At 36.4% G+C, this 72,089-nt stretch overlaps 1 protein-coding gene across 1 annotated transcript; it reads left to right on the forward strand.

The window, feature by feature from the left end:
• Positions 1-4,034: 4,034 nt before the first annotated feature.
• On the forward strand, positions 4,035-47,950 carry LOC121370967 (beta-1,4-galactosyltransferase galt-1-like). The gene is made up of 2 exons (XM_041496532.1): positions 4,035-4,453; positions 44,652-47,950. The coding sequence occupies exon 2, from the start codon at positions 45,117-45,119 to the stop codon at positions 46,632-46,634; it is 1,518 nt and encodes a 505-aa protein (XP_041352466.1). The 5' UTR covers positions 4,035-4,453; positions 44,652-45,116; the 3' UTR covers positions 46,635-47,950.
• Positions 47,951-72,089: the final 24,139 nt, after the last annotated feature.

Consider the following 72,089-nt stretch of genomic DNA (forward strand, 5'->3'; position numbering starts at 1 on the left):
TCTACTAGTGTGTGTCTGGACTGCTCACAATAATTCTGACTGGAATTTGGTAGTCTACATTGTAAGTCATCAGTCTTTAAGGCTGGTAGGTATTGGTTTGCATCCTGGTACCGGCTCCCACTCACAAAAAGGTCACTATAAGGTGTATACTACCAAATCAAATCCCACAGACAACAATAGTAACATATGTGGCTAAAACTCCTTCCTGCAGCATATCAGTCTACATAAACACCACAGATATAAATACCAACACCCCTCACCCTTAAAGTGAATCGGGGAGGGGGGAGGTGTCAAGCTGCTCATTTCAGAGATAATGGGTAGTGTCTATTACTACCCTAGTTCCGCACAAAATTTGAGTACTTTTTTCACAGGTACATCATGCATGTTTCAAGTACAAGGCTATGTTTACTTGACACTGGTACTAGATGAAATAAAATTGCATACAATTTGTATCCAGATGAAACTAATTTTTTTTACATCCAACACACTCACATTTATCACCAATCACAGAGGACTTGTGGTGTTAACTTCTCTATCAAAAGTTGGGTGCACCTCGAACTTTGACCCAACCGGAAGTTATTTGGTTTAGTACTACCTATACTAATTTCTCTTATTAACCACTAAGCCACTGGCATGGATAGCTGAGCTGTCTGACCAAGATGGTGTGCTTGTATCTTAATGGGTATGAACGTGAAAATTAAGTTAAAATGAAAATGAAACATTAACTCTTGAGAGCTGAGTTTTTTTTATGTCCATAGGGTGCTTGAACTTAATTTCCAGCCTCAGTGGCATCTTGGTTATGCCATCAGTCTACAGGCTGGTAGGTACTGGGTTCAGATCCCAGTCAAGGCATGGGATTTTTTAATTCAGATACCGACTCCAAACCCTGAGTGAGTGCTCCGCAAGGCTCAATGGGTAGGTGTAAACCACTTGCACCAACCAGTAATCTATAACTGGTTCAACAAAGGCCATGGTTTGTGCTAACCTGCCTGTGGGAAGTGCAAATAAAAGATCCCTTGCTGCCTGTCATAAAAGAATAGCCTATGTGGCGACAGCGGGTTTCCTCTAAAAAAACAGTGTCAGAATTACCATATGTTTGACGTCCAATAGCTGATGATAAGATAAAAAAATAAGTGTGCTCTAGTGGTGTTGTTAAATAAAAGAAACTACTTTTGAAGTTAATTGAACAAAAGCACAGAATGGATAGTTTATCACCATGGGCTGTTTGTATTATAGAGGGCTCCTACTGCTGCTGCATGACACATACTCCTACAATATGTATTTTAATCATTCAGCAGAAAAGCACTTACATGTACATGGGCTTTGTCATTATTCAGTGGGTTTCTTCCCCATCTTAACTAGTGCCCAACAACTGGGATATCAAAGGACATGGTTATTTCGACACTTAGTCAAGAGACAGAATAAAAAGAAGTTTGTTTTGTTTAATGACACCACTAGAGCACATTGATTAATCATCGGCTGTTGGATATCAGACATATTATGGTCATTTCAACACAGTCATAGAGATGAAACCCGCTACATTTTTCCATTTGTAGCTAGGGATCTTTTATATGCACCATATCACAGACAGGATAGAACATACCACGGTCTTTGATATTCCAATTGTGGTGCACTGGTTAGAGCAAGAAATGGCACAATAGGCCCACCGATGGGGATCGATCCTAGATTGACTGTGCATGAAGCTAGCGTTTTCCCACTGGGCTATGTCCCGCCCTAGAGACAGAATAAGAAGCCAGGAATATTTGTATATGCATATTCTCACAGATAAAACAATACATGCCATGTACTTCTCTGTTTCTTTCAAAATCCTGCTGTACATAATACTCTCTTTTTCCTCAATTTGATTGTTAGTAAAATACATTTGTATAGAAATTTTATATGTATACATTGCTATTATATTATAATTAAGTAATTGTCAACCATTATATTCTATGTATATAGGAGAGGACCTTTTGTTGTTTATGTAATAAAATATGTTTTCAATCAAATATACTACTATGTATGTTAATCCTACATCAGAAAAGCACAACCCCAACCCAACCAGTACCCAACAACCTGTATATCAAAGGATATGGTATGTGCTGTCCTGCTATGGGAAAGGGACCATAAAAGATTCCTTGTTGCTGATAAATAAAAAATGCAGTGGATTTCCTCTGAAGACTGTCAGCATTACCAAATGTTTGACATCCAATAGATGATGATTAATAAATCAATGTGCTACAGTAGTGCCATTAAACAGAACAAATCTATATCCAACAAATTCGGACACAAAGGAATTAATAAAATTTCAAACAAAAAATCCCCCAAAAAACCTCAACAACATTTAAGTACCATTATTTTAAAAACTCTTTGAAGTCATCACTAGTCTTGAATTAGTCGAGATGCACCTTTCAGGATGCCAAGCATATACTTGTATACAGCAGTGCTCAGAACCAAAACTGCTGTCTGCTTAAAATTATCTTTGTGGTTAGAACATAATGACTCATTGCATGCAGTGCAATGGGTGATTCTGCATGATGAGTAATGGGTCTGTCAAAGTGTAAAGTGATGGTCTTCTGGGAACAGTGCAGTATGTGACACCAGCGAATTGAGATGTACAAACAAATCTATTTCAACGTCAATTACTGCATCATCAGGTGCACTGGTGGAGACAAAGGGTTTTTTTCAAAGATAATGTTTTCGTTCATCCATGGAGACCCTCATAAATTGTGGTGATGCAGACGAAGATTTTTCAATTTTTTATTTTTTTTCATCTATTGAGACCTTCATAAATAATGAATAGATGTGAAATATTCATGCCTATATCAGATGTTATAATTAACCAAGGTTCCTTGACAGTTGACACTGAAATGAATAATTTTGGAGAAAATTAGGGTGAAAAGTAAAAAGGTTTTTAGGTAATCGATACTGAAGCTTACATGTATGTAAGTTATAAAAGAGAGAGAAAAAAGAAAAACTGTGACATACTGAAATGAAACAAAAAAAAGAGAAAAAATAGTAAAAGGGTTTCCAGGTACGGTAATTGATACTGAAGACTAGGTGAGTTAAAAAGAAAAGAAAAAGGAAGAACTATTACATACTAAAATGAAACAATTAATTTGATAGAAAACCAGGAGTGAAAAAAACTTAATTGACTATAGGTCAGTTCTGAGTTTATAAGGAGAAAGAAAAGAAGAAAAAAATTGTGTCAAATCTGTAACACTTTGTCAAGAATATAAGAAAAAAAGCTAATAGCACCAAATGGTTTCTATTGATTAGCATCAAGTAATTTTAAAATATATATTTCCAAATAAGCAGGACAGCACTTACCATGGCCTTTGATATACTAACCATGAAGCCTTGTATGAATCAGAAAAAACCCACCATGCTAAATCTGTTAAAAAGATAATATATTTTTAAAAATTGCATGTACTTTAATCTTTCTTTGTACATGTATGTATAAAATAGCCACCTGCATGATCTGATAAGATTTTATTTTACATATCAGCAAATATATATGTATATTCAAATAACATTCAAATCATATAAATATTTAATTCCTGTATATTATGTACATGTAGCATAATAAATGTGCTGAGGGCTAGTCAATAACTCTTAAAATTAGCTTGCTGATAGCATATAGTTAATGTATGGTGTAAAAAATGTATAGTAATTTATAATTGTGCAGGATACACCTATCCTAGCCATCAACAACTCTTAAAATTATCTGGCTGATAATATAGTAACATGTTATGTGAATTTTTTTTTAGATTAATTTATAAATGTGCAGAACACACTGGTCCTAATCTTCAGCAACTCTTAAAATAAGCTGGATGATACTATAGTAAGGTATTGTGTGAAAATTATAGTATCACAATTAAGCATCAATGAGCCTGAGGCTTGATTGGTCTATTACACACATAGCGGTGGACACCAGTATCTCTATTTGCCGTCTAGATTGGTCACAGCATTTATAGCCTATTGCGTGTATCGAGCAACACAGGTATCTTATCCTCGTATCTGACAAAACGTCTTTTATCACTGGAGATTGGCTGTATATCCCTGGCTTCATCCAGCTGCCTGTTAACGGAGACATGTATATTCAAACATATATACATTAGTCTGTCCCACCCCTTCGCAGTGGTGAAACCCGTGTTGATATATTGTGACAAGAGGTAAAAACGCAGCTATAGCCCACCACTAGCGATAGGATAGAACAGCCAGTCAAGTGAGAGAGTGCTGAACAAACACAGCGAAATTGGTATTGCTCTGTGACAGAGTCGCTGAGCAGAAACCTCGTGGCAGGGATCAGTGACAACATTGACAAAGGGACCCGACAGGTGTGCTGATCGCTGGACCTAAATCAGAGCGAGAACAAGGAATTATCGAGGGGTGGGTTTTTTGTGTGGTTTTTTCTGTTCCTGTTGTGAGTCGAATTCAAAAGTGATTGAAGGTAATTGAAATTATTTTATTTATGATAAGCTGTTGTTGATGATTACTAGATCTGTAGTTATTAAAATATTTTGTGTTGATAAAACACACAAAAGGGATAAATAATCAGTTGTGTAATGATGTGTTGGCATAAAAGGTTTTTGTTTTCCAGGGAATATTTGAGGGGGGAAATGTCACATTAATCTGAAATTTCAAGTAATAGTATTACTATAGATAAGGAAAATACACACATGTATTTTATACTTGAAATGTTTGGGTGCATGTGTATGGGTTGTTTTTGTGGTTTGTTTTTGTTTTTGTTTTGTTGATTTTTGTTTTGTTTTTCCTCTTCTATAGCACTAGTTTATTTTTAAAGAAAGCTAATATTTTAAAATCAAATTATTTCATTAAGGATCAATTAAATGCTTCATATAAACATTAAACTAAATACCAGGCTAAAAAAAGTACAAATACAAATATTGTAAGACTTGAAAGAAGTAAACCTATCTGGAAAATATTTATTGGCCAAATGTTTTTAAAAGATAATTTGCAAAACAAAATCACACAGTTCAATGTACTGTAAAATTAATCCATTAGAGGTGCATGGTCTTGTACTGATAATAGTTTTCAATGTGATAGTAATTCTGTTATCAGACTGAAATGTTCATGAGACAAACATAAATGTCCATCAGGTATCGACATACCCGGTATATAAAATGTATATTCCAAATTTATAATGGACTTTTAGAAATTTCTTAATCTAAACAGTAAAAGTTTGTTTCATTTAAGGACACCACTAGAGAACATAGAATTATTTATTAATTGGATGCTAAACATTGGTAATTTTGACGCATCGTTTTTCAGGGCTTCTAGAATTTTTATAATATCCACTAGCCATGGAATCGGTGATTTAAAAAAAATTACTAGCCACAATTAAAAATTGCCCTACTTTAAGTTAATACAATTTTACTAAATAATAGTAATAATCAGATATGTCAGTTTTACTAAATAATAGTAATAATCAGATATGTCATCTAAAGAGGGAGATAGAGCTTAAAAAATCACTAACATTGGGAGGTTGGGTTAGGGGGGTGCAGGATATTAATATTTACAAAATAGATTTATATTGTAACTGCTATATTTGACAAATTGTTTAGCTGTTGGGCATGGCGATATTAGTTATTTACTAGCCCAACATTGAATATCACTAGCCACTGGAGTGGGGTTACCATAATCCAGAAGCCCTGTCTGGCATTGCGATATTAGTTATTTACTAGCCCAACATTGAATATCACTAGCCACTGGAGTGGGGCTACCATAATCTAGAAGCCCTGTCTGGCATGGTGATATTAGTTATTTACTAGCCCAACATTGAATATCACTAGCCACTGGAGTGGGGCTACCATAATCTAGAAGCCCTGTCTGGCATGGCGATAGTAGTTATTTACTAGCCCAACATTGAATATCGCTAGCCACTGGAGTGGGGCTACCATAATCTAGAAGCCCTGTCTGGCATGGCGATATTAGTTATTTACTAGCCCAACATTGAATATCGCTATCCACTGGAGTGGGGCTACCATAATCTAGAAGCCCTGTCTGGCATGGCGATATTAGTTATTTACTAGCCCAACATTGAATATCACTAGCCACTGGAGTGGGGCTACCATAATCTAGAAGCCCTGTCTGGCATGGCGATAGTAGTTCTTTACTAGCCCAACATTGAATATCACTAGCCACTGGAGTGGGGCTACCATAATCTAGAAGCCCTGTCTGGCATGGCGATATTAGTTATTTACTAGCCCAGCATTGAATATCACTAGCCACTGGAGTGGGGCTACCATAATCTAGAAGCCCTGTCTGGCATGGCAATATTAGTTATTTACTAGCCCAGCATTGAATATCACTAGCCACTGGAGTGGGGCTACCATAATCTAGAAGCCCTGTCTGGCATGGCGATATTAGTTATTTACTAGCCCAACATTGAATATCGCTATCCACTGGAGTGGGGCTACCATAATCTAGAAGCCCTGTCTGGCATGGCGATATTAGTTATTTACTAGCCCAACATTGAATATCACTAGCCACTGGAGTGGGGCTACCATAATCTAGAAGCCCTGTCTGGCATGGCGATATTAGTTATTTACTAGCCCAGCATTGAATATCACTAGCCACTGGAGTGGGGCTACCATAATCTAGAAGCCCTGTCTGGCATGGCAATATTAGTTATTTACTAGCCCAGCATTGAATATCGCTAGCCACTGGAGTGGGGCTACCATAATCTAGAAGCCCTGTCTGGCATGGCGATATTAGTTATTTACTAGCCCAACATTGAATATCGCTATCCACTGGAGTGGGGCTACCATAATCTAGAAGCCCTGTCTGGCATGGCGATATTAGTTATTTACTAGCCCAACATTGAATATCACTAGCCACTGGAGTGGGGCTACCATAATCTAGAAGCCCTGTCTGGCATGGCGATAGTAGTTCTTTACTAGCCCAGCATTGAATATCACTAGCCACTGGAGTGGGGCTACCATAATCTAGAAGCCCTGTCTGGCATGGCAATATTAGTTATTTACTAGCCCAGCATTGAATATCACTAGCCACTGGAGTGGGGCTACCATAATCTAGAAGCCCTGTCTGGCATGGCGATATTAGTTATTTACTAGCCCAACATTGAATATCACTAGCCACTGGAGTGGGGCTACCATAATCTAGAAGCCCTGTCTGGCATGGCGATGTTAGTTATTTACTAGCCCAACATTAAATATCACTAGCCACTGGAGTGGGGCTACCATAATCTAGAAGCCCTGTCTGGCATGGCGATATTAGTTATTTACTAGCCCAACATTGAATATCACTAGCCACTGGAGTGGGGCTACCATAATCTAGAAGTCCTGTCTGGCATGGCGATATTAGTTATTTACTAGCCCAACATTGAATATCACTAGCCACTGGAGTGGGGCTACCATAATCTAGAAGCCCTGTCTGGCATGGCAATATTAGTTATTTACTAGCCCAACATTGAATATCACTAGCCACTGGAGTGGGGCTACCATAATCCAGAAGTCCTGGTCTTTTCAAAGGAAACCTGAGCATTATATTTTTCCTTTAGCAGAAAGCAATCTTTTATAAAGTATATGCACTTTCCTAAAGACAGAACAGTCCATAACACAGCTTTTTATATATACATGTACCAGTTATGGGTCTTGGATGGGGGTGGGGGGGAATCAGAGAATGGATACACCGAGGAGGTTCGATCCTGCGACTAAAGCACCTCAGGCGAATTAACACTCGATACTGACTGAGCTTGATGCATTATCGTTGAGCCAAATAAAGCACCAATATCTGTATGTTTTGTATACACAGTGATCGAAGGTTGATAGTAATGTGATTCTTCATCCCTTTTGGGGATTATAGGAATTACAAGGAGAAACTCACCAAACCTCTCCATTAAAGCTCATGTTAAGTGTACATTTTTCGTGTTTGGCTGAAAATCAATGCTGTGATCAGGATCGTAAATCAATTGGTAATGTGTAATCACACAGTAAAGAACTCCTGGCCTATGCATGACTTATCATCAATCAAACCGCATACTATTGTTGTATGACGTGCAAATTATGTTGAGGTAATGGTAATAAAAAGTCTGTGAAAGAGTGTATAGGTTTATATAAAATGTTTTGGTTTTTTTAATGTTCTGTTATTTTGATCAGATGCTTGCATTAAAACAAATTAAAATGTTTAATAAAACTAATATTGAGATAATTCTTAAGAAACTGAAATTATTTACGTATTACAAAAGAGTTTCTGCTGAAATGTGATTTTGAATGTTCTGACACTTTTAATTTCATGCTTCCAATAAAAAATAAAAAATTCTAAATCTTAAAAATGTTGAACATAACAAATACTCATATGTATTAAGATCAACAAGTTTCTTAATTAATGTGTTGATTATTTTATATGCATAAATAAAACTATTTTGTCTGTTTTTGCAGAAGTCTGATTTCATTATGTCATATATCAGTGTTATCCTGTCAAGTATTGGTGAAAAAGATTCAATAAGTAACAAGAAATAAATGAGGTGTACTAACTCACAGTGCTGGTATATCAAAAGCCATGGTATGTGCTATCTTATCTGTGGGATATAAAAGATCACTTGATTACTAATGGGAAAATGTAGTGGGTTTCCTCGCTAAGACTGTATGTCAAAATTACCAAAAGTAATATCCAATAGCTCTAGTGGTGTCGTTAAACAAAATAAAACAACAAAAGAGCTGTATCAACAAGACATTTTCTCAACTTGAACGGGGCATTTGAATTTATTGGCTAGCAAATACACAGACATGTTTGAAGTCAGTTTTAAAAGCAGTCTGCAAACTGGTTATCCATGGCAGGTCTTTTCAATACACATGCAGGGTGCCTGCCCTGAGAAAAAAATCTGCTTAGAATCATTATTACCAATAACTCTTCAATAACAAATTATCACTTTTTAATTCTGTTTACACAACTGTACCATGCACAAGCTCAAGCCATTTTTTCCAGTCCACATATTTTAAAATAGAACCATTGCAGTTGTGTAATTGGCCATCCAACTAGGTTATAATACGTGTCACCAAATTGATTGAAGGAGAAATTAAAGAAAATAAATAATAAATCATTTTATAAAAGTTGTCTTTGTATGGCGTGTCATAAGTATGATAGATAAGTAAAGATGGTTGGGTTTTTTAATGTTTAGTATTCTTAGAAACACATTACATTACATTTTTTCATCTTTTTTTTCTTTTTTCCTATTGTGAGGAAATGCATCCAATAGTGTTATATATATATATATATAAATTCCATGTGGACACAATTACAAGACAAAGATATATTCATTAATACAAACACCATCCAATGTTAAAATAAAACCTGTGTTATGCAGCGACCAAAATGAGACCAACAAGTGTCCTTTTAAGCCAGGTGGCTGCTTAATGCAGGTCAGTTTATACTATATTAGCTGATTTAGGATAATAAAAATGTGGCCTTTTAACATCTGTGGCTGCTTAATACAGGTGCCCGCTATAGCAGGTTTGACTGTATCTCCACTCATGTTTAAACATAGTTTGTACATTTCTAATACTGCACAAACATACATATTAACATTACATATATTCATACAATAAAGGAATGTGTGTCTAATATCCCAGATATTCTTTAGTCAATATGCTAAAGTGCATAATTACATTCATTTCAACTTATTTTCATGCTTATATTCACTTAAGGTTCAAGCATGTTGTCCTGGGTACACACCTCAGCTATCTGGGCTGTCTGTCCAGGACAGTGGCTTAGTTGTTAGTGAGAGAAAAGAGGGTGTAGTGGTCTTATACCTACCCATTGAGCCGCTAAAACTCGCTCTGGGTGGGAGCCGGTCCCGGGCTGCGAACCCTGTAACTACCAGTCCGATGGCTAAACCACGACACTACCGAGGTCGGTGTACAATTACAGAATTCCTAATCACTATGCTTGTGTTCTTGTACAAAGGGATATCAAGGAAAATTAGTAAAATAAAAATAACTATAATTCCATGCAGCTATCATCCTCTTTAGTCATTAGCTATTAGGTGCCAAACATGGTTATTATGACTTAGTCTTGAGAATGAGAGAAAAAATGGGTTGGCACCACACAGGCTACTCTTCTCAGTTATCAGCAAGGATATTTTTAAATACCTGTTTTCTCAGAGGAAGCACTAGCACTTATTATGGCCAGACAAGATGCACTGGAGAGGACAGGAAAACCCCTTCAATGATACCCTCAGGAAGATTGTAGATTCAATGTATTCTTTCTGCTCAGGCAAATATTCTACCATTAGCCAAATCTAGCACTTTTCCAATCCATTAATTTTAGCTATAGAAGGATTTTTGCTGCATTCATGTCCAGATATCCTTCTTGTTATCCATAACAGTTAAAAGTATCCGGTAAACATTTTACACCCAGAACACAACTTGGGATTCAGAAATAGCTGTTTAATGTCACTCTGAAACTGAAATAGTTGGCCTTCAAGTAATGTCATTTACTAACATTAATGTAACAGAGATTTGGCCAATGACTTGTGCATCAAAATACATGTGATTGGTGTACTGAGGGACTTTATTGAAGATAAGCCTGGACCTTCAAGGAGTTCACATATAGGTTCAATAATTTCATTATAACCCTTGTTGTTAGCAGTTAATTTTTTCCACTTTCTGTTTAATCAGTAATGAATATGAAATGGAATCAGGAATAAATAAAACCAAAAATGTATTCATGAATTGTGCATAAACTATACATGCAAACTAATATTGCTTTTAATGCTATACTGATGTATTGTTTCTATCACATATATTATATGTATACAACATTATAAAATCTTTAAAAGTTTGTTTAAACTTTGTCATATGAGACATAGTGTTTTACATGAGAGTGAATGTGAACATGGACGATGTAAGGCAATTATATAATATAGTGTTTTCCCTAGCTTGTTTTAGCATGGTGCAGCACCATGCCTCAATAGTCTAGCACCATCTTGCCTTAATCAGCACCATGCTGCCCTGAGATTAAACAAGCCCTTTTCAGTAATTAATTCTAAAATTGACCTTATAAAACACCTAAAAAGGTATTATTAATTAATAAAATATGCCTTTTATATCTTTTGCCATTCATTTATTAAAGCAAATACATAAATTACATTAATGTTTATTTCAATTAATTTTTGTCTATTTTTAATGAAATACAAGTGCCCCAAAAATGGTGCAAAAATGTCCCAAAAGTGTTTGGTCTACCATGTCTTGCCTAATCTCTAGGGAAATCACTATAATATATACATATACCTTTGTAATATCTAAAATTACCTTCCCCCATTATAATATAAACTGATGACCTGTATTTAGCAGCTGTTTTTTTTTTTAAATTCATTTTGTAGCTTCTTAAAACAGGCTTCATTGTACCAAGGTTTAGTGGCATATTTTCTATACAGTATATAACTTACTTCATCAAGCTAAATTATTGAAAGTTTACGACGCTGTATTTAATTTTTAATTAGGTATAAGGTAAAAAAAAAATAGTAATGCACTACACACTTTACATGGCACTAATATGCTTCCATACTTTACTTTAGGCTGACTGACCTATTTTAAATCTTCAACACTTTATTTGGCCAGTAGATTAAATTGATTAAACATGATTGTGTGGGGGGAAATATCTTAAAGGAAAGTAAAGTTTGTTTTATTTAACGACGCCACTAGAGCACATTGATTGTTTTATCTTATCATTGGCTATTGGACGTCAAACATATGGTCATTCTGACACTGTTTTTAGAGGAAACCCGCTGTCGCCACATAGGCTACTCTTTTTACGACAGGCAGCAAGGGATCTTTTATTTGCGCTTCCCACAGGCAGGATAGCACAAACCATGGCCTTTGTTGAACCAGTTATGGATCACTGGTCGGTGCAAGTGGTTTACACCTACCCATTGAGCCTTGCGGAGCACTCACTCAGGGTTTGGAGTCGGTATCTGGATTAAAAATCCCATGCCTCGACTGGGATCCGAACCCAGTACCTACCAGCCTGTAGACCGATGTCCTGCCATGATGCCACCGAGGCCGGTAAATATCTTAAAGGGACTGTCCTGAATTTGCAGCCATTGTAAGATGTTTGCGATAACAGAGCCTTGTTGGCGACTACTATTTCATACTAAATACATTTCCTTGTTTAGAATACCAGTGTCTGTATATCGAATGTGTTTGCGGTCATATACTAATGTTTGTAGCACTCAGTTTTTACTTTAATTTGTGATGTATATTTTTTCATACATACAAATTTATTAGGAGGTAAAATCCAGTCTAGGCTACTACATGTATAAGCATTAGAAGAACAACAAACACCTTGTAAATACAGACACTGATATTCTAAATAAGAAAATGTATTTAATTTGTATGTTACATCATCGAAAAGGCTCTATTGGTCGCATTTTACAATGGTTGTAAACTCAGGACTGTCCCTTTAAAACATTGTAATATATCATCACTATAGAGGGATTCCATAACAAAAAGACAAAACTCACCCAGATGACACATTAAAAAAAAAGGTCTAAAAACAATTTTGAATGCACTATTACCCCCAAATGCCAACTGTACCACTTATATGAAAAAATGTACCCTCTTAATTATGGTATTGACTCATACCTATCTATCCGTCAACTTTTTTTTCATGTCGATGGGCCCATTGGGCTATTTTTCATACCAGCCAGTGTTCCACAATTAAAGGCCATGCTATGTACTATCCTATTTGTGGGATGCTGCATATAAAAGAGCCCTTGCTGCTAATCGGAAAGAGTAGCCCATTACATGGCAGCAGCAAGTTTCCTGTCTCATTATCTGTGTGGTCCTTAACCATATGTCCACTGCCATATAATTAAGCGTAATTAACGTGTGTTGTGAGTGTGTTGTTATAAATAAAACTTTCTTTTAAAATACAACCCTCAAATTGTGTATACAGATAAAGTGAAGCCCCTCGAGACCAAGTAAAATGTCCAGTTTTAAGAGGTATCCGGTTTAATGAGGTTAAGTCCTTTACTGATTTTTTAAAAAAGGACCATGAAAAATGTCCAGTTTTGAGGGAATTCTGGTTTACAGTGGGTCCGGTTTTGAGAGGTTTCACTGTATATATATTTCTGGAGAAAAAAAAGATACAACTCATGTTTTAAATTCCGTACACATGTTCGGTAGATAATTGTCACATTTATTTAATTTAGACCCCCAAAATGGAGCATGTTCTATTGATCATTTAAAGTCGATCTTTATGCAGACACCTGTAATATCGTGCATGTAATACATATATATAAAACTGGATTAGTTTCTTCATAAGAATGCTGAAAAATAGTTTCCAGAGAAACAATTACTTGACTGACAGCAGTGCAGGCTTATTTATGTATTGACGGTGAATGAACGGTATACCTGTATGCTTGGCTACATTAATACAGCATTCATTTGTTATTTTATGTTGATGAAAGGAACCTATTACAGGCCAACTGTATTGGCCTGTATTCATGACGTAGATTTTTTAACAGTAATTATGAACAACCTTTTTTCTCATGATTTAATCTGCTTTGTTCTGTAATGTATTGAATACTCAAATATTGCCTTAAAGCACTAAAGAAAATTTATTGCACAGTGCACTGGCTGGCACCTGTTTGACCATTTTATACTTTATTATGGTACAGGAAAGTGCAGAAGCATATTAAGGAGAATACGTTGGGGTTACGCACCCTGTTCAAATTTCAAGTGGTCTGAAAAATTTAGTTACAGCAAATTAATGAATTTATTTGTGTTTAGTAGGAAAGATGGCCATATATATAATGCATGGTAGTATTCTTTTGAATATTGTAGGTGCCATATTTAATCACTGCACCAGTGACCCCCACCCTGGGAAAATTCCTGCATCTGCCTCTGGTATGTCTACAGTTTTGTCAACTGGACTGCACTCACATACTAGGTGAAACCAATGTTGCATAACATATCAAGCTGAATGACACTGGTTTCAATGTGGTGTGGCAATATTGGTTTATCACATTTGTTCACTTCCTGCATACATAGGTAGCATGTGAACTCACTGTACTGGACAAAACAATTTCTTTGAAGGAATGCGGATGTAAAATGTATGTAGTCTGTTAAACATGGAACAGTGCTCTGAGGGTGTTGCATGTACAGATAACATAGCAAATTGTCCTTGTATTTGTTGTTTTGCAAATTAACAAATATGAAATCATGTTGATATTATTTTTATATCTTAATTGTATTTATACTAGCTGCTGCTCTGCAGTTGATCCAACCAGCGCTCCGCAGTTGGTCCAACCAGTGCTCTGCAGTTGGTCCAACCAGTGGTATCTAACTGGTCCAACCAGTGCTCCGCAATTGGTCCAACCAGTGCTCCGCAATTGGTCCAACCAGTGCTCCGCAATTGGTCCAACCAGTGCTCTGCAATTGGTCCAACCAGTGCTCTGCAATTGGTCCAACCAGTGCTCTGCAATTGGTCCAACCAGTGCTCTGCAATTGGTCCAACCAGTGCTCTATTATAATTGGTCCAACCAGTGCTCTGCAATTGGTCCAACCAGTGCTCTATTATAATGGTCCAACCAGTGCTCTATTATAATTGGTCCAACCAGTGCTCTGCAATTGGTCCAACCAGTGCTCAGCAATTGGTCCAACCAGTGCTCTGCAATTGGTCCAACCAGTGTTAAAAGCTATATGGTCAGTGCTATTTTGTATATTAGGAAAATGCACATGGAACACCAATATGCATGCCATGGAACACTGATGTGCCTGACATGGAACACTGGTGTGCCTGACTAGTGGCACTGGTGTGCCTTACATGGAATATTGATGTGTCTAGCATAAAATATTGAGGTGCCTGATATGGAACACTGGTGTGCCTGCCATGCAACAATGGTGTGCCTAACATGGAGCACTGATGTGCCTGACATGGAGCACTGATGTGCCTGACACGGAACACTGATGTGCCTGACATGGAGCACTGATGTGCCTGACACGGAACACTGGTGTATTTGGCATAAAATACTGATGTGTCTGTCATGGAATAAGAAAATGCATGCATCAGAGTTTTATTTCAAAAACATGCCTACGAATTATTATTTTACGTGGACCTAAACAGCTTGATTTCTGACCATGTACTAAACACATGACCAGCTGACCTGAATAACAGCCATTGTAGTCCATGACACATTTAAAGGAAACATTTTCAAAGAAGGGCCCAAATATGTATGTATATAGCATGGAACCTAGCCATTGTTCCTGCCTAGAACCCCAGTCATAAAGAACTCTGAACACCTCAGAATGTGGAAAGCCACCGTTCTATAATGAGCAGTCTTATGGCTGGATGTAGAATATTCTGATCACGAAAGTGCTGCCATTAAAACATGCCTGCTCATTACTGCAAACTCCAATACTGCCCGGAGACTTGCTTTTTATGACACCTTCGTACAAAACATGATCCCTAGTAATTTCACACGGTGACACGCTATGTCAAAGTCGAAGAAATGTCAGTTTAGCAAATTTAGCAGAAGCAAAACCTTTGTGATGCTTAGAACAGACATGCCTTAAAGCAGTGTCACCCACAGCAAACATTAGTCCTAGCTGTCAAGACAGAAATGGAAGATTAGTTCTATAATGACTTAATAGAAATGCAACATGTTCATGAATCATTTTTTTTATTATTCTATTTAAAAATGAGAAACAAAAAGAAATCAGATAATTGTATATGCATTGAAACCTGTCTAAAGTGGATCATGCTGGCGACCTTAATATTTATCCCATTTAGACAGGATGTGGTGTTTAGAGGGTCGTGATTTAGAATTTAGAAAATTTGAGGTTATGAAACTTACTGGTTTTGATAGGATTTTAATTTGTTCAGGGTCCGGTTTACAGAGGTTTTCACTGTATATATGCATGCATGCAAAAGAAACAAGAAATACATAATTTGATTATTCACAAATAATTAGATTTATTAAATTAATCATAAACCAATGTTTTTAGGTGTATGTGTGTGTGTCGGTGGTGGGGGGGGGGTATGCAAAAGTAGAGAATCACCTAAAATAAAAGGTTGGGAATCTCAGGTTACAAATACAAGAGAAGAAACCCACTGCCACTACTACATAAGCTGTGTTTTTTTATCTAGCAGCATGAGATTGGGAATCATTTATGACTTTATAATTGCCTGATGTAGCATGGGTTAGAAAATAAAATAATGAAATGGTCTTGCTGGGGGAATTGAACCTATGATCTCAAACAGTGCACAGACAAGTGCTCATAAGACATACATATATGCTCACAAGACATACATATATGCTCACAAGATATACAAACATACATACATATATATGCTCACAAGACATACATATATGCTCACAAGACATATGCTTACAAGACATGCTCACAAGACATACATATATGCTCACAAGACATATGCTCAAGGCAAAAGCTCAAAAGACATACATACATGTATATGCTCACAAGACAAAAGCTCACAAGACATACATGTATGCTCACAAGACAAAACCTAACAACACTAACGACAAAATATCCCTTAGGCATTTCATACAGATTAATTAACACTAATGTGATCCATGCTATAGATTTTCGAAGCTATCAAGGTGCTACGATATCATAAAACCGCCACAGGCTATGACGTCACTACGATATGTGCCAAAGCCTATGACCGTTTTCTGATATTGTTGCTCTAGGATGGCTTCAAAAATGTGGGCCCTCCTTCTATATGTATATATCAGTTGCTTGAAGTTCATGTATTTTATAACTGTATATTAAAGGCATATTGTCACAGACAACTGACCTATTTAATGATGTAACAAGGTATTACCTGAATTTTTTTTTTTGATTTGTCCCTAAATGTACTTTATTCAACCATCTTTATAACCACCATACTCCATTTATTAATGACATTTTGTAAAAATAATTGAATTATAGCAATGGTCCATAATTCAAAAACTAAAATTGCCGAGAGGGATGACATGGATTTCACTCCATCATGGTTCAGTTAAGGTAATGCGATAGCTAGATTTGGTTTCAAACAATTAATGTAATTTTTATTTAGTATACATTTTTAGAGAAATAAGGTCCTTAAATCTGTGACAGTATGCCTTTAATTAAGTATGAATGAAAGATATTTAGTCCAGTAAAGATAGAAATGTAGAGAATTCTGCATGAGTGGCTGTTATATACCTTTTGTCTATGTATGCTCATTTGTCTATGTATGTTTGTCAAGAGTTGTTTCAAAATGTATCTCACAAGTGAAAGTGTGTGTGCGTAATTTTTGGCATGCTTCCATCAGAGAACTGTTCAAGTATGCTTGTCGTGGGCACAACCTCTTGACTTCGCCAGAGAGTTCTGTCCATGAAAGTGAGTTGGGTCCATTTTTAAACAGCAGGTTGTAAGATGTATAATCAGATGGCTCTTATCTAGAAGCTTTTAATACATTATAGATGTGAAGTATTCAGTTAAGTCATCAGTGGCAGTAAATTATTTAAACCAGCTTTTAAACTTTCCGTATCTTTCATTTCAGCAAAACTCTATAGAAACCAGAGACGTTTTCATAAATTCTTCACCAGTATTAATAATTAGTGTTTTTCACTGAAATGTCAGAAGTAATGTTTTACATATAAAATATTTATTATGTGTATAGCTTTTTACATATATATCATGTCAAGATATTTCCATTTTGGGGCCTCAGCAATAAAATATTTATCAACTGTTCAGTGTTACTTTGATTTGATTAAAGCCACATAGATAATATGCCGTATTATAGTTTTTAAGCTGCTACATAAACATCTCAAATTTCTCAACTCAACTATAGGAGCTGAAACTTATCTATATCCATCAGTACATCTGTCTGAGTATATTCTGTACTCTGTCCATCCAAGGGGAGTGGTACATAGCCCAGTGGTAAAGCGCTCGCTTGATGTGCGGTCAGTTTGGGATTGATCCCAGTCGGTGGGCTCATTGGGCTATTTTTCGTTCCAGCCAGTGCACCACGACTGATATGTGCTATCCTGTCTATGGGATGGTGCATATAAAAGATCCCTTTTTACTAATGGAAAAATTGTGGCAAGTTTCCTCTCTATGACTGTGTCAAAATTACCATAATGTTTGATATCCAATAGCCGATGATTAATAAATCGTGTGCTCTAGTGGTGTTGTTAAACAAAACAGACTTCTTTTTTTTTACCTTTCATCCATCTCATTTGATCTCAAGACACTACATATGCAGTATGTATCTTTTGGCATATAATAGTTCATAGTGATGGAACCATTGGGCTTTTGCTTTTCCCAAGCAGTGCCCCCCCCCCCCCCCCTCCCCTTGATTTGAGAGACATGCATATACATAACTAGCAGTGCATTCAACTAGTTTTCTCTCAATATTTATACCAAGTGTCATACCAACCAAATAATATACCTGATACACTGACGGAATGAAATGAGGGATCATATCAACACTAACAGTACAGAATGACTGCAACCACGAAAACCACCAAAACCACATAAACCACGAAAACCCATCAATCATAGTGTCGAGAGGGGCAGGATGTAGCTCAGTGGTACAGCGCTCGCTTGATGCGTGGTCAGTCTGCAATCGATCTCCATTGGTGGGCCCATTGGACTATTTCTCATTTCAGCCAGTGCACCATGACTGGTATATCAAAGGCTGTGGTATGTGTTATCCTGTCTGTGGGATGGTGCATATAAAAGATCCCTTGCTGCTAATCGAAAAGTCTAGCCCATGAAGTGGTGACAGTGAGTTTCCTCTCTCAATATCTGTGTGGTCGTTAACCATATATCCGATGCCATATAACCGTAAATTAAATGTGTTGAGTGCGTCGTTAAATAAAACATTTCCTTCCTTCCATAGTGTCAGGAAGTTAACTGTATTACTGACATTCAATCCCACATTACTCGCAATCAGTCCCACATCACGTCCTTGTATTTTATTACAGATATTACAACACTTACAACACACATAGTTACTGAAAGTTGGTTGACAATACCAAGTGTTCTCTTTTATTTTTCTCTATTTTCTGTCAGTCTAACAGAGCTCGATTAAACTTCTCTCTTTTTTGACAGCACCACTAGAGCACATTGATTTATTCATCATAAGGCTATTAGATGTCAAACATGTGGTAATTTTGATATATAGTCTTAGAGAGGAAACTTGCTATATTTTTCCATTAGTAGCATGTGATCATTTATGTTCACCACCCCACAGACAACATAGCACATACCACTGCCTTTGATATATACCAGTCATGGTGCACTGGCTGGATTGACATATATAGTCTTAAAGAGGAAACTTGCTATATTTTTCCATTAGTAGCATATGATCTTTCATGTGCACCACCCCACAGACAAGATAGCACATACCACAGCCTTTGATATATACCAGTCGTGGTGCACTGGCTGGATTGACATATATAGTCTTAAAGAGGAAACTTGCTATATTTTTCCATTAGTAGCATATGATCTTTCATGTGCACCACCCCACAGACAAGATAGCACATACCACAGCCTTTGATATATACCAGTCATGGTGCACTGATTGGATCCTAGACTGGCCAGAGTCATCTTGCGAGTGCTTAAAATTACCACAGGGCTATGCATCCTGCCCCCAACAAGTCTGGAATGTCATCAAACAAACATACCTTCCTTTACCTTATTTCAGTGTGCTGATAAGAAAATTAAAGTATCTTAAATTGTAAAGCCTACAGAGACCAGTTGTTTTAACTTAGACTGAGCAAAATATAAATACACTTGTCTGCCAACACGATGGCCAAGCATACGCGAGAGTCATTGACTCCACATTGCCTCATCAGCCAATTAATGTTTGTTCACGACCGATGAGCTAGAAACACTTCGAAGAATTCAGCCACAACAGAGCTGCATGATCGCTGAGTAAATTAACCGAAAGGCCAAACTTAGCTGTCAAATCTTGTCAATTTGTTTGAGGCACTGAAAAAATTTGCTTAAGCAGGTGAAAAGCTATAAATACAGCTGGACAATCAATGACTTCAGCTTTACGACCTGTGTGAGAACACAAAGTGATTGGAATGGGGCGCTTTTCACACCTGTGGGAGAAACAAATGGATGGGCTGGCTGAATAGTTGTTTTAACCATGCGATTATCAAATTATTCATCACTGTGCAGCAGTTGTTAAAAAGACATGTATATACTGTGGATATGGAAATTAGAGGAAAATTATGCTACTTCAACATATAGGCTATTCTTTTGACATGAACGATGTCTTTGTACAACCTAGAAGAAGGTAAGACTATATCGCATAAACCATGGGGAGTAAAAAAACCCACTAAAATTGCACATAGAAGTTCGGTGGCATATGATATCAATGGACATTGTTTATAAAGCCTGTTTCTCGTAAAGTCGGACACTAGTTTAAGCTTGTGAAAATGGACAGTAAGTTTGGTAAATCTACAAATGTGCAACACATCTGGATAAAGTTGCAATAGAATGAAACAATGAGTGTGATGTTAAAACGTGGGAAATAACCTTGAAAAATAGACTAAAGGTCATCTCTGTAACAGTTACTTCTCAAACGTACTTACATTTTTACAATTCAGATTGAAATGTAATGTTCTTACATGTAGACAACAATAAAATGCAGTGAACCTTTAGAGAGAAATGCAGTTTGCTGAACCATGTATGTAATACATGTAGTCCTTAAGGCTAATAATAAAATACAATGGATCACAGATCTAACCTTGATTTTGTTATGCAAGTCTTCTCCATGAACTAATATAGTCCGTCCCATCATTCTATAAAAATGCTTTTTGTATATAATTTCAGTTGCGTTTGACATAAGAAGAAAAGTAAAAGTGTTTTGGAAATAACAAAAAACAGAGTATTATTATGTCCAATTTAGAAAACAACCAGCTAAAAAGTAAATAACTTAGCAAATTCCATAGCATGAAAAAGGAAGTTCCCCGTGGGACAAACTATATAGATTTTCATGTTACCCATCGTTACATCTTCCTAAGCCATTGCTGGCACATTAATGTTCAGTAAAAGCACCTGGTATCAATCCAAATTTAAATAAGTATCTCAACTCAATTATACTTACCTACCCAACATATTTTAAATAATTTTGCTATGAGGAGAAGTGTATTTTTTCAGAAACAAGCAAATAGTTATATCATAAAGACACAATACCATCTTACTTTTCTACCTTCCCAAATCTATTTTAGTACAAACTGAGTTACATTTATTAAAAAAGATAAAATTAATTCAAGGTGGTTATTATCTTTGAGTGGCATGTGCTATCCTGTCTGTGGCATGATGCATATAAAAGATCCCTTGCTACTAATGGAAAAATTTAGCAGGTTTCCTCTAATATAAGTCAGAATTACCAAATGTTTAACATCCAATAGCCAATGATTAATTAATCAATGTGCTTTAGTTATGCCATTAAACAAAACACATTTTAACTTTAAAAAACCTACCAAAAAAAACACTTTTTGCATCAGGTGGGATACAAAACTAGTACCTATATATATATATCTCACACACACACACACACACACACACACACACACACACACACACACACACACACACACCACAGTCTTAATTCTCATGGCTTACCTACAACACCACCAAGGCTGGTTTAAAACCTGTAACAAATTTAAAGAATTCTAGTTGAACAACACCCTAGCACAAAACAAACAAAAACAAAGGTAAATTGAAACTTGTCATTTATAATTAACACTGCATGCTCTCTCACATTTCTTTATATTTCTTTTGCATGTCCAAACCAACTGAGCTAACAAAAAGAAATTTTCATCTAGTATATGCATGTTTGGTATACATTAAATAAGCAATAAAATGCAATTTCTACACTTGTACAAGGGTGAATTTGATATAACCAAGCATATTTTATTGTCTTGGGGCATATAATTCAGAACATATTTTATTAACAATGCATGAAAATAATATACATGTTCTCAAAATGTGAGGCCGGTTCAGGGTTATGCTAATATTTTGTTTGTCAGCTGTACACAGCAGTAACCTAATCATCAGATTATATGTATAGATGACACTTGCATGCATGGGCATGAGTTGAATTTAACAGAGGCATTCGGAAGATGCAAGTAACTGGAGGGGCCAACAATATATTGATTTTGTTTTGTTTAATGAGCTTGCGTCACAGGATCGAAACACCTCGGTGGATCCATTCAGCTAATTTGTTTTTTTCTCTCATTCCAAACAGTGTACCACAACTGAAAAAAAAGCTGTGGTATGTGTTTTCCTGTCTGTGGGAAAGTGCATATTCCTTAGGCTATTTCTTGATCTAGCCAGTGCACCACGACTGGTATATCAAAGGCAATGGTATGTGCTATCCTGTCTTTGGGATGGCACATATAAAAGATCCCTTGTTGTCAATGGAAAAATGTAGTGGGTTTCCTCTGGTGACTATGAGTCAGAATTACCAAATGTTTCACATCCAGTAGCCGATGATTAATTAATCGATGTTCTCCAGTGGTGTCGTTAAACAAAAACAAACCTTTTTTGTTTAATGATACCACTAGAACACCTTAATTTATGAATCAAAGGGCTATGGATGTCAAACATTTGGTAATTTTGACATATAGTCTTAGAGAGGAAGCCTGCCACATTTTTCCATTGGCAACAAGGGATCTTTTATATGCCCTATATCCCAAAGACAGAATAGCACATACCATTGCCTTTGATATACCAGTCATGGTGCACTGACTAGATCAAGAAATAGCCCAATGAGCCCACCAACTGCGCATCAAGCAAGTGCTTTACCACTGGGCTATATCCCGCCCTGTATTTTTTATAAGTCACTCACAACGATAAAAATCATACCTTCTTTCAAATTGAATGTATTTAAATTTAATGAAAAATAACAGTAACACAATTAAGTTTTGTGTTTAAAATGTAGCAAGGACAAAATTACATAATACATGTATTAATTAACAATGTTTCCCATCATTTGGTTTTTATGTTAATTTCATGCTTACATGTATGTATGCAACTAAGGTTCAGGCGGGATATAACCTAGTGGTAAAGCATTCGCTTGATGCGGGGTCAGTCTAGGATTGATCTCTGTCAGTGGACCCATTGGGCTATTTCTCGTTCCAACCAGTGCTCCACAATGGTGTAACAAAGGCTGTTGTATGTACTATCCAGTCTGGGATGGTGCATATAAAAGATCCCTTGCTGCTAATTGAAAAGAGTAGCCCATGAAGTGGCGACAGTATGTTTCCTCTATCAATATCTGTGTGGTCCTTAACCATATGTCTGACACCATATAACCGTAAATAAAATGTGTTGAGTGCATCGTTAAATAAAACATTTCCTTCCAACTAAGGTTCAAAAACACAGTGCTGAGTATACACTTCATCTGTCTGGATTGTCTGTCCAGGGTGGGGTGGGGTGGGGTGAGGTGGGTAGAGGTGGGATGAGGTTGGGTAACAATTGTTATTTGTCAGTGAGAAAGAAGTCTTCTATGAGTTGTTGAAACTCTGGATGGAAAGAAAGAAATGTTTTATTTAACGACACACTCAACACATTTTATTTAGGGTTATATGGTGTTAGTCTTATGGTTAAGGACCACACAGATATTGAGAGAGGAAACCTGCTGTCACCTCTTCATGGCCTATGTTTTTCGATTACCAGCAAGGGATCTTTTATATGCACCATCCCACAGACAGCATAGTACATACCATGGCCTTTGATACACCAGTCGAGGTGTACTGGCTGGAACGAAAATTCTGGATGGGAGCCAGTACTTGGATACAAACCAGTGTCTACTAGCTGATCAGTTATTCACATCAATAATCAAGATGACTAAATAATTTCAATTAAAAACATTTTTTTATTTATTGTTTGTTTGTTTGTTTGTTTAAAGAAAGGGAAAACAAGATAAAAAGATCTGAATAAAATGTATATTATTATTATTATTATTATAGTAATTTGTATCTTTCTTATATCATTGATTAGGACAGTTTGATTGAAAAATAAAGTGATCTCCCTTTGAGAATCTGTTTTGATTATTCAACATGAATACATACATGTATATGCCCTGAGGTAAAATAATCCATCACAAAATATCACAAAATAACAATGGAAATGATAAAAGACCACAATCTGTAACATATGTTATGTACTTATGTATCAGAATGCCTAAAGCAGTTTATGATGTTAGACAACTAATTTTCACATAAAAATCTTTATCAGCTGAATTGTAACACTATCAGCAATGGTTTTGCAGGTATAATTTCCAATCACCATAAGTGTACAAGAAGTGGGATGGGAGGGGGCAACTACTACCCCCCCCCCCCCCCCCCCATCGTTAAAGTAAGTCCTCAAATTCGGGCAAAAAGGATAGAGATATTCAGGCAAAATGAAAATTCCTGAAACCTTTTCACCATCATTCTACTCAAAATATTAGTTGTAATCCATGTCAAAATACATACGTTTGTCTTGTCTTATGAGAAGTGCATATAAAAGATCACTTGCTGCTAATAAAAAATGTAGTTAGTTTTCTCTGAAGACTACGATTTAAAATTACCAAATGTTTGATATCCAATAGCCAATGATTATAATAAAGCAATGTGCTCTGGTGGTGTTGTCAGCTAAACAAACTGACTTTTTGGGTATAGTTTATATAGAACTGAAACAAGTAACACTTCCAACAAATTTACTGTGAAAACGTGAGTGTACTCGTTTCCATGCATTTATGATAGACCAGATGCATGTACAGAGGTGGCTTCGACTATCACACACACACATGCACGCATTCACACTCTCACACTCTCACGCACATGCACTAACACTCCCTCATATGCGCACGCATATGCACTAACACTCCCTCATATGCGCACACATAGGCACATGCACGTATACACACACACACACACACAAATCTTCTTTTTAAAACTATATTTTCCTTGGGAGCATGACCCAACCCCAAAACTTTACTCACCACATTCTAGACAGCACCTGCAGATTTATAAACAGTAACATATCATCCCTTTCAGGTGATATGTTATAAAAGGCGACAGAATGTCACCTAGCATTTATCAAAAGTCTAAACCCTTGTCTTGCTTAATCAGCTACATGTTAAAAACATGACAGCAAGCATGCATAGTGGATGCATTGCTAAATTGTTTAATGGCTATAATTATACTTAACTTTTAGTACTGCAGATCTCATTTATATATTACTAGCAGAAAAAAGTAACAGTGTAACCTAAAAAATTGGACAAAATTAACACCGCTCAATATTTTAGCCTGATGTTTTGCATAGTTGACCAGTGAACGCACCGCCACACAATCGCTGGGTCAATGCCATTTCGCTTCTTGGACATGAGTCTGTTTTTCACGCTTTTTCTGCCCAACATTTTACTGCTCCAGCTTTTGTCAACTTTGCTACTGTTGGGTCATTGTTTGGCAACCGGGGGGAACAGAAAAGCAGGTTTTTCGGTTGAAAGTGGTCATAGAGCAATGCCCAGGCTAAATGAAAATGACCGCCTTCACGCAATTGGTATGATTCCAGGCTGGTATGCTCCATCGCGCTGTTGCTACGCAATTTGGTGTCCACATAAACACTATTCAGGCTTTGTGGAGATGTTTTCAACAATTTGGTAATGTCGGAGACCGACCACGTGCAGGTCGTCCACGCTTGATGTCACGACAGCAGGACAATCATATCCGACTCGTGCACCTCAGGAATCGCTTCGAAACGGCAAGTCTAACAGCACGGACCATTCCTGAATTGCGTGCCATCAGTCCCAGAACTGTCCGGAATCAATTATGTGAACGGCGTATCCGTCCGTGACGTCCGGCTGTCCGTCCAGTTTTGCTAAGACGCCATCGTGTAGCACGTCTGGCTTGGTGTAGAAGACACTTGCGCTTTAATCGCTGAAACTAGGTGATTATTCTGTTTATGGACGAGTCCATGTTTCACTTAGACAGCAGCGACGGCCATTCAAGAGTAACGTCGTATTGGAGAACATTTTAGTGACACCTGTGTTGTGGAGCGGTGTGCATTTGGTGGAGGCAATGTCATGGTTTGGGGTGGCATCACGTCAACTGGACAAACACCTCTTGTGGTCATCGATGGCAATTGGAACGCTGTATGCTACTGTGATGACATTATCCAGGCTCATGTCGTCCCATTTGTGCAAGGACAGCAACGTCACATCACGCTTCAGCAAGACAAGGCTAGACCTCACGTCGCCAGGGTGGTAAGGGATTTTCTAGCACAGCAGAACATCGATGTGTTGCAGTGGCCTGCAGTCTCACCCGATCTTGCACCAATCGATCATGTCTAGGATGAGATGCAATGTCGTGTACGTGCACTGCCTAACCAGCCTGTGACGTTGGCAGTGCTGGGTCATATCTGGAACACCATTCTTCAACAATTTGGTAGGCTGTATGAGGTGACGGTGCTAGGCCTGCAAGTTTTGCAGAATTGCCTAATAAACAATCTAATCTGATCGTTTTATGTCTTGAAATTATGTTTTTATCAACATGATAACCATACACATTTACTTTTTTCCGCTAGTATATATACAGTAAAGTACACTTATAACAGACATGCTTAGAATGAACTACTGCATAGAATGAACTGATTGTAAAGTCCTGTTTTATCTCCCTATACATTAATAACCAACTTATGCCAATGTGTACAATAAACTGCTGCTATAATGAACTAACTATTGTGGTCCTGTCCCGTTCATTATAAGACTACTTTACCGTACCATATGTAAGTTGTAGACTCTGTATAGTGATTATACATTGCTAAATGATTTACTGACTGAAGTTACCTATATATTACTGCAGTTCTGAGAAATACATAAGTTATATGACTGTGTGTGTGTGTGTGTGTGTATGTGCGGTGTGTGTGTGGTGTGTGGTGTGTGTGTGTGTGTGTGTGTGTGTGTGTGTGTGTGTGTGTGTGTGTGTGTGTGTGTATATATATATATATATATATATACATATATACATATACATATACATATACATATACATATACATATACATATACATATACATATACATATACATATACATACATATATATATATATATACAGTCAAACTTCGTTAACTCGAAGTTGAAGGGGACGACGAAATAGTTCGAGTTTCAGGGAGTTCGAGTGTTCGAAATTCGTACAGCAGACCTCAAAGTGAAACTGCATTGCAGTATTATCATTTCGTTGATATCGGACGTTAGCACATTTCTTCTGTGTATATGATAAAACTAAGTAAATATTAACAGAAACGAGATAAATCCGATCAATTTGACGTACATCTCTATGTACTTTTATTGTATTAACTGACAGTAAAGTAAAAAAAACGAAAAAAACCCTGAAAGCACGTACTTACATATAACCGGAAGTAAGCGATAAATTAAAGTTGATATATTTTTCAAATGTCAAAACAAGGCGGAGCATAACGTTGTAATAAATTAAAATACTGAATGTCGATTAGCACTAAGTACGTTTGTTTACCAAATAAAAAATACACAATATAAATAGCAAAATTATTATAAATCACAAAAATCATTTTAAAAACCCTCACTAACATAGCGAGACATAACATAACAAATCAAAACACTGTATGCCAAATAGCACTTGGTTATGTACCTTTTTTTACATATAAAACATTCACAACAGTACAAAATAATTTATATCTCTCAAATCACAAAGTACAAAGAGCAGAACTATTCGAAATTTTTTGTAATTAGAGATTGTTTGGCACACTTGCTTAAAAAATCGTCTTTCATTACTGTGTCTGTAATCTTGCACAGATTGAGCAGCATTTCTTCCGAATGTTCACGGTTCTGCAAACAAATACCGTTAATTGTTATTACAACAGTTCTTTGAAGATTACAAGACTATCCGTACTTTGTGTAATGAGGCCCGCTGCCGTGTACAAACACCGACAACCCAATGCAGGCATGTAAGATCATTTCGTTTCACATAGTCGGCGATCTATTATTCTGTAATTAACGCGTGTATCATCGATAGCCGAGACCAGTCGGGGCACTCACGCTTGGCTTGGGTGACAATTCATTTTTCTTTAAAGTATTACCGGTACAGTTAAAAGGCTCAGTCACTCCACAAACTTCGAGTTTTGGAAGTGCAATATCCCTTATTTTTTTATGGTGGGACCACAAAATTACTTTGAGAGATAGTTTTTCGAATGTTCGAAGTTTAAGTGTTCGAAGTCTATTATTACTACTTTGTATAGCAGTTCGGCCGGGACCGCCGTTTCACTTCGAGAGATCGACGTTTACGAAAGATCGAAGTTTGAGTTATCGAAGGTCGACTGTATATATATATATATATATATATATATATATATGTATATATGTATATATATATATATATGTATATATATATATATGTATATATGTATATATGTATATATATATATATATATATATATATATATATATATATATTATATATATATATATGTATATATATTATATATATGGCAATTACAATTGTAAATCATTTACTTATTGGAGTTACTTTTAGTAGTTAATATTTAGCACAGATAAGTGGATGTACATGCATGTAAACTGCATGACTGTTTATAGTGATTACATTTATCCGTCCGAGGCATTACCCCTTGGCTGATATATGAAAGGCTATGGTATGTGCTGTTCTGTCTGTGGGAAAGTGCGTTTAAAAGATCCCTGGCTGCTAATGGGGAAAGTGTAGGGCATTTTCCTTCAAAGACTTATGCGTCAGAATTGCCAAATGTAACCTTTTGATTACATTGCTAAACCAAGGAAGGAAATGTTTTATTTAACGATGCACTCAACACATTTTATTTATGGTTATATTGCATTGGACATACATGTATGGTTAAGGACCACACATATATTGAGGTAGGAAACCTGCTGTCACCACTTCAAGGACTACTCTTTTCGATTAGCAGCAAGGGATCTTTTATATGCACCATCTCATAGACAGGATAGCACATACCATGGCCTTTGATGTACCAGTCGTGGTGCACTGGCTGGAGCGAGAAATAGTCCATAGTATGATGCAAGACATACAACATTATGTTTTCAATATAAAATTTCATACGGGAACACTAGTGTGCATGTACTATGTCGTACTTGTGTGTACTGGATAATCTACTTGTCTTAAGATAATTATATCCCATAGGAAATGATGGAGTGGGGGTGGAGTGGGAGGAGCTGTGCTCACCTACTTGTGAATGAATCCCATATATTTTCATTCACATCTAAATAAACATAAAAATTCTTGATTGTATCCTCTAGAGATTATCCCCCCCACCCTCCACTAGAGATTGTGCCTGCCCACTGATCACATTGCTATTGAATAAGGATAAAGACACGCAACCAGGTAGTAAAATGAGCATATTGTGACCCACTTATATAAAACAATACACATCAAAGAGCAGCCAGTCACTTGTAAACATAATGGTGACAATCCAACCACGCAGGCTTGATAGCTAGACTCTTGATTACTGGCTCTGTATTGGAGTTATCTTCAACAACGTTGGATCAAAATCTAAGAATCATTACATCAGGTGAGATGTTGTATATGAAATGTAGACATTTAAAAAAATATAAAGCCTATCTACAAGATGTTTTTTTATAACCCATGTCTGCATGGTAAAAAAAAAAGAAGAGAAAAAAACTGAATTGTAGAGCTAAAATTTAACCCAGGTTATTTTAAAGCCATAATTAACATGTACGGGTACATGCACATGTACACGATAGCTTTTGAACAAAATCTAAATCTAAGGATCTTAGGAAAGAGTTCCGTATTTTCCCCACTACATAGTGATACTGGATTACCGTTATGAAATATAAAGATTATGTTGGTTTTATAGAACAAATTGTTATAAAAGATATTGTATATAACTATCACTAACCCTAACCTTAAACTAATTGTAACAAATATTTTTTTTAAATCGTTATGGGGAAAATAAGGAACTCATGCCGGATCTTACATCAGGTGTGATTATAGATTTATGTAGGAATTTTTCTATTAAACCAAGGCCCATCCTCGAGAAGTTTTTTTATATAACCTGGTTCAAATGACGACACAGTGAAAACCCCACCACAAAAAGAACCCAGCTAAATTACAGAGTGAAATTTGAAGTCAGTTATTTTAAATCTACAATCACGTATACATGTCGGGATGAGACTGCACTTTTACCTCAGATAACTTAATACATGTAGCTCTGCTTTTATATTCCTCTGTAGGGAAAGAAAGAAAGAAATGTTTTATTTAACAACGCACTCAACACATTGTATTTACGGTTATATGGCATCAGATATATTTGTTAAGGATCACACAAATATTGAGAGAGGAAACCCGCTGTCACCACTACATGGGCTACTCTTTTCGATTAGCAGCAAGGGATCTTATATATGCACCATCTCACAGACAGGGTAGTACATACCACAGCCTTTGATATACTAGTTGTGGTGCACTGGCTGGAACGAGCCTCTGTAGGGTGTATCCTACCAAATCAAATCCCATAGACAACAATAGTAACATGTGGCTAAAACTCCTACCTGCAGTGTATCAGTCGACATAAACACTACAGATATAAATACTACCACCCCTCACCTTTAAAGTGAATAAGAACAAATTGGGGGTCAAGCTGCTTATTTCAAATATAGTGGGTAGCATCTATGTTTACCCTAGTTACGCATAAAATTTGAGTACGTTTTTTTTTACAGATGAATTTTTTTTTATAACAAACTTTAACATACTCACATTTATCACCAATATATCATGTCATCAATATAATAGCATCCAGTAATTTTAAAATTACCACAGTCTTTAATATATATATATAGAGAGGTTATTACCAGAGTGTGTTTTGGTATCATCAATATCATATATTAGGAATAAAAATTGTATTATGCGAGCCGCGATACCGAAATACACGGGGGTAATAATCTCTTTATCATATAAGCTCAAGCTTAATACGTGTTTTGGTAAACTGTACACGCAACTTTAATTCAAGTCCGCCATTACTAGATATTCAAATGACGTTAGAATATGTGGCGCGGTGTATTTTTGAATGGAAATGACGTCAAACTAGAATGACGTCATTTTGGATATCCTTACATCAAAATAAAATTATGCCTAACGTTTTTTGTTTTCTGAACACTGGACAGCTTTCAGTGTCAAATTGCCATTGAAATGTTTTTATTTGATGACTATGAATGCATATGTCAATCATGGAGTGTCACCAAAGTACGTTTGCTTAAATGTCAATAAACCTAGTGCCGAGACCTCGACTAATTTACATCTAATTTGCAAAGTTATCAAATTCTCAAAGTATGTGATCTGAAAAATATCACATACTTTGATTGCACTGAAAATGTAAGATATATATATATAAGTGATGCACTGGTTGATATTGTAAAAAAAAAAAAATTAATCAGAGAATGGGTCGACATCCGACAACAGTACATACCACAACCTTTGATATACCATGGGGCACTGGGTAGCACTTCTTTACCTCTGAGCCCCTTTAGACATTAAAATTGATATCCACATGCACCATCACAAAGGACTTTGAAAAAGTAATATCAAGTAATCACCACCATCTAAATATATATAATGCATATACTTCACAACCTGTTGTAATTGCTTATAGATAAAACTTTCGGTATATAAAAACTATTTGTGTTTAAATATCCCAACTATTATTACTGCCTGGGACATAAGTTCATTAATGCGAGAGTAAAGTACTGCTGCTGTAACATGTGTTACATTTATTACCAGTTAGCAGCAAGGGGTCTTTTATATATGCATATTCCCCAGAGAGAGTGGCAGATATACATCACAGCCTTTAATATGTATCATGGGGGTGGGATTTAGCACAGGCAATAAAGCACTAATCTAAGGTATTCGGGTCAAAGGATTAAATCCTCTCAGTAGACCCATTTTCTTATTGAGGGTTTTTTCTTCTGTTTCAGCCTGTCCAATGACTGGTATATATCAAAGGCTGTGGTATGTGCTATCTTGTCTATGGGAAAGTGCATTTAAAAGATGCTGCTAATGGGAACATGTGGCAGGTTTTCTCAGAATTAGCAAATGTTCGATATTCGCTAGCAGATGATTAATTAATCAATGTTCTCTAGTGGTGTAATTAAACAAAAATAAACTTTAACTTTGATACATGTATCAGTTTTAAAACTGTCATATAGTACGCGTATATTGATCCATAGTACTTAATATTCCTTACAACACTTGCCAAGTATATAGTGTTCACAATAGTCTAACAACAATGTTTGACTGTGAGTCTGTGTTTGTTAATGCATGCATGTGTGTTCATAAATTATATACCATGTATTTAATTTATTTAATGGTGGACCTGTTGTGTTTTTCCTGTCCCAACCAATGACACATGACTGATATATTAAAGGTTGTATGAGCTGTCATGTCTGTGGGGGAGATACATGAAAAAATATACCTTTCTGCTTATGGAAACATGTAGCAAGTTTCCTGTGAAGATTCTTGTCATTGTTTGACTATCCAGTAGTTGATGATTAATTAATCAGTGACCTTTAGTCTTGTCAGGGGCGAGACATAGCCCAGTGGTAAAGCACTCGTTTGATGCACAGTTGGTTTGGGATCGATTCCCGTCAGTGGGCCCATTGGGCTATTTTTCACTCCAGCCAGTGCACCACGACCGGTACATCAAAGGCCGTGGTATGTGCTATCCTGTCTATGGGATGGTGCATATAAAAGATCCCTTGCTGCTGATTGAAAAGAATAGCCCGTGAAGTGGCGACAGTGGGTTTCCTCCCTCTATATCTGTGTGGTCCTTAACCATATGCCTGACACCATATAACCGTAAATAAAATGTGTTGAGTGCATCGTTAAATAAACCATTTCCTTTTTTTAGTCTTGTCAATACACAAAAATAAACTTTAATTATCTTGTACATTTTTTGTTGGAAGGGTAATGTTGTTTTTAAAATAAATATTGGATAATCAGTAGGTTGACATTTAATTTCAAGCCATATTTCAGGGGTGGGATGTAGCCCAGTGGTAAAGCACTCGCCTGATGCACGGTCAGTCTAGGATCGATCCTCTTCGGTGGACTCATTTGGGTTATTTCTCATTCCAGCCAGTGCACCACGACTGGTATATCAAAGGCCTTGGTATGTGCTATCCTGTCTGGGATGGTGCATCTAAAAGATTCCTTGCTACTGATTGAAAACAATTTAGCGGGTTTCCTCTCTATGTCTGTGTCAAAATGACTATATCTTTGACATCCAATAGCCGATGATTAATAAATCAATGTGCTCTAGTGGTGTCGTTAAACAAAACAAACCTTTTTTCTTCTTTTTTGCAAGCAGTATTTTGATGTAGATGCTTTTTTGTCATTTCTTTAAGAGATGTACCAATCTATATCAATGCAGACACATTGTTTAACAAGAAAAAAACATTATCTGTTCACATTAGAAACAAAAACTGTTTTCCCGATAATCTTAAGAATGTGACAGACTGTGGACAGAAGATTATTTATGAAGCTTTGTTTGACAGCTTGATTCAATATAAACTTTTAATGGCTGCTTTGAAGTATATTGGTATAGGCCTTAAAATAGCAGACACATTTTAACTAGATCACAAAGCATGTAATCTGGGTCACATGATACTGGTCCAACCTATCAGTCTGTCTGTACATTTTGTATATTCCATATATAGTTTACAGGACTATTTTTCACAATGCCTTAAGTTACTGAGCTGAAATTTTGTGTATAACTTTATCTTGTACTTGTACATAACAAGTTTGACTTTCATGGTGATTTAGTGGTGGGACATAGCCCAGTGGTAAAGTGCTCGCCTAGGATCAATCCCCGTCGGTGGGCCCATTTGCGTTATTTTACTCGTTCCAGCCAGTGCACCATGACTGGTATATCAGAGGCCATGGTATGTGCTATCCTGTCTGTGGGATGGTGCATATAAAAGATCCCTTGCTACTAATGGACATTTTTTGCAGATTTCCTCTCAATGACTGTCAGAATGATCATATGTTTGACATCCAATAGCCGATGATTAATAAATCAGTGTGCTCTAGTGGTGTTGTTAAGCAAAACTTTAACTTTTTCATTGTGATTTACTAATTTTTCACAAAATTACGGCCCTTGAACTTAGAAGCTAAAAAAACCATATGCACCATCCTATAGATGGGATAATATACCATGGCCTTTGATAATACCAGTCATGGTGCACTGGATGGAACGAGAAAGTTCGATCTTGCAACGCAAGCACTTTCAAGAAAGCACTCAACCGACTGAGCTAAATCCCGCCCTTTACATGTATGTACACAAGTGTGCCAGAACAAGTACATACATGTATATGCTGACTTAATACCTACAATCAAGGCACAACTTCCAGAGGAGGCGTACATGTATGTACACAAGTGTGCCAGAACAAGTACATACATGTATATGCTGACTTAATACCTACAATCAAGGCACAACTTCCAGGGGAGGCGTACATGTATGTACACAAGTGTGCCAGAACAAGTACATACATGTATATGCTGACTTAATACCTACAATCAAGGCACAACTTCCAGGGGAGGCGTACATGTATGTACACAAGTGTGCCAGAACAAGTACATACATGTATATGCTGACTTAATACCTACAATCAAGGCACAACTTCCAGAGGAGGCGTACATGTATGTACACAAGTGTGCCAGAACAAGTACATACATGTATATGCTGACTTAATACCTACAATCAAGGCACAACTTCCAGGGGAGGCGTACATGTATGTACACAAGTGTGCCAGAACAAGTACATACATGTATATGCTGACTTAATACCTACAATCAAGGCACAACTTCCAGGGGAGGCGTACATGTATGTACACAAGTGTGCCAGAACAAGTACATACATGTATATGCTGACTTAATACCTACAATCAAGGCACAACTTCCAGGGGAGGCGTACATGTATGTACACAAGTGTGCCAGAACAAGTACATACATGTATATGCTGACTTAATACCTACAATCAAGGCACAACTTCCAGGGGAGGCGTACATGTATGTACACAAGTGTGCCAGAACAAGTACATACATGTATATGCTGACTTAATACCTACAATCAAGGCACAACTTCCAGGGGAGGCGTACATGTATGTACACAAGTGTGCCAGAACAAGTACATACATGTATATGCTGACTTAATACCTACAATCAAGGCACAACTTCCAGGGGAGGCGTACATGTATGTACACAAGTGTGCCAGAACAAGTACATACATGTATATGCTGACTTAATACCTACAATCAAGGCACAACTTCCAGAGGAGGCGTACATGTATGTACACAAGTGTGCCAGAACAAGTACATACATGTATATGCTGACTTAATACCTACAATCAAGGCACAACTTCCAGAGGAGGCGTACATGTATGTACACAAGTGTGCCAGAACAAGTACATACATGTATATGCTGACTTAATACCTACAATCAAGGCACAACTTCCAGAGGAGGCGTACATGTATGTACACAAGTGTGCCAGAACAAGTACATACATGTATATGCTGACTTAATACCTACAATCAAGGCACAACTTCCAGGGGAGGCGTACATGTACTATGTGTTACGGGCCCTGCACTTCAGAAGGCCCTGCAGTGATGTGTTTCTTTATTTTTCCCCCTCCCCAAGGGGGATTGCAAAATATATATCCTGGAAAGGGGACCCTGCTGTTATTTGTGCTACAGGCCCTGCAGATCCTTAAAACAGCTCTGACAACTTCCATTTGTCTGTATTCCATATAGTGATTGAATTTAGCAGATGCAGATGCATAAATGGAGTCTAATCATGCTATTTGTATAGAAAGTGAGTTTTACAAATTATGGACAAATGGAATTTACCTCCTAAGAAAATGTCTGCAGCCAAAAACATTGTGTGGAAAAAAAATCGAATATAATCCATAGCAAAAAAAAAAAAAATGTGAATTAAAAGGTCCATGGCAATGTCCAAAGCATTGCTGAATGGTGTCGGCAATTGGAGGGGTTGAGACCAGTGTACCATTGCTGGTATATCAAATGATGTCTGAATGTGTCCCATGGAAATTACCTAGCTGTTAATTCTAATGAGTATAGATCATTAGAGCTGTCATGGGCAGGCTTGAACTTTATTTCGACACGAGTAGGCCTATGAAATAAAAGATAAAAGAAGATAAGTGTTAATTTATGCATCCGTGACAACTGTTTAGTGGTATTTTCTCTAGTGGTATTTTCTCCATCTGTATGACATTCAGGATTATTCATTTCATATATGCATTATTCATAATATTCATTGTCAGTTGATTCACAATATAGAGCAAAAGTTATCTTATTTACAGCAATAAATGTCGTAACAAAAATGACTATTTTATGACTCTTTTTTTCATGTCTGTTAACATTTCCTACATTAAACGCTTGCAATGGAATAAAAAAAAAAAAAAATTATAAAAAAAAATTCCATTTTTTTTAACATTACCTATATTAAATATTTTCCATGGAATAAAAATAAATATTTTATAACTTTTTTAATGTCTGTTAAAGTGACAGACCCTATTTTTTAAATTTTAAACACTACAGCATATGTTTTACTATTAGAGCCATTTATTTTAAGATATTTTCTTATAAATACCACAACAAACAATGACGCAGTACTTGGATGAAATGGCCGCAGCTCTTTAATAAATGACACATTTGACAAGAGCATATGGCGGGCAGGCATGTACTACAAACAATATTCCAAATTCTCTGGGTACTACCCTCTAGTGTTGAGACATAGCAGGGCAGTTCACTAACATGCACACGCATAAGTGGGATTCCTGCTGAGTATCTACCTACCACGGCAATGGACACAACAGCACCCAACAACTCCCTAGTGTACAACATAGCAGAGTATACCAAACACATGTACATGAAAGACCAACCCACTCACATATACCCACACCAATGCATTCCAACCAAAAACTCCCAGGGTAAACCTTAGCAAGTTTCCGCCCCCTAGTGTGCAACATAGCAGGGCAATAGGAAGCATTTACCTGGGTATATGTGAGAACTGATGACTAGCTTCCCAGTGTAAAATTCCATGGCAAAGCAACCACAACAATAACTGCCATATAAATATAGCAATTAACAGTATTAAAGCTGTTGATCATACATGCGTGCCCACCATATCATGCCACACGGATATGTCTTCACATATCCGTCAACCCCATTCATCCTAGTATAAGTGTTAAAGTACTTAGAACTACGAAAAAATTAACTTTGTAGACGTAAGAAACGTCTCCAAAGCGCCCTGCAAGGTGTTGACGAAGATTGCATTACCAATGTCATCCAAATGCACCCCATCACTCCGAAATAACTGTGGACAGTCAAACGTAATGTCATCATGCCTGATAACCCGTCACCCGCCTGCTAAGACAGCTTTTCTCCCAGATCTATTCACCCATTTCCTTTTCTTTTCTATTGCTGTTACTGAATTACCCCCTCTCCAAGTTAGACGAGGAAGAAGATCTGACCAAACTAATATACACTTAGAGCTTAGCAATGACTGGGACAAACTGTGTATGTCTCTTTCTACCTTCACACACAGTTCTGCAGTGGCTATCTCTGTTACATCATTGCTACCGACATGTAACACAATGTATTGAGGCGGGGGATTTTCCACTAACCTCTTCCTGATATTATACATCGCGTCGTCCCACTTTAATCCACGGCGTCCCATCCAGGAAATATTCACCCCTAGGCGCTCCAGCCATAAGTGACTGTTCAACTGCACCGCTGCTCTCTTGGATGCCCAATAAATGATAGAAGATCCCACTATCCATACGTCTGCAAAAACTCAATGAATATTATTAACCAGAAGCAGCGCATGACTTGGTACACTGCAACAATAACCCTATGCCATATTAACTCTAACATATTTTTGGAAAGCTGTGGACTTCCAACGACCCAACACTTGAATTGTGTCAGACGAAATTCCTCTCATAGCTAAGGTAGTTGCAGCACCTATTCGAAAGGAATGAGACTTGTAGTGTGCCTGAGGTAAACCCAAGAAAGAAATTACTTTAGTTAATACTGCACTGAACTGATATTGATTGAGGGGTTTTCTATCACAATGGACAAACAAATAACCATTGTTGACAGGTCTGACCAACAAGAACTCTCGCATGTTTTTAACAGGACAAACCAAACTACCTGGTATTAGCGGAATATGCACTGTTGTACCACGACCACTTTGATCTGTTTTGGAGTATCTTAAAGTCACAATCAATTCTGAAACATTGCCTATATCTAATGTTATATCGGAGAACAACAAAGGCCTATGTGATGCATGTGGTGTAGTATAGACTAGTTCACTCACTCTGAACAGACCGAAAAAGGCCAAGCAATAAACAGCCCTGAATAACAACAATTCATATCTAGATGCACAAATATGCCTCAATTCTGAGTGTATTTGAGCTAAAATATCAAGGGTAATGGGAGATCTAGCGTCAGGCCGGCCATGCAACCTCTTCAAACCTTCCAGAGCTTTTTTAACAATAAAAAAGGAAGTCGAGTCGTCCCACTGATGCACTTTATGCACAAAACTAATGCCCGATATGTAAGATGCGATGGAAGATGGGGCTGACCCCTTAGTAGAATGGTGTCCTATGAATAATAGTAAATGCTCAATAGGGACCGGCCATATATCCCCCATATGCATTAAGGATCTAAACTGTGCCAAACTTCTGATAGCATTACTGTAACAAGCATGGGTACTGCTCGATAAACTTGCGCCTAGCAGTCTTCCAATTTTACTGTGAAAATTGACCAGAGCCAGGTTGGGAAATAAGTCTCCCTGGAATCTGCCTGAGGAGCCAGTTGTCGGAATTTGTCCAGCTGTAAACGTGATAAACTATCTGTTAATATATTTACATTGCCAGGAATATGTACTGCTTTGAAAAGTATGTTCAACTGTAAACATCGAAGTACAAAGATACGCAATAATGTCAAAATGTTGTGCGACTTCGAGGTCATAGAATTTATTATGGCTACAACAGACTGATTATCAGAATGAAAAAGTATCTTTTTATTTGCCTACCTATTGCCCCAAATAAATATTGCCACTAAAATTGGGAAAAATTCCAACACTGTAATGTCATCTGTATAGCCCTGTTGAAACCACCATTGAGGCCAACTCGCATAAGTCCAACTACCATTGTAATATGCTCCAAAGCCATTTCCCTGTTTTGCTGAACTATCAGTGAAAAGGTTTTCATGTTCGCTTGTGACCCAAAATTGGTCACGGAACATCGATATTCCATTAAATGATTTGAAAAATTGTAACCACATAAGCAGGTCAGCACGTATGTCAGCTGTTAATCTCAAATGATGAAATGGTTTTGTAAGCCCAATAGTGGCATTAATCATTCGCCTATAAAAAGTTTGACCTCGAGTGATTGCACGACATGCAAAGTTGAGAATGCCCAATAAAGACTGCATCGCCTTCAATGTAGTTTTCTGTCCTGATAACATATCTGAAATCCTAGTCACAATTTCGTGAACCTTTTCCATTGGTACCTTGATTAACATGTTAACAGTATCAATCTCCAAGCCCAGAAAACAAATTACCTCCTGTGGGCCCTCAGTCTTATCCTCAGCAATAGGCACTCCTAACCGACTACATAAATTAAAGAACGTGTATAGAGCTTGTTGACAATGGTTCGAATTCTTTGACCCCAAAAACAAAAAATCATCTAAATAATGTATCATTCCCCCCCCCCCCCCCCCCCGTACAGTTTCTTACGTGTGGCCCATTCTAAAAATGTGGAAAATTTCTCAAATGTAGCACAAGAAATAGCACAACCCATTGGTAGACATTTATCAAAGAAAAACTGCCCTTCAAGTTTAAAACCTAATAAATCAAACTCACCTGGCCACACTGGCAATAATCTGAATGCAGACTTAATATCAGCCTTTGCTAACAATGACCCTTGACCTGACCTTTGTATCATAAAAACTGCTTCATCAAATTTTGTATACGATACCGAACATACATGGGGATCAATGAAATCATTAACGGAATGATTTTCTGGATATGATAAATGATGTATCATTCTAAATTGACCTGGGGTTTTCTTAGGAACCAAACCTAAAGGAGATATACGTAATGTAGCAATAGGTCTTGGTTTAAAGGGGCCAGCCACTCTACCTATCTCAATCTCTGTTTTAACCTTTTCTCTAGCTAATGCAATATTGCCATTCAATGATTTTAAATTTGGAGCATTTACGGGGATTCGGGGGCCTGTTTATTGCAAATGAAAACCATACATGAAACTGTCTAGTAATTCATTCGCAATAGCCTCATCAGGATATCCTTTCAACTCAGCATCAAGCACTGTGGTGTTTACTGAGGTAAATCCCAAACTAAATTTTTCTTTTTCCCCAAGCACTTTGGGCATCACTGGTTTTATCACCCTGGTTACGAAAGGAATCACCTTGCCCCTTCAAACAGTTTAGTTTGGAGTGATTGCCACGGCAAACTGAGCATATGTGTTGATACCTACACATTTTAAATTTACAAGCACCCTTATTAAAACCATAACATACTCCCTTTGCCCCTTGTGCTCTGCCGGTACCACTACTACCCGAGGGGTTCGCTGCACCAGCTCTAGGTACAGACAGCAATCGCAGCCAAAGACCGGTGTTTAGTTTTGACCAAGATTGCTGGGCAATGGCTTGGCGCAATCTAAACTGTTCATCATATTCCCTCCATCCATATCCCGGACTTCTGGCTGACGCATCTCTGATGACGGACATATATTGGGTCAATTCAGTCGGTTTGGCAGGAAATTTTTGTATATAGATGTGCATAAAAATTATGAATGCATCAGTCCATTTGTCAACAGTGGATATTTTGTCCTTGAAAACACGTGGTCGTGTTTCAAGGACCCCATTTTCATTGAGAACTAAGGACCCTCCCCCATAAAAATCTTGCAATTCAATGGTTCCTTTCAACAAAAGCCCCAAATTTATATACTGATTCGCCCAAATCTTCTGTTTTAATTGACCCGGCACATGGGCCGCTATGTCATCTTCGGCTAAAAACAAGATCTCGGGGTTGCCCACCGATTCTGCGCCTAACTGCATGAAGCCCACCGGACCACCCCCCGGTATAGCATTTGGGTCCATCCCCGTATCCCGGTTAACCGGCGTAAGATTATCGGAATTGTTGACAGAAACACTATCAGGAAGCGCCGAAGCGTAATTCCAAATGTTACCTGTTGCTTCCCTATTCACATCTGTTGGTCTGTTCACCTGAGGAACAGACACCGTCTGTGACTGTGTATCTTTACTCGCTGCACTTACGGCCATGCCACTCGCACGCGCACCTCTCGAACGCGAACTTCGAGTCGAAGTCGCTGTCCTCCTTCCCAATCCTCGCCTCGGAACCTGAGGGCGAGACGCCGTCCCTCTCAACCTCTTGGTTGGCGACATTGTAATTGAAATCAATTTAAATTTGTTTCCAGTTTTGAGAGTGGCCGTTTGCGCCCAAATTTGTATCAGGAGGAATAACTCTAATTTAGTAACCCTATTAAGCCAGTGAAGGTCTCACACCACAGTTGGAAAATACTACAATAAATCTGTTTAATATTAATGTATTAAACCTTCTTATGATCACTGAAATCAAACATTACTTATATTTTATTGTTTAGATTATCCATTTCCGTAGGACCGAAGTGTTTCTGGTCATCCTGTTGTTCTTAATATCACAAAATGCATTTTTCATATTTTTAAAAATGCACATGCATGTGTTTGAGAAGTAGCAGTTATTGATTCAAGTTCTAGTCTATTTTTTAATAATATTTTCCGGTTTTAACATCACAGACTCTTCTTTCAGTCTGTTGTAACTTTATTCAAATGTGTTACAGGTTTGTTGATTAACTAAACTTGAGTCCATTTTTACGAGTTGAAACTAGAGTCTGCGTCTTTAACAATTCCTACATTAAAGGAATAAAAATTTATATTTTATAACTCTTTATTTTTTATCATATTTATTAACATTTCCTTTATTAAACACTGAGTTTTTGGTGTTGTTTTATCCAAATGATCTGCAACATATTGATCCATTTACTTCACACATTGATAGAAATATGTTCAGTCACTGAGGACTCTAGCTGTCACAGAAATTATCATATAATGTGTGTGGAAGCTTCAAGGTAATGTTTATCAATATCCATCACACAACAGAAAGAAATCATTTGGCACTATAAATATATAACATTGTTAACTCAAATATCTAATGGTATTACCACATCACTCGAAAAAATTTGGTGAATATAGATATGATCACATTATAATAATATATTGTTTATTGTTTATTAAGCAATTAGTAAAATGTTTTTGCTTGGCAACTGTGCATTGAACTAAAGCTCAGAAGAATATTTAGCTGTGATGATCATGATGGTTGGATGGATGGTTGGATGGTTGGATGGATGGATGGATGGATGGATGGATGGATGGATGGATGGATGGATGGATGGATGGATGGATGGATGGATGGATGGATGGATGGATGGATTTAATGCTAATGTGATTCTTGTCTAGGGTGTAAAGGGTTTTAGAATTGATTAGAACTGACCCAATGCTTTTATCCCCAGTCTCACCCAAAATGCAATGACTGATATAATACCAAAACACTGTGGCATGATTTCCTATCTGTGCAAAATAGCATATAAAAGATCCCTTGCTGCTATTTAGTAGGAGTAGCCTATGTGGTGGCAGTAACAGTTTTCCTCTCATAGACTCAAAAAAAGAAGTTAGTTTTTGTTTAACAACATCACTTGAGCACATTAATCTATTAATCGTCGGCTGTTGAATGTCAAACATTTGGTAATTTTGTAGCAAGGGATCTTTTATAGACAGGATAGCACATACCACAGCCTTTGATATACCAGTCGTGGTGCACTGGCTGGAACAAGGAATAACCCAATGGGCCCACCAATGGTGATTGATCCCAGAATGAATGTGCATCAAGCTTTAAGTTTAATTTAAGTTTTAATTTTAAAATAATGAATGTGTAGCAATTGTAATTGTTAAAACACACTCCAGATTTCTCAGACATTGGGTATACTTGAAGAATGGAATAGGTATTCAATAGAGGGTTAATGATGGAAGCTTCATTATAAGTTTTACTCTTGTTTTATATATACAATTAAATCCCATTAGCTCAAACCTCGTCGGTACTCGAGAAAGTGTTCAACACATCAGGTAGTTCGACCTAACCATTCGGTCAGTAACATGGTTTGAGCGTTGAAGTGTATTCGACCTTTATGAGTTCCACCCAACAAGATTCTACTGTGTATTTAAAAAAATATTTACCAAAAGGTCCATACCAGCTGGAAAAAAAATAGGGCTGTTCTCCCAGCCTCATAAACCTGTGTTAATGATTATTATTTCAAGTGTACCATTAAATAAGATACATTATATATAAATGACTGTGGTTAAAGTCAACAATAGACTCAAACTATAGTCAACTGTCAGATGATTTAGGTGGGGGTTTTCTACTTTTTTTTCTTACTTAAATAAAACATTTTCCTGCGCTTTGGTCATAGTTTCGACTATTTGACTATTGATTTTGGTAATCCGTTTCAGATCTCTCTGATATACCATGCCATCATGGAGTGCAGGTAATGTCTGCTGATATTCCCAGATATCAGATATTAGATACTCAAATGCAGTCTCAGCCATTTGAATACTAAATAAACCCTGAGCACTTGATAAAGTCTTTTCTTGGTGAGGTTTTCATTGCATGTACGTGCTTAGTCTTTGCTAAATTTGAAGGATGTTTAACTTGGAAGTCCAACAAGTTAAATAATACCCTATTGTGTTAGTCTGTGACATGTTTGTACTTTTGTGCATACTGTAACAATTACTTTATACCATTTGTAAGGTAGTGATTTAGTTAGGGCCTCATCCATAACATTATATATATTCTACTGGGACAATAAAGATTGTTAATGGGGAAAAAACTTGTAAAGAAATGGTTTGTATATATATGTATGTGTGTGTGTGTGTGTGTGTGTGTGTGTGTGTGTGTGTGTGTGTGTGTGTGTGTGTGTGTGTGTGTGTGTGTGTGTGTGTGTGTGTGTGTGTGTGTGTGTGTGTGTGTGTGATACATTAATTAATCAGTGGCTGTTAGGTTTTGTAATGATAATTAACTGTGACATATGATACAGTGAAAGAACAAAATATTCCATGTTTTTCATTCACCAGAAGAAAGGGTAGCACAAATGGTTGGAATGGGAAAATAATTTTGGTTAAATATCTGTTTGAAAACATAATATTTGTTATACTGTATGGTATTTAATAAATGAACCATAGAGAAATAGCTGAAATAGGGAAAATTGTTTTGGTTACATATATATCTATGTTCATATCTATTATTTAGTAATATTATCAGTGATTCAATTAAACATTTATTGTAACTAAAACTTGTGGTTTAGCTTAGCCTTTGATCTTTGGTTTAGGCTTATATTTATCTATATTACCTATATTTATATTTAATAGATGGATTAAAAATAACTGTTATACTTATTATCACCTTTGATCTCTTTCAGGTTGCCTGGATGGACCGTTATCTACAAAACTGGTGCTCACTGTCTATGCAAGGAAAATTGAACGAGAAAAATATCAAGTACAACAGATTCTACCACTGATCACTGATGAATAGGGCACAATGATGTCGTATTTGGGATATTTCAGGTTTTTTTGGCAATAGTAAAAATTTCAATAAACCTAAAGGCTTGAGCTTTAGCCAGGTATATCTGAAGATAAAGTCTGACAGACAGTTGAAATAATACAAGTGTAAATGATGATGACATAATTGTCTGTTATCAGTATACTCACACAGTCAGTCATAAGACTGACAGTTAACATAAAGCAGAACTGAAGCCAATAATTGAGTGTCACAAATAATGAACTGATGATCGGAATAATTCATTATAACTCACAAATTTAAGTCTTAAATCACAGAGAGACTGGCAGTTTTGACAAGAGTTGGTGCCCAAAGCTGAAAATATACCATGACCAAACGGTCCTTCTTTCGATCTGTGTCTTTCAATCGTTTTGTACTCCTCCTGTGTGGTTTGTACATTTCGATGGTGTTTGTCTTCCATAATCAGTTGTACAGAGGAACCACAGCAAATGTGGAAGAGAGAAGACCAACTTCGGAGAATCTTGTACGAAAAGACGTTATTCTGAACACAAGTGTTGAAGGTCTGAAAGACTGGGTGAAACATTACAACAATGTCAAGGACTTGGCTAGGAAGATTTCAAAGCTCGAGACTGAGGTTGCGCACATAAGAGGAGAATTAATTATTCAACAGCCCATCCAGCATGCTGGAAAGAAAAAAGTGGATCAAGGAAAGCCACTGCCCAAAGTAGTCCTCAATTCTACCATTGGTTATTGTTTCAAGGAACCGACAGATGTAAAAGACAACAAATTTCAAGAAATCTCTCCAGATGTCTTTGTGTATTCTGCTTATTTCGACAACAGGAAAAGTGAGCATTTTATTCGTCTTATTGTCCTCATGCCTAAGGATAAGATCAAAAAGATTTCTTTGTTTTGCCATTTTAGAAGTGGCACACAGACGTACGCTGTTGAAAAGGCCATTCCTTACGAAATGTGTGAGAATCACAACAAACAGTATGGTGGTCACATATTTTCCTGCAAGACATCTAATGTTCAGGATCTGTGTCCGTTTTCTGTTTCCACTGACTCAAGTGAACCAGGTACCAGGATCTCTATCATTAAAGGACCACAGAGTCCACCAAGGCACCAGTTTGGAATCTGCATCCCACCTCTGTTTGGCAATCTGAAGCAAGAGATTCTGATTGAGTTTGTGGAACTATCTCGGATTCTAGGAGCCGAGTACTTTTATTTCTACAATCACAACATCTCTCCTGATATGAAAATGGTGCTAGACTACTACCAGACTAAAAACCTGACAACTGTCATTCCCTGGATGCTGCCGGACCGTGTTGCAGACAAGCTAATCTGGTACCATGGTCAACTTCTGGCGCACAATGACTGTTTGTACAGGTCTATCACAATGCTGTCTTTTCTGGCTATACATGACGTGGATGAATTTATTGTTCCACACACATCGGCTAAGACATGGCAAGAATTTCTGCCACCGTTGCTAGGCAATCACTGTGGATTTACATTCAAAAGTTCATTTTTTGATCCAAGCTTGTCAACTCCTTATGTGTCTCCTCTGTTGACTATGGCAAAGACAGTCCGATCTCCCATGAGTAATGTTCGTAAAAAAGTGATGGTCAGCCCAAGGCGGGTGTTTGAAGTTGGCATTCATCACATTAGCAAACAAAACGAGGAGCAGTGGACACCCTTAGAGATCAAGTCCGACTTGGCCTTTTTGCACCATTACAGAAAGTGCATAGGGAACTATGGAATGAAATGTCAGAAGACTGTCGTTGATGAAACTGTGCCATTCAAATACGGCGCTGTTCTTGAGAAAAGCTTTAATCTAGCTATCAAAGAGTTGAAGCAGTTTGAACAGCAGACACGATCTCTTTCTTGAAATGCCATATTTATTCAATATATATGTATACAAATTGTTTAACAAACATGTTACTGCCATAATAATGATGATGATGATGATGATGATAATATAACTTATAAGGTTTTTTTGTGTTTTTTTAAACATTCAGTTAAAGCAAATAATGACTACGACATTTTGCTGACAGAGGGGATCAATTAACTTCAAGTTAAATATTTTGTAACAGAACATACAAAATTTACTTGATATTCTATTTTGAAATTACTTTTGAAAAGAAAAATGAGACATGTTTGAGTTTTTTCTCTCTCTGTTTCACATAATCAAAAGCTATGCATATGATAGTTTTGTAGCATATATACTTGTAGAGTATGGTAAAACCACTGAGTTTTAGAGTCATGTTAGGGCCATTTTCCATGTGAGTGGGGTTTTGTGAAGTGGCACAGGTGTATATACTAAGTGTGGGCACGATTACCAAAAGCCCATATCATGCATATGGAAATGCTGCATAGCATAAAATTGATTTGTTAATGCTTCTGTTTTCCCCAGTCTGTGCCCATGCCAACCAAAAATGCACACATGAAAAACGGCCTTTAATTAAATGGATACAGATTTGGAATCCCACTGCCCAAGTTCAACCTCAGAATGAATGTAGCTGCTGTTAATAGTAATACGCTCAATGCGTAGGTGCAAGCTTTACATACTGACCAATGCTCCATGGCTGGTACCGGTACCAGTCTATCAGTCTGGTGATTTTGTATACATTTCTTTTTGTATGATATTTCAGAAAGACTGGTCATTTATTTGAATTAGGTTGGAGAATAACTTCAAGAAGAAAACTGACATTTTATTTTATGTTCTCATTGCATATCAAACATGCCATACAATAAATAACGTACAATGTTTATAATATGTGACCATATCTGCAAAAAATTATACAGATGAGAAAACCTAAAAACATTTTAGCATTTAATTGATGACCACAGGTTAAAAGTATCCAATGTCTACACAATTTGGTGCATAGATATATGTGGCATGTGGAATTTTGAACATGTACTAATGATGAGAGTTATTTCTATTTTTAAAAGAGTTAGACTGTAAAGAGTTCTATAATAGTATTTTTGGCAATTAAAATAGCCAAACTAGCTATCATTTAATCATTAAAATATAACAAACAGATGATAACTACAGAAACACACTTTAATTTTGATGTACCATATAATATATCAAAGTTAAAAGTTTGTTTTGTTTAACGACACCACTAGAACACGCTGATTTATTAATCATTGGCTATTGGATGTCAAACATTTGGTAATTTTTACATATAGTCTTAGAGAAGAAGCCCGCTACATTTTTCAGTTAACAGCAAGGGATCTTTTATATGCACTATCCCACAGATAGGATAGCACATACCATATGCCCTTTTATATACCAGTTGTGGTGTACTGGCTGGAACGACAAATAGCCCAATGAGCCAAATTGATAGGGATCGATCCCAGACTGATTGCACATCAGGCGAATGCTTTACGACTTACTGTGTCCTGCCCCATTATAAATTGTATATCAAATGCTTAAAACTTGATAATATTTCCAACAAACAGCTACATGTAGTTGCCCAAAAATGTGCCACATTGAAATTCCACATTACACTATATAATCTATTGTTTTCTGTGAATGACATCATGATGCAGATATGTTCACATATTATACATGTGCATCAACTTGCTAGTCATTGTTGAAATATAATTTCAATTTGTATGTGCTTATTTACAACCATTTTTAAACTTGTTGAAAAATAACAGTATCAAAAATATTACCACTGTTAACTGTATAATATATATTTATATTTATTCGTACCTAACGTTAAGGTACTTATATGCATGTATACAATAATTACATTCCTAATATATAATCATGAGAAAGGTTTATTCCATAAAATAATATATTATGTTATTATGCTTATAGTTGGTAACATGCACATCTGATTTTTACACTTCCTTTTTTTATAATTGATGTACAAGTTTTTCATTTTTGCCTTTTGATTATTTTCACCTAAATTGTTCAGTTTCATGACTCAGCTACGTGTATTTCTGTTTAACACACAGCTGTACTTGATGGTTTTTATTTCAAGTATAAATACACAATGTATGTGTACAGGTATATGTTTAAAATGTTTCATTTGTTAAAGGGTTTAATGATAGTAACTGCATGAACACCTTGGAATTAAGGATGCTGCAAAACATGATGGCCTGGTAAGGAAGGCATCTACCATGAAACACATGTAAACCGGATACCCATGGAACCAATGTAAATGTCCAGTATTAAGAGGGATCTGGTTTAGACAGATTAAGTTCTGTACTGGTTTTGAGGGCATTCCTGTTTACAGAGGGTAATATTAAAACTGTTTTAACACAATAGCAAGGACAAACTATTAATTTGATTCTCAAGAAATTTTCCCCATTTCTACTCCCCTCTCCAAGAGTCATATCTAGAGAACATCTTAGTCTAGAATCATGTGTTTCATATGTTAGGATTGTGGCTCGAGGGATGAATGGGAGAGAAGGAAGCAATCTCTTTCCCTTTTACCTAACACCAGTTTCAATTAAAAACCTGATTCAAAATGCCACAAATAGCCTCTAAAATAACATATGTAGGGAATAACTGGTAATTTCCTTAAGATATACTGATGGAAAGAAATAAGGGAACACATCAAATTGTAGACCACATTTAATTTCACAACTAGCGTAGTAATGTCTGTATTTCATACCAAGTTGTAATGTGGGATTGAATGTCTGTAGTGTTGAATGTGCTGCCTATATGTTCCCAGTTTTGATGCAGTCATTATTTCTTGTTGCTATCTGTGTGATCCTTTATTTCTTTCCATCAGTATATATATCAGCTTTATCCTGTGAAAATTGGAATGGCAAAAGCTGCGACTGCCAAGCAGCATTCAACACTCCACATAAGCAGGATAAAGCTGATATAGACCGTAACCAGTTATTTTATTTATCCTACAATGTAACAAGAATAGTCAGAAAATTGTTATTTATTCCTATTTTTTTTTTTTTTTAACATAAATTGAGTACCATTAACTTAGCAAAGGTTTTGCAGTTATGATGACATACAAGATACATGACATCATGTTTTTATAAAATGCTAGCTTCGTTTTATTATTTTCAAAAAGCATTTCTAAACACTTAATTCAGAAATAAATATATATGTTTTGTATCTTTGATATGACACAAAATGTTATATGTATTTACTGAAAGGGATGATTTAAAAAAGTATGTTATAATTTAGAAATCTAGTCTTAAATACAAAACTCGAGTCAGACTTATGTCACAATATACCTATGTGTATATACATATAGACTGGTCAGTGACTGAAGACAGAAATTTATCTAGTCATCGTATATCTTGCCAATTATATATATGTATATGTATATGTATGTCTATATATATGTATGTCTATATATATATGTATGTCTATATATGTCTATATATATATATATATATATATATATATGTATATATATATACAACATATTTATAGGATATTAAACAAGCTTCCATTTCGAATTATGTTTATGTCCCGAGTGAAATATTTTTCAATTGTCACAAGCTTTACCATTCAGCTCATGTACTTGACGTTCCTTTAAGGTTGCAGAGCACCAATCAATGACGTCATCATGTAACATAGAAGTGTTATGTCGCACTTGGCATTCTAGTGGGATATATCACATTGATATGTACCAAGTTATTTGTAACCATGTGGGTAATAAATATATAACGATTGCAGGATAAATAAGGGATTCTAGTCCATTTTGGGAAAATCACTGTACATGTATATTATGAAGCAATTTATGTAGTTCTCTCCATTCCCCCCCAATTTTAACATTAAAATTTTACATTTAGATTTTAATTTTTCGCAAACTATAGGTCCTAGTCAACTAATTACCATAATTAATTTTTCTTCTCACCTTTACGAAGTAAAAAAGTGAGATATACATGTAGGAATCACTTTCCCAACGGTGGCAGTGGATGTGGCAGTGAGTGCATCAGTTTTTTGCTTTAAAATGAGTTTCTCATAAACTAAAAGTCAATATAGAGTATAGGTCAATGAAACTTGGTTTATAGTTGTTTCTATGAATGTTCATCACAATGCATGTGAAAAGAATTAAAAATTATTTAATTAAACATTTTGAATTAAAATACAAATGTATATTTGCTTTTTGTTCAGTGTTAAAGTTCAGCATTTAGTTCCATTTCTCACAAACTGTAGTTTCTAGATCAATGAAACTTGGTTTATAGTTGCACCTATGGATGCTCATCACAATGCAAGTGACAAAAATAACAATTCAGTTAAATTAAAATTTTAATTGAATGTTTTAAATTTAATTTTGTAGAATTGAATTTTGTTTTATTGAATTTAAAAAATGTTTTTACATGCACTGAGATGAACATATTATGGATGTAACTATTAGTGACACTGAATAACTTTATGGTAGGGAAGACATTAAATTCAATGGAATTCTAGTTATTTATATCTTTATCCATATTGCCTCACCCACAGTCAGCTCTCTGGTGACCTTGTATACATACAATGTATGTGTCCATGATAAGTTAAATACCCAGTAATAGCATTTTATCATAGCAGCTAGTCAGACAATGGAGTTTTATTCCTGCACATCTGGGGGAGAGGGAGGAGGAGGGTGTTGGGAGCTTCGAACAAACATGCACATCCTGCCTGCCGAGACTAAGGTAATTTTTTACAGTGCAATATTAGGCTAGTCATACATGTATAGATGTTGAGGAAAAATGGGTCCATATTCAAACACACCCCCCCCCCCCCCCCCCCCGCCCTCAGTCCAGACCGCACTAAGCCCCTGTAGATGTAACTCAGTGGTAGAATATGCATGCCTGAGGTGTGGTGGGTTGCAGGAGCACTCCCAACTGATCCACAAATTTCCCATTCCAATTAGTTCTCCACCAGTGGTATACAGTCAAACCTGCTGTAGCAGCCACCTGTATTAAAGAGCCACCTGTTTTTAAGAGGACACATTTTTATTTTCCCAAATCATCTGATGTAGCATAAACTGACCTCTGTTGAACAACCACCTGTCTTAACATACTGGCGGATGCTTAATACAAGTTTGACTGCATTGCAAAAGCTGTCGTATATGCTATTTTAAAATGGAATATGTGTAGGTCTTATTATAATAAAGCTGTATAGGTCTTATATAATAATATAAAAAATCTGTGGTATGTGCTGTCCTGTCTGTTGGAAAGTGCATTTAAAAGATCCTTAAAAGTTTGCAACAAATGAAACATTGTAGCAGGTTTCCTTTCTAAGATGATGTCTGCATTACCAAATGTTTTAACATTCAGTAACAGATGATTAATAAATCAATGCATGTGCTCTAGTGGTTGTTAAAAAAACAAACACCTTTATATAATAACTTTAATGTAATTAGGATTTTTATTACATAAATTATGTAAATATATATAAATATATATAACCGAAGATTTTCTTTGTACTTTAAAAAATATCACAATTTAAAAATTAACTATTAATAAAATGAAAGTTTTAAATAGTAATATTACCCCAAAAACATTACAGTAGTGACATATATATACATGGTATTGTAATTAAAGGCATACTGTCACGGATTTAAGGACCTTATTTCTCTAAAATTGGATGATAAATAAAAATTACATTAATTGTTGGAAACCAAATCTAGCTATCGTATCACCTTAACTGAACCTTGATGGAGTGAAATCCATGTCAACCCTCTCGGCAATTTTAGTTTTTGAATTATGGATCATTGCCATAATTCAATTATTTTTACAAAATATCATTAATAAATGGAGTATGGTGGTTATCAAGATGGTAGAATAAAGTTCATTTAGGGACAAATCGAATTATTTTAGTTCAGGTAATACTTTGTTAGACCATTAAATAGGTCAGTAGTCTGTGACAATATGCCTTTAAGCTTCTCATCCAAATTAATAGCAAGGGGTCTTTTATCCCTTATATACTTTTAAAGTTATTGTTTGGGTTGTTTTTTGGGTTTTTTTATTATTGACACCACTAGAGTACATTGATTAATTAATTATCAGCTAGTGGATGTCAAACATTTGGTAATTCCTGATATACAGAGTCATCAGAAGAAACCCAATATATTTGTTTTATTAGCAGCTAGGGATCTTTTATATGCACTTTCCCACAGATAGGAGTGTACATACCATGGCCTTTGACCAGTTGTGGTGCACTGGTTTCGAACAAGAAAAACCCAATCAGTTGAATGGATCCATCGATGTGGTAAATACTTTTAAATATGTTGTTGTTGTTGTTTAAAACTTTTTCATGCTCCCATACCACTAGGGTTTCGAGCATGTCCCCCCCGGGCTCGATCTCTGGAAGCCAGTGGCCCAGTCCGGGGCAGAATTACAGGGTCAATTTTGACTTTACTCTAAATAGGGAAAGGGACTTTTTAATTAAATTACTTTAAATTTGTTACATCAGTTCAAAAATATAAAATAAAATTTATATTATAACTATACTTAATTTATTTCCGACGTTGTTTTAGACGGGTGTTCTAAAGAATTAAAAAGTACTAAGACAAAATAATTAATTAGCCCGTAGTCTCATTAGGATGTTGACTAGGAGGTAGGGTTCGCGCCACAGAAAGTTTATTAGAAATTGTATATAAATTTTACATATATTTAGTAATTATTCTGTACAGTAATCAGGGGGGTACATCTGTCCTATTGGGAACTTCAGTGTGGCCAAAACCAGAGGAAAGGCAAAGCGGGCCGGAGGGAGAGGGACCGTCCCCCGGACAAACCTAACTCACCCTACGGCCTAAACCGCTTACGCCCTATAGCCTACCAATTTCCGGTGGACCACCCCCCACCCCGTCCAACCCCCCCCCCAGGCACAGCCCAACCGTTGTGCCCTCCATTCCGGATGCACCCCCTTTATTGTTGAGGAATCTCTAGTAGAGAGATTCTCTTGAGTTATTCAGAGACCTCTAGTAGAGAGGCTCTATTAGTTAGGATCAGCTATTTTAGTAAAGACGTTAAGTTGCGTCTGGTGTGTCCTGGTGGAGCGAAACGTGTTCCGATGATCCCGAAGTCCAAAGGCGCCTCTCTGTAACCAAGAGAATCATAATGTTAAGTCATTCATCAGACGCTGGCACCCTTTAATATATAAAACTAGCGAATACAAACCGGGTACACAACCAGGCTGTACTCACTAGCACAGGAGCAGATCACCGCCCTGTCAAATTAAAATTTCTTTTTATTAAAATATTAAAACATAATAAAATATACATAAACAAATTAAAAAAGAGCACGCTGGTAACCTATTAATTTTTTAAAAATATAACACCAATAAGAATTAAAACGTTTTTTACAATATATTGCGGCCGGCGAGCAAGGAGCTGTTACTGCCAGATAACAGTCCCCACCAACCTGAAGCAAAAAACCATTCATCCCTCTTTCATTCAAATTCTGACATCACATATTACATAACATGAAAATTAAAAATAGAAATAAGAATATTAAATTAATTCATTTATTTACAATTATTTAAAAATGTTAAAATATTTAAAAGTATAGTTAAAAATATAGGTTCATCTTTGATGTCTATTATCTGCCAGGCGCGAAAACCGAAAAAGGAATGAGACCGGGCCAAAGGAGGGCGAGACTAACCTTCCAACTCTCTAGGGAGCCGAGGAGTAGTCAGACTACGTGCCTCACTGACCAGCGACAACCACAGTCTTATAAATTAAGGTTTACCGGGAGTGTCGTCTTTACATTATCTAACAATTTTAAATATGATACTGCTAAGCAGATCACCATACACAGGTAATATGACACTAACAAGCTGTAACATCAAACTCTCGCCTGTCAAACCGATTGATTTATTACCCCATTAGACTTTATTGCTGGATTGAGACTTTTACAGCCCACTAAACTAAAGCTAGATAAAGCCAGCACACTATTAGTTTCCCATATAATAGGGTTTTAATATCAGACCATTATTATTATTTCCTGGTTGGTTAAAATATTTTATTTCTAGGCCCATGCAACAAATCCAAAGGTTATGTTATGAAAATACATTGTATAATTTCAAGTAAATGTATTAAAGGGACATTCCTGAGTTTGCTGCATTGTAAGATGTTTCAGATTAATAAAATATTTCTACGATTAAACTTACATATTAAATATATTTTCTTGTTTAGAATATCAGTGTCTGTATATTCAATGTGTTTCTGGTCATCTTAATATTTGTAAGAAGCCCAAACTGGATTTGGTCTTCAAATAATTTCATACATATGAAAAAAATATATTTTAAGAAATGAAATGAATTTTAACCTAGTACAATATTAGAACATTCAGAATCACGTTTAATATAGAGCCTCCAATATTTTACGCAGAAAAATATACTTGATATGTAATTACAATTGTTAAAAAGTCTCTTTTAGTCAATAACATCTTAAAAATTGCAGCAAACTCAGGAATGTCGCTTTAATATCGAGCCATGCATGTTGGAACAAGGTTCTTCGTTGTTTTTAATAAATCAAACCACCTTAAGATCAAAAAGTAAATATGTCATGGATTATATACCGGTAGTGCTAATATATATCTATTTGATATAAAGTTTTTAAACATGCTATGTCAAACTGAATTTCAAAGAGAAAAAAAAAAGGAATATTTATTAAGAACACTTGGTATTAGAGCATCCAATATATTGTGGTTGTGATGGTGAGAGAAAAGACTGAATGTTCCACATAGGTTACTCGTATCAATTAGCAGCATGTGGTATGTATATGTTTTGTTTAACGACACCACTAGATACTGTAACTATAGTTATATACATTTTCCCACAGACAGCACAGCACATACCATAGCCATTGATACTCCAGTCATGAGGCATTGGTTGGGATGGGGATACCCAATGATTCACTGATGAGGTTTGATCCTATAACCCAAGCACTCTACCAACTGAGCTAGACACCAATTAGTTTAAAACTTGCTGTAACATTAAAACATTCCTTTCCTTTCTTTTGATAACACAGTATTGTATCAACCAGGAGGAGAAATAAATTTCTGTGTGACTGAATCAATGAAGAGTAGAATACCAGTGTTATGTCATAATGTTTGTATTACAAGTATGGATCAAAATAAGAATCTAGAGAACATTCTATTGATAGCCATTCATGTCATTTTTATTCGATGTAACATTTAGTACATACCTGTATTTTCATTTTTTTTTTTTTTAGTTACTGCTGGTTTCCACAATAGTGCTTGTTAATTGCTGTAAACTAGGGGAAAATATGTATGTATGAATTTATCGTCACAATGAATCTCAAATCGCTAAATTTATACGCATGCATTATTTTCCAATATACATGTGTAAGGTGACATCTTGATTTTCACAAAATTTACACATTAATGTACATATTCACTGGAAAAAAACATGTCATAATATTAATCCAGTTTACAGTATATAAAATTAGTAAAATCATTTTTTAAGTTACCGCTTGTTTTCACAATAGTGCTTGTTAATGGTTTCAAATTGGCTAAATATATATATATATATATATATATATATATATATATATATATATATATATATATATATATACCGGTATATGCATCAATATACAGTGAAACCCCTCTAAACCAGACACCTTTGTGACCACTAAAAATGTCTGGTATCAAGAAGGGTCCAATTTAGAGAGGTTAAGTTCTGTACTGGACTCTCTAAAATGTCCGGTTTTGAGGGAATTCTGGTTTACAGAGGGTCTGGTCTTGAGAGGTTTCACTGTGTATGCATTGATGGATGCATTCATAATCATCATACAAAATCATTTCAATAGAAAATTTATGTTGAAAGTTGTTCAGCACTCTGAAAATCAAAAGGTCATGTACTAGTTTATTATTATGTAGGGATATCCAAAATGACATCATTCCTTTTTTTTCCTTTTTTATTATTATTATTTTTTTAAATATCACATATTCATACATTATTTGAATATTGAGTAAAGACTGACTACAATTACAGTTACAAAAAAAACCTACATGTATTAATTTTGAGATTATATGATAAAGAGATTATTACCTTTGTGTGTTTCAGTGTTGTCAGTATTATCATATATATTGGGAATAAAAATAATTTATTATGCTCACTAGAGGCTCACTTAATATAATTTTTATTCCAAAAATATGACATTGACAGTACAGCAACACACTCTGGTAATAATCTCTTTTTATCAAGCTTAAGTCAAAACACTGTATTTAATAATTTATTTTATATAAAAATTATGTAGTGACATAGTTGGTTTCTTCTTCATAAAATGAAAATTGGTTTGACAATTATGCTAACATTCCTTATACATGTAGATCTGTTAAAATTTAACATATGGTAAACAGTGTAGGAGGTATCTACAATATTAGTTAATTGGTGTTTAAAATATTATCATTGGTGTAATAAGATGTGGGTGTTGCAATGTTGAAATACACTCAAATTATACATCATTTTCATTTAAAGACTTACTGTCACGCATTTAAGGACTTTATTTCTCTAAATATTTATAATAACTAAAAATTACATTAATTGTTGGAAACCAAATCACCTTAATTGAACCATGATGGAGTGAAATCCATGTCAACCCTCTCAGCAATTTTAGTTTTTGAATTATGGACCATTGCCATAATTCAGTTATTTTTACAAAATGTCATTAATAAATGGAGTATGGTGGTTATGAAGATGGTTAAATAAAGTACATTTAGGGACAAATCAAATTATTTTTGTTCAGGTAATACTTTGTTAGACCATTAAATAGGTCAGTGGTCTGTGACAATATGCCTTTAATGATAGGAATCTTTTCCGAAGATGTACTGCAATATGAGACAGATAACACCCTGTACACATTTTTTAAATGTCACTTCATTTTTTTTTATGCTTGTATACGCAATTGGGTTACAGGTAATGAATAAGAATATGTTAACTACATTAGTTAATTTCTTACACCTACATTCCTTTGTTATTTATACTGTATTTTTATTCAGTATTTTGTTATTGTGCTGCCACTTGTGCTACATGTGATTCATAATAATGCATTATAATATCTTCTCTCTTTTTTTGTGTGTGTCAATGTCAAATACACAAACATATCTGCTGTTAATTATCATGTTGTTGACAAATGTAAATGCTGACTTCTGTACTTTCATTAAAACTGATTTATTTTTTATTTGAAGTCTTGGGCTTGTTATTGATAACTTACTGAAATGCTCAGAAGAGTGTTATATATACTGATGGAAATAAATAAAAGAACACGCAAGTAGTAATATCAAATGTTGACTACAGCCAAAATCCTCGTCCACAAGTATCAGGAAATTAACCGTGTTACTGGATGTCAACCCCACAGTACTGACATGCAGTGCCACAATACATCTCTGTATTTTATACAGACATAACTGCTCCAGTAGTGAATTAGATTTGGTCTTAAATACCATGTGTTTTCCTTTTTCTTTCCATTAGTATATCAACTGTAAACATGATGAATTGATTGTGACTGTAATCACATTAAGTTTAACTTAGTTTATTCCATTGCTGTTCCCATCCCAAACCATGTCCTTCATCCTCATCCTGTTTCATCTAGCCACTATCCCCCGTTTTCCCTTTCTGATCCCACCTCAATTTTATCCCATCCTGTCAACTGTCCCATCTCAGTACCATCCTGTCCATTACATTCGGTACCCTTCTCTTTGTAATCACCCCATCCACCCAGTCACATCAATTCCCAGACAGTTATATTCAGTACCCTTCCCTCCCCTTTCTAATCCCCACCTCATCCTTACATCACCCCACCCACACAGTCCTGGCCTATCCCCTTGTTTTCATTCCCACCCAGTTACATCCAGTATCCTTTTGTTTATAATCCACACCTCATCCTTATATCACCCCACCCACCCAGTCCTGACCCATCCCCTCCTCTTCCCATTCCTTCAATTCCCACCATTACATTTGGTATCCTTCCTTTTCTAATCCACCACCCATCCAGTCCTGTCCCTTTCTATCACACCCAGTGACATTGGGTACCCTTCCCTTCATTTTTTAAAGCCCACCAAATTCTTCCTCACTACACATCTCTGCTATGGGTCATCTTTCCAGGACTGGTGTGCAATTTCTCATTCTAGTCAATGCTCCACAACTATAGTGTAACCAAGGCCATAAATACACTATCCTGTCTGTCTGCATATGAAACATCCGTTGTTACCAATCAAAAAGAGTAGCTCATTGCATGGCAGCAGCAGGTTTCCTGTCTCATTATCTGTGTGGTCCTTAACTATATGTTTATTGCCATATAACTGCAATAAAAATGTGTTGAGTGAGTCATTAAATAAAACATTCCTTTCTTTCCTTCTCTCCAGGACAGCTAGAGGTTAATGATTAGTAGGAGTGATAATTAAGTCTGTGTACTAACCTTAAACCTCCCCACTGAGGTGTGCATTCACTTTGAGTTGGGAGGGGGGGGGAGGGATGGCATATAGTCCAGTTGTAAAGTGTTCGTGTAATTCACAATCAATCTAGAATATTGATCCTTGTAAGTGGGCCATTTTTCATTTCATGCAGTGTATAACGAAGGTTATGTACTGTCCTGTCTGTGGGATGGTGCATATAAAAGAGCCCTTGCTGTGAATAGAAAAGTGTATCCCATGAAGTGGCTGCAGCAGGTTTGCTCTCATTATCTGCATGGTCTTTAACCATTTGTCTGACATCATATTACCCTCATTCCAGCCAGTGCATCACGACTGGTATATCAAAGGCCGTAGTATGTGCCATCCTGTCTGTGGGATGGTGCATATAAAAGATCCCTTGTAACTAATGAAAAAATGTAGCAGGTTTCCTCTGATGACTACGAGTAATAAATACCAAATGTCTGACACCCAATAGTTGATGATTAACTAATCAATGTGCTCTAGTGGTGTTATTAAACAAAAATAACCTTTAAACTTTTTTGTTATCTGTATGGTCCTTAACCATATGTCTGATACCATATATCCAATAAACAAAAATGTGTTGAGTGTGTCATCAAATGAAACATTTATTCCTTTCTTCTTTCACTTTGAGTTGAAGCCATGTAATACTGGGATATAAAGTTAATGTTAGTTTTGTTTAACAACACCACTAGAGCACATATTGGCTATTGGTAATTTTTTAACACAAAAGTCGTACAGAAAATCTGCTATATTTGTCGAATAGCAGCAATGGATCGTTTATATGCACTTCTTGTAGACAGGATAGCACATACCACAGCCTTTGACATACCATTGATGGGGGCACTGGTTGGAACTGGAAAAATCCCAATCCGAGAATGGGTCCAACGAGGTGGTTCAGTTCTATGATGCAACATAAACACTTTATGGCCTTGGAAGCTGACCATCAATGAAAGTCTACACATACCTATGGATGATCCCACTGACAACATCTGCGGGGAAATAAAACTACAACCTTAAACCCAGTGGCTTAACTACTGCACCATCAAGCTGATATCCCATCCTGTCTCGTCATAATCTATACACTGTACACATGCAACCTGCTCATCTGTTTTTAAACAACCGTTCTTTTAATTCACCTTCTGACAGAGCCCGTCTCTACTTAGAAGGGATATTTTGGTTTAAAATGGCAAATACATCCGACTTAACTATGAGAAATATTTCCTGTCGCCAAACCGTTTTCTTATTTACTCTGTCATTTCGGCGTATTACAGTTCACACACATGGTAATACATTTGATCCATTTTGCAGAAAATTGTGTTAATAACAAAAGAAATGCCCAATCTTTTCCTCAAACAGAAAACCTGTACCAAGACATCGAAAATTGTTTGGTGCTAAAAATATTTTTTAAAAGTTTGTTTATGTTGTTTAATGACACCACTAGAGCACATTGATTGTTAATCATCGGATGTCAAACATTTGGTAATTTTTTACATATAGTCAAAGAGAGGAAACCCGCTACATTTTTCCATTAGTAGCAAGGGATCTTTTATATGCACCGTCCCAAAGACAGGATAGCACATACCACAACCTTTGATATACCAGTCGTGGTTCATAGGCTAGAATGAGAAATAGCTCAGTGAGTCCACAGATGGGAATCAATCTTAATCAGCTATCAGGCGAACACTGTACCACCAGTAAGTAGAATGATGGAAATATGTGGTGAAAAGGTTTCAAGAAAGCTCATTTTGCCAGAATGTTTCCATTATTTTTACCCGAAGTGGAAGATATGCTCCCCCCTGACACCGCCCCTTTTCATATACTTATGTGTTCTATACTGACTGAGCTAGATGCTGTTCCTCCTTCATTATGGATTATCAAAGGCCGTGGTATGTACTACCCTGTCTGTGGGATAGTGCATATAAAAGATCCTTGCTGCTAATCAAAAAGAGTAGCCCATGAAGTGGTGACAGCAGGTTTTCTCTCTCAATATCTGTGTGGTCCTTAACCATATGTGTGATGCCATATAACCGTAAATAAAATGTGTTGAGTGAGTCGTTAAATAAAACATTTCTTTTCCCTCATTATGGATTAGGGTTTTAGCCGTGGTCAGCATTTACTGTTACTATTTATGTGACTCGATCCTCATTTCTTTCCACCAGTATATATACATATATACTACTCAAAAGAATTTAAGGGTCAGACGATATTTTCGACATTATTTTCTGAATGTCAATTATATTAGCTAGACCATAATGTCACGCATGATATTGTTCCATTTTGACGAAAGTGGGTCTAAGCAACCCATAAATGAATTAAAATCCACTGTCATTGACACTGTCGACTAGTTCTAATGGCGAAAACATGCTTACATTTGCACGTAAATTAGGGCGAAAGTGAAAGGTCTGCTAAGTGCCATCCTGCAGAACTGCCCCGCCGCCAATCTGCTGATTTTTGTAAATATGGAACAATAAATAATTTTTTTGGTGTAGTTTACATCATCAATCTAATACACTCTGAAACTTATTTGGTTATAAATTTTTGACCCTTAAATTCTTTTGAGTAGTATATATATATTTACTTAATAAAAAATAATAGCCAACATTGTATATATGTTAAAGGTGTGAGTTTACATGTTTGGGATTTGGAGATTATTTTTTGTTTTTTCTGTCTGTTTGCCGACTGAGAAGAAGACAGTTGTACAAATACTGTGATGCTAATAATGATTGAACAATATTGATCTGACAGGTGATACAAACATCACAGATATCTTGTGAATTTAACTTTTCTTTGCCATATACAAACCATCTGTCTGTGCTGTTTGCTCTGCTGACAGGTTATACAGTCTTGTGCGCAATGTGAAGACATGAAACACAAATGCAAATTTATCCACCCAAAGTTATTAAATTCTATTACCAGCCTCGGTGGTGTCGTGGTTGAGCCACACCGGCCTCGGTGGTGTCGTGGTTGAGCCACACTGGCCTCGGTGGTGTTATGGTTAAGCCATCGGACATAAGGCTGGTAGGAAAAAATTAAAATCACAGAATGGGTCCACTGAGGTGGTTCGATCCTATGATGCAAGTGCTTCAGGCGAGCGCTCTACCAACTGAACTACATCCTGCCCAAGTGATAAAGCACTGACTTAATGAACAGTCAATTAGGATCAATTTCTATTGATGGGCCCATTGAACTGTTCCTTGTTCCAGCCAGTGCTACACAACTGGCTTAACAAAGGCCATGGTATGTACTATCCTGTCTGTGGGCTGGTGCATATAAAAGATCCCTCTCTGCTAATTGAAACGAGTAGCCCATGGAGTGGTGGCTGTGAATTTCCTCTCTCATTATCTGCGTGGTCCTTAGTTAACTATTATTTCAGATGCCATATAACCATAAATAAAAGTGTAACTGTCAAGTCCATCGTTAAATAAAGCATTTTTTCCTTCTTCTGTCCTAACCATTCATTCATTCATTTATAGTTATTTTTCTGCTAATATCCAATTAAGATTCATGCATGCTGTCCTGGGCACACACATGTATCTGGACTGTTATTGGTTATTAGTGAGAGAAAAATCAATGTAGTGGCCTTATACCTACCAGAAAATAAAACGTTTTGTGTGGGAGTCAGTACCGGGATGCGAACCCAGTACCTACCAGCCTTATACTTCCGATGGCTACACCACTGAGGCCAGTGTCCTAACAGGTGAGAGCTTAAATTCCTATTTAACCAGCATCCCCTTGATGACTGGCAACACGGTTTCTGGCCATTACCTCCCAGAAGCTATGGGGCCATTATATACAAGCCCTTATAAGGGCTCTCAACTAGACTCCCATGATTTGCTCCCAACAACAGGCCATGCCCTTCTAAGGGCAGAACCGGAAAATGATCACCTACAATGTAATCCATGCATGAAGCCCTCAGAAGGGCTAAATTAGGGGGCAACGACGGGAGACCAACCACGATGGCCCCCAGCAGGTAAGGTTCCAGTATAAGCTACAATTCAACAAACTAAGTTAAAATTACTCAAATAGTTCCATTTCTTTTCAATGAACCATTTCAAATTATGTGCCAAATTACCTCATGAAAACTGTGCAGTTTTTTATATTTTGAAATTAATCCTATGGGACATTCAAAATTCAATATCATCACAAATGCCCCCACCTACTACTGACCGTAGTCGGACTGCTGGTGCTCTTTTGTAGATTCAAATAGACCAAATCAATTCCTATTGCCGATAATGTTAATGTTTACTAATAAAACTGATATAAGCAGCGTATCAACACACCCAGGAAGTACAGCAATAGAAAGTGTGGCACCTCACCTCTAATCTACCTGTAAGAAAATGGGGGGTCACTTATCATGTAAGAGATTTAATTAATGTTTTTAATAGCAACCGTCATTTTTGCTAAAAATTGCAGTTCCATTTTTGGGGGTACCCCGCATTAGTTTCAACATCTGGTATATACTGCATAACAACTGAATAACAAATAAAAGTGTATTTATTTATTGTCAATGGATAATAGTATTTGCACAAATAATCAATGTCACATATTACTACCTATCAGAGCTGCAGCTGTTTTCACTCCATAAATATTTGACAGTACACCTCGAACTCTGACACGAAACTCTCTTCTTTGGTACTATGCAACCTGCACTTGCCAGCAAGGGAAGTCTCTCCTGCCACCTACCCCAAACCCTTTCCTATCCTGGCTGGAGGAGTCAGCAAGGTTCAACACCTGCACCCATGACAGCCATGTGCTACAACAGCTTGCTTTTAATGTGCACATTAAGCCCTGTATATATGACCTGATGACCCTTACACCCCACAGTTGACTGGTGCCCAACTGCAAACTACCACCATTGTATTGATTGTTCTCGAGTCCATCCAGTCACATTTGGTAGGGAATTACAACAATTTATGTTGTTAGTGGTTCTGTGAGAACGGTCAATATATATAGGCCTACCAGTATTTGACAGGTTACTTAGCCTGTGGCAATGGTAATAAATCACACACTTGTTCTTATTATTTATAGCCCTATAAATGTATCATCATACATCAGTGCCAACTCATGGTGAAATCTTCTGTTGAACCAGTGAATATATCTCACAACCATGCTAGGATCATTTAAGGCCAGCTCGTATGCAGGTCGACCTTGTAATTACACAGATCTGTAGCCGACTGATGTTTTCTGCATCAGATTGTGATTGTGCCATGATCACGTGTAACAAATTCAGCACCAATTATCCAGTGGGACCTGAGTGCTCTTGTGTTACAATGATCGGCATCAATCAGCCATCCACAAAATCAGCCATCACATGAGTTCAACATGTTGAACTTCTGTGATGTGACAAAACAGGTTCCCAACCATCAAATGCAGACCGCAGTTAACCTGAGTGTGCATACGACAATGTCCTGTTGTGCATCCCAAACTGTACATTTTATCTTTAACCAACTGATCACCACCTGTATGTCCTATTTAAAAATAAACTTTATTAATTTCTCAAGTAATTATGTTTTGTTGGTTTTTTACCTATGGCCAAGAATTTGTGTAGTCCGAACACCATATTGTTCTTTTGTTCTTTTTACAGACCTCTTATTAACCTGGAATAATAATAATAATGTTTTTTTTTAAAATATATGTATTATCTTTAATCTAGAATAAAAAAATTTTTTAAAAGAAAAAGTATTATCTTTAACACTAACACAAAATATGTCTTCACTATTATTTATATGGGAGAGATATGTTATTTTAAAAACAATGGACAAATATTCTGTATGATAGTTGTAAACAATCATTGAAACAATTTCTTTAAAAAGTTAATATTTTAAAATATATTTATACAATTAATTTAATATATATTAATGCTTCTCTTAAGAAAAAGGTAATGGTTGCAAAATGCATCGCTGAATGTATCTTATATCTTAGGGTACGGTTAGGGTAGTTGATAGTGTAATTTATATGCTCAGTAATTTAGTTAAGATTATAGTTTTGGAAATTCAGGAAACCACCAACCCACTCTCGATAATTGATAGCTAAGGTCCTGGAATGAAATGTATTAGAAATTAATAAGGTTAGTAAGTATGAAAAAATTGGACACACTATTTTACATTTTCATTTAGCATATTTAAACTCAGTGATTCTATAGTTGTCAAAGGTGACCTGAGCGTGCTTGCGATTTACAGTGTGCATATTTTATACATGGCACAATCATCAAGTAATTTTAGGAACTGAAAAAATTGGACACACCATTTTCCAGTTTCATTTAGCATATTTAAACTACATGATCCTAGTTATCAAAGGTGACCTAAGTGTGCTTGCAATTTACAATGTACACATTTTATACATGGCACAATCGTCAAGCGATTTCCCCCACTTGTGGCCTGAGTATACATATAACTCTTATCTGATCCTGACTGGTGTGGTCTGATCTATGTAATCGCAAGGTCAAGGTCGACCTGAGCTACACTTTAGGACTGACCCCCTTGGCAGACACATTAGGTTTTGCACCATCCAAACCAGTGTCCTACAATTGGTATATCATAGTTAAAACTTAAAGTTTGTTTTGTTTAAAGACACCACTAGAGCACATTGATTTATTAATCATCGGCTATTGGATGTCCAACATTTGGTTATTTTGTAGTTTTAGAAGAAAAAAAACACTACATTTTTTCATTAGTAGCGAGGGATCTTTTATATGCACCATCCCACAGATAGGATAGCACATACCATGGCCTTTGACATACCAGTCATGGTGCACTAGTTGGAACAAGAAATAGCCATGTGGGCCCACCAATGGGGATAGATCCTAAACCGACTGTGCATCAGGAAAGCACTTTACCACTGGGCTACGTCCCACCCCTGGTATATCAAAGGCTGCGGTATATTGTGTCGTCATGTCTGGGAAAGTGCATATAAAATATCTCTTGCTGGTATATCAAAGGCTGTGGTGTATTGTGTCGCCATGTCTGGGAAAGTGCATATAAAATATCTCTTGCTGGTATATCAAAGGCTGTGGTCTATTGTGTCGCCATGTCTGGGAAAGTGCATATAAAATATCTCTTGCTGGTATATCAAAGGCTGTGGTGTATTGTGTCGCCATATCTGGGAAAGTGCATATAAAATATCTCTTGCTGGTATATCAAAGGCTGTCTTATATTGTGTGGCCATGTCTGGGAAAGTGCATATAAAATATCTCTTGCTGGTATATCAAAGGCTGTGGTATATTGTGTCGCCATGTCTGGGATAAATATAAAATATCTCTTGCTAATGAAAACAAAATATAGTGTGTGTTCTCTAAAGACTATGTATCAAAATTAGTGGTCTTCAAAGGAAGCCTGCAACATTTGTCCATTAGGTCAGGTCAAGTCATAGGGTTTTACATGCACATTCATTCAGAGTAAGCTGTTGTAGTGCATGCCTGTCATGGGTGCAGTTGCTGGCCTTGGACAGCTTCTCCGTCCAGGACAGGTTTCCATTAGCAGCAACGGATCTTTTATATACATTTTCCTCACAGGCAGGGCAATATAAATCATGGTCTTTGATATACCCAATAGCTCTGCTGAGGAGATTCGATCCTACAAACCAATCACCTCAAGTGAGCACTCTACTGACTGAGCTAAATCCCTCCTCTGACAAACTTTTAAAGGGACATTCCTGAGTTTGCAGCAATTTTTAAGATGCTATTCACTAACAGAGACTTTTTTAATGATTGTAATTACATATTAAATATATTTTTCAGCATAAAATATTAGAGGCTGTATATTAAACATGTTTCTGATCGTTCTAATATTTGTACTAGGTTAAATTTAATTTTATTTCCTAGAATATTTTTTTTCGTACGTACAAAATTATTTGAAGACAAAATCTAGTTTGGGCTTCTTACAAATATGAAGACGACCAGAAACACATTGAGTATACAGACACTGCTATTCTAAACAAGAAAAAATATATTTAATATGTAAGTTTAATTGTAGAAATATTTTATTAGTCGGCAACATCTTACAATGCAGCAAACTCAGGAATGTCCGTTTAACACAGGCAAACTCAGTGACTCATAGTGGAACATACCTCAGGCAAGCATTCTACCACCAGGTACCATACTGGCATTGGTAGTGTAGTGGTTAAGCCATCTGACTTCAGGCTGATAAGTACCGGGTTAACGATACAACTAGAACACATTGATGTATTAATCATCGGCTATTGGATGTCAAACATTTGGTAATTCTGACATATATGAGGAAACCTGCTACTTATTTCCTTCAGTAGCAAGGGATCTTTTATTTGCACCATCCCACTGACAGCACAGCACATACCATGACCTTTTATGATATGCCTGTACTGACAGGAATCAATCCTAGACCAACAGTGTACCAGATGAGCACTTTACCATTTGGCTACGTCCCACCCTCCCTGTTTTGGTGATATAAGCACTTTAAACTACAGTGCAAAATTTAAACTGTAAACGGAGAAGAGAATTATAATGCAGTGCTGAATGATTAGCATGCAGCTGTGTTTCAGGAATGTAGCTGGTGCTACTGACATCTATTGTTGAGAGTTTGTTACATGACAATGAAGGTTGTCTAGGTACAATCTGTCATAACACCGATATATACTGAATGTCATTGAAAATGCACCATCCAATTTCCGTTGGTTATTGTTACAACACACATTAAAGGGACATTCCTGAGTTTTCTGCAATTTTTAAGATGTTATCGACTAATAGAGACTTTTTAACAATTGTAATTACATATCAAATATACTTTTGATATACGTTATAATATTTGTACTAGGTTAAATTTCCTTTTATTTCCTAAAATATAGTTTTTTCGTACGTAAAAGATTATTTAAAGACAAAATTCAGTTTGGGCTTCTTACTAATATTAAGATGACCAGAAACACATTGAATATACAGACATCGATATTCTAAACAAGAAAACATATTTAATATGTAAGTTTAATCGTAGAAATATTGTATTAGTCGGAAACATCTTACAATGCAGCAAACTCAGGAATGTCCCTTTAACTCTAACTAGGGCCCAATTTCACAAAACATTGTACGCCTAGTTTTGCATGTAAATCTACAACTAAACCACAATTTTTATTACTATTATAGTACAATAATTATACTTAAAAGTACACATATTTCATTTTCTTTTGTCCTTAAAATGCTCCATCTTCTGTAATGATGTAAATTTCTTCGTGAAATAGATGGCAAACACGTGTAAATGTATGCCTGGTAAAACTGCTAGTCTCAGACGTAAACTTACGATGTTTTGTGAAATTGTAGAGTCAGGCTTGTAGGAACAATATCTTTAGTGAGGGTGCACAATCTGTAGTGGGAGGGTGGGTGACACAAGCCAGATTTTTACCTTTATTTATATAGAGTAGGACAAAAAAACTTTAAAGTTAAAGCCAGATTTTAACCTTTATTTATATAGAGTAGGACAAAAAACCCATACATTTTCATCCTCAAGTAGGGAAGGGGAGGAGGGGCTTGTGCTCTCTTGCCCCAGGTTCCTAGGGGCCTGCTATAATTTTGGGGTTACACTACATGAATACATTTTCTTCTTATATCCTTTTTACAACTATAAATCCGACTGGTGCATTTTCACTGCAGGTCAGTATATATAAATATATAATGGATCAATGTACCATAGAAAAACATGGACCTGGGAAATCAATAGTGAGCTCTAAAACGATATCAATTAACAACAAACACATTTTTCCACATCAGATAATGAAAGTGTCTAATGACTTGTTAGCTTCTCCACCTTATATGCAATTAAGGTTAAAGCCTGCTGTCATGGGCACAAATAAAAGTTCTTGGGATTTGTACTAACTTATAGCATGAGCCAAAGGTAATTTTGGTAATGCAGAAATTTTAAGACCTACATGCAAATCTAGGTTTTGATTTAAACAATATTTATTTTCAGTTTTGATTATGGTTAGAGATGAGTCTATAGACGTAAGCCTATGTTATGGCCTCTCTTTACATTTTACGAATACCAATGCTTTGTTATACAGCCAAGATGACATATATAATAAATTGATATTTATAAATAATTGTTAATAGAGAATAAATGAACAAAATGAGAGTGTGTGTGAGAGAAAGAAAGAGACAGAGACAGACAGAGACAGACAGAGACAGACAGAGACAGACAGACAGAGACAGAGATAGAGAGAAAGAGAGACACATAGATCAGAGACAGAGAGAGAGAGAGAGACAGAGAGAGACAGAGAGAGACAGAGAGAGAGAGAGAGAGAGAGAGAGAGACAGACAGACAGACAGACAGACAGACAGACAGACAGACAGACAGACAGACAGACAGACAGACAGACAGACAGACACACAGACAGACAGACAGACACACAGACACACAGACAGACACACAGACAGAGAAAGAGAGACAGACACACAGACAGAGACAGAGACAGACAGAGAGAGAGGGGAAGGGAGGGGAGAGAGAAAGAGAGGGAGGGAGAGAGGGAGAGAGAGAGAGAGAGAGAGAGAGAAAATAGTATGTGTGTGTGTGTGTGGAGAGATAAGATTTGATTATTCAGGTATTTTCTTAGTTACTTAGGTGAGATCTCCAAATAATAAAGTGTTGCAGTTGAGATTACTATTATTAGACAAGTGGATATTATGGTGTCTTTAATACGATTTTAATTCTTTGAATAAGCACTGAAATAAACTGGATGGTTGGTTGGTTCATTGGATGGATTGATGGATGGAAGGAAGGAAGGAAGGAAGGAAGGAATGATGGATGGACAAACAGATCGATGAATGGATGTGATGGATAGATAGGTGGATGGATGGATAGATAGGTGGATGGATGGATGGATAGATGGATGGATAGATGGATGGATGGATAGATGGATGGATAGATGGATGGATAGGTGGATGGATGGATGGATAGATGGATGGATAGATGGATGGATGGATAGATAGGTGGATGGATGGATAGATAGGTGGATGGATGGATGGATAGATGGATGGATAGATAGGTGGATGGATGGAGGGAGGGAGGCAGTGGAGGGAAATAGGGAGAGAAGGTGATAGGGAGGCAGGGAAGGAGGGAGGAATGGAGAGGAGGTAGGGATGAACTGACAGATGAATGGAAATACTGTGAAGGGTTAATCCTGTCACTATTTATACCATGGAATGGATGAATGAAAAGATGGATTGATGGTGAATGGGAAAGGGATGGACTGAAGGCTGAATGTAAATACTGTGAAGGCTCAATCCTGTGACTACTATACTTGAGTGGAGAAAACTCACTGATGTTAAATCCAATTACGTTATTGTAAAGAGGACAGAGAAGGTTAAAATGTTTAAACAGTGGAGACGAAACTCCATGACAGGTGAGTGCACTCATGAACTTGCCTTTTATTTAGGGTGTGTAACACAGTAGCTAAACATATAAAAGGCACAACAAATGACAGACCACAAATGTGTATTTAAGACATGCAAACACTACAGGCTTGGTTAAATTAACGGTTGCTAGCTCACAGGTCAAACAGCTGCCATAAAACTCTTGTGCAGGACTGTTCAGATGACAGCTTTAACATTATCAAAATAAACACCAGAGTGGAAAAAAAAAATCCTTGAAAATATATGTTACATACCTCTGTGATAAAACTAACAGTTTTTATCAATACCCCTAATGTATTAATTTTTGTAACAAAAACTGACCTTGTTTGCTGGCATTATAAATAAAGTTTTCTCTATTTACAAAGTCTGTTTTTTGTCTTACACCTATTTTATACAAACATTTCCGATGTTTAAACACCTGTGCTTAAGAAAAACAGGCTTCATAAATTCAGCCCAAATTTTAAGACTTATAATAATTGATTTTAAAAACCACTGAGTTACTATGGGACCATTTGTTTGGTGCTCAATATTTACAGTAACAGGAAGAATTTACTTTCAGATCTCAAAACCTGATTATGGTAATATATGCTGGTCTGTAGGAACTGGGGGGGGGGGGGGGGGGGGTTCTGGGGGGAGCACATGCACTTGTGAGCCTTGGTTTGTTTGTTTTTGTTTTTTTGTTTTTTTAACACACATTAATGTTTGCCATTGTAACCAAAATCTGATATAGAGTTTGTACCCGATCCGTCAGTGCCCACCAACTCCCAAAGTCGTTCCTATGGGCCTGATATGAAATATTTTTCCATACATGTTCAAGTAGACAGACAAACTGAGTGATGAAATTAAGTATTATATTTATATAATTACAAACTTCCTGGCTTTACATAGAACTGGTTATGAAAAGAACATAGAAACTGGTTTATGTGTATTTTTACCAAAATAAGTTGTGTTTTTTGTAATTATAAAAATTGTTTACCATTTTTTTTTAATTTATAGATGTTTAACAATCACAAATTTAGTATAAAATAAAATAAAATAACACACACACACACACTCATACACACACACACACACACACACGCATGCACACACACGCACGCACGCAAGCACACACGCACACACACACACACACAGAGCAAGTGTGGAAATACACATGTACTACAATAGAAAATAAAATTTGATATTAAAAACTAGAGAAAGATCAAAAGGAACAACCTGAATTAAAAATAACAAATAAAAATCACTCACACAAAACTCCACACCAAACAAACAATGAATAAACAAACAAACATACAAACAATAAACAAAATAAACAAACAAACAAACAAACAAAAAACCCACAAAAATAATACAGAAACCTATAAACTTTGTATAAAACCATAATGTTCTTTAATCCATCTCTTTTTTCCCTACAATACTGAGCTTTGGCATTTAATTATGAAAAATTGTGCTATCTATATAACGGCAATCCAAATTACCTCTGGGTATAACGAAGCCATACACCATCTGATGCCTTTTAAGTAATAAGCACTTTCTGGTTGGTGAAACACTATAACGTATGATGCTAGTGTAATAATAATAACTCACACCACTGAA

This window comes from Gigantopelta aegis, chromosome 4 (genome assembly GCF_016097555.1).
Source record: "Gigantopelta aegis isolate Gae_Host chromosome 4, Gae_host_genome, whole genome shotgun sequence".
Taxonomy (NCBI): domain Eukaryota; kingdom Metazoa; phylum Mollusca; class Gastropoda; order Neomphalida; family Peltospiridae; genus Gigantopelta; species Gigantopelta aegis.

Coding starts and splice junctions, on each gene's coding strand:
- LOC121370967 (XM_041496532.1), top strand. CDS start 45,117: ATGACCAAACGGTCCTTCTTTCGATCTGTGTCTTTCAATCGTTTTGTA.